We start from the raw sequence: 72,089 nt of genomic DNA, 5'->3' as shown, positions 1-72,089 counted from the left end.
TTGGGGTGACAAATGCAAAAAGAACAATTGATGGACAGAATGCAGAACAATGCCATACATTCACCCCAGTACAGAGATCTGGGCCTAAATCCATAGTTTATTTGCTCACCATGCCATTTCAGTTTGAACCCAGCCATATGAAAATCAGTCTTGACCTTGTTCCCCACACACCTACTGACGAGACTATAGACCATACACAACTCAGTGGCCAGACTCATCCTTGACCTCCCCAGGTGGTCCCACATCACACCACACCTCAGGAAGCTCCACTGGCTCCATGTCCACAAAAGGTGCCAATTTAAAATGCTAACCCACACATACAAAGTCCTGCACAATCAAGAACCAACATACATCAACCACTGCCTGAGCTTCCACCAACCCTCCAGACACGTGTGCTCCACCTCCACCTCCCTCTTCATCGCCCATACCCCTGCATCTGCTGAAGCAAGAGTGGTGGACACTTATTCTCCTACCGAGCCACAAAGGCCTTGAACAGCCTCCCCCTCCACCTCCAGACCTCACCCCTCACCCTCCCTGCAGGTATTCAGAAAGGAATTCAAGACCTGGTAGTTCAACTGATTTCACCCGAGCAGCAGAATCCCCAGCCCCTGGATACCCTCATTTTTTGTTTTTTTGTTTCATCTGTTTATTATTTTTTTAACAGTAAGACCTAAATAGACAACAATTTCCTCCAGGTCCTCAGCGCATGTATACAGGACATCTTTATACAAGGTGATCTTATGATCGTACGTGTAATTATAAACTCCGTTGTACATAGTATGATAACCAAAATTATGGCATATACATTACCGACCTTTGGCAGAAATGAAAAGATCAATGAGTTTACAAAATTAGCACACTAAACAACTTCAGGCAAAACAGTGTTCAAGGCATCTTCCTTGTAACAGAAGCATATAGGTACAGTGTCATATGCCCGATATTTCCCAAGTAATGCATTCTCCCATATATGTGTCACTACACAAGTCACATCATCCCTTCCAGCTCAAAGTGAGAAAGCTCCAATCCCCTGATTTAGCTAATTGCCATTTCCATATGTTGTGAAGTATGTATATCTAATTCGGGGTGCAGTAGTGCTGCGAGAATTGAGTTCCAGGTATCTGAGAGTGGAGACTTGTGTAACCCCAGTGTGTCTTCCCTGTGAAGGGACACACCCTCGCCAATTGAGGACTGAGCGAGACCAGGCAAGTAGCGGCGGTGCATCCTGGGATTTTCCGCATTTTGTCATAAGTCTTTTAGCCACCACAAGGCCCAGATCCAGGAACCGATTTGTGGCACTGTGTGCTTTATCTCTGGGAAATAGTCCCAGTATGCATGATTTCCAGGTGTTTGGGAGTTGTCTTTCTGTGCATTCAGATAGGTGTAGCATTACCCCTTCCTAGTATTGTTGAAGTTTATGTCACGACCATAACATGTGCGTAATGTCTGCGTCCAAATGGGTGCATCGGGACTGTGTGAATCGTTTCTATGAAAATAGCGACTGATTTTCTTCTGGGTAAGGTACGCACGGTGCCCTATATGAGATTGTATTGATTTAAACCTAGCATTGTGGGGAACATGTGTAAGGCTTGCTAGTATCGTGCTCCATGCTGTGTCTATGCACAAACGGCCAAGATCGGGTTACCATTTCGCGTGCATTGGAGTCGGATCCGTTTCCATGTGGGGGCGGATAGCGACCGCAAAACAGAGTAAGGTGGGTGTCAATTCCCATAACATGAATATGTTGGAGTACCATATTTTTCTGTAATTCTTGCATAGTATCCCAACATCTGCTTTGCAATAGACTGATCCAGGAGGCATGTATAAGAAAATGTCCGGGGGCATTCCATCCTCTTGCACAAGGTTGTTGAATGACCTGAGCACTCAAAATACAGGTCTCCGAGTGTGTGTATACCCGCATTTTGCCAGTCCACCAAGTCGAGAGGGGTGGTAGTTCGGTGTCCTTTGGGTGTTCCAAGCAAAGGAATTGCTGGGGCATATGGTTCTACATGCCTGGTGAGAAATAGCGCTCTGCAAAAACAACGGTAGGCTACTTGCAACAATAGTCAGTATAGACCACTTTTCCCGCTGCAAGGGTGGAAAATAGAAAGAATAGCATGTATCGTAAGTGAAGCCCCCACTCCCAACGTGTCTGATAGATGTCTGCCCTCCACCCAGCAGGCCACCCACTGTAACTGAGACGCTATATAATAGTGCTCTAGGTTGGGCCCAGCCAGTCCACCTTGACCCTTCTGCAGATACAACTTTGTGAGTGCTAATCTGCAACGCGAGGCATTCCATGTGAGGTTACGAACCATGCGTTCAATTGGTCGAAAAAAGGATGGCGGCAGGTATAACTGCAGATTTGTAAAATGATAAACGAGATGGGGGAGCACCTCCATCTAAATGAGTGAGACTCTCATGCCACTAATCGAGACAGTGTTTTCCAAAAGGTCATCTGCGATGACAGGGAGGTGAATGCCCTAGTGAGGTTGTCATCCATGAGATCCTGGTCACTGTGATATAACCTGATGCCTTGGTAGCAAAACATGATTGGGTGCCAAGTAACTGGGGTGTCATTGATATTGAGCATTAGGTCAGGTATGGTAGGGTCGAATAGCATCAGTAAAAAGTATGACCAAGGAGAAAGACTACTATCAAGCTATTTTAAATGCTGTAATGCAGGAGGAAGATAATCATTGAGTGATTGTAACAATAAGTTAAAGTTATAAAGTGTAAATTAAATCTTCATTGTAAAGTGTAAAGTAAATCTGAAATCCAACAAGTTATTTCTTCCATAACATGAATGGTTTAAAATATATGTAAAGTGACATGAACAGTGATCGAAAATCAAAGGTAAAATTCTTATGCAAAGGTGATCATTACAATCAATGCAATGGGAAATAAAGAAGATCCAAAATGTCTTTAAATCAGAAAGAGAAATTAAACCACGTTGATCATCCATTGATCATCCAGGCTTACCGAGTATGAACAGAAGAACTTTGTGCATAAATAAAGACTGAATAACTAAAGACTTCAAAAACATTGGGGTTCGTTTACAGTTCAGCTGAGCAAGAGCTCGACCATAAATTGTCAGTGCTCATGCCTTGCTGAACTCACGGTTTGTCAAATGTCAAATGTCAAATGTCAAAGATTTTTATATAGCGCACAAATCACCAGAGGTCGCAGGGCGCTAACAACCAAGACAAAGAAACCGGGCAGTAACGTGATATTAATGTGCCTAAGCTTTTTGAGAAAAGAGCCAGGTTTTCAGCTTTCTACGAAAAAGTGGGTGGTCGGTTATGGAAAGTAAATCCGATGGAAGTCTATTCCATAGCATGGGAGCCTGGTATGAAAAGGAGCGACCTCCATTGCGGGCGGTCCGGACACGGGGTTGGACAAGTAGAGGTCTAGAACTGGACCGCAGCGAGCGTCCTGGGACGTACCTTTGAAGTTTTTTCGCCAGATATAGAGGGCCAGTGCCTTGCATTAGCTTGTGCGTAAGGCATAGGATTTTAAAGCGCCCTCTTTGGCGAATTGACAGCCAATGTAGGGTGTTCAAAATGGGGGCAGAGGGAGTGCGAGGAGGGAGGTCCAGAACAAGCCTCGCGGCCGTGTTCTGGAGAATCTGAAGTTTGGAAAGTTGATCCTGGTTGAGTGCAGTAAATAAAGCATTGCCATAATCTAATCGACTAATGATTAGACCCTGGACCAGCGGTTTCCTAGCTTCTATGGGTAACCATTTGAAAATCTTGCGTAACAGACGCATGATGCCGAAACAGGTCCCCAGCACTTGATTTATGTGGGTCGTCAGGGATAAAGAGTTATCAATTGTAATACCCAGGTTGCGAACTGCGGGCTTGGGCAAAGGGCAGGTACCCAGCTCTGGAGGCCACCAGTCACAGGTCCAGAACTTTTCGGCCTTCCCGAATAGGATTACCTCAGTCTTCCCACCGTTGAGCTGAAGCCGGTTTAAGTGCATCCAGTCATTGATCTTAGTCAAACAGCTCTTGAATCGAGTTTGGACATCAGACTGGTCAGGATCACAGGTCACTAACAGCTGGGTATCATCGGCATATGATAGTGTGTCAAAACCATAGGACCTGATGATGTCAGCCAACGGGGCTAGGTAAACATTAAACAGCATTGGGCTGAGGATCGAGCCCTGCGGGACCCCGACCGTTACTGGGTAGGGACAAGAAGTAATCCCGTCCACAGAAACCTTAGTGAAACGATCTGCCAGATAACTCGCAAACCAGTCCAGGGCCCTCCCTCTGACACCAATCTCCCACAAACGATGTTTAAGAATACTGTGGGAGATTGTGTCAAATGCTGCCGACAGGTCCAGGAGGACCAGAATTGCCGACTCTCGGCGATCCAGGGCCAGTCTAATATTGTCCACTACCTCAATGACTGCGGTCTCCGTGCTATGAGCCGCACAGAAGCCGGATTGGGAGGGATCGAGGAGCCTGTGAGTTTCGAGATAGGTCGTGAGGCGTTTATTGACTATGAACTCCAGGACCTTCCAGAAGTAGGGGAGCAAGGAAATAGGGCGATAGTTGGCTGGCACGCTAGGGTCGGCCGAGGGTTTTTTAAGAATGGGCTTCACCTGAGCCAGTTTCCAGCTTCGGGGGAATGTGGCTTGATTAAAAGACAGATTAAAAACAAAGGTTAAAATATCCACAAAAAGAGGTAACATTTTGGCACAGGAACGGGGAGGAAAGGGATCGGCGGGGGAGCCGGACTTAACCCTTCCTAGGCTCTCAATGACTTCGATGCTTGTTATGGGATCGAACTCCGTTAATAAAGGAATGTTATTCTGTTGAGGCGAGGGACTAGTTTGACTCATATTGGTGGTAAGGCAGACATGAACGGCTGCCCGAGAGAGAAATGAGGCATAGATAGTTTTAATCTTGTTATCAAAGAACAAGGCAATGGAGTCTACCCAGTCTTGGGTAGGTACAAAAGAAGGTCGCTCAACCTGGGGAGCGGTAAATTCCTTCAGTATCTTGTGCAGCTCTTTACTAGAGTGGGCTGCTTTGTTGATACGCTGAGTAAGATAGGCCCTTTTTGCAGATTTAATATTATTCATATAAATTGAATGAAGATTTATATAATATCTGCGGTGCTCATCAGTCTTTGATTTCCTCCACTGGCGTTCAGCGGCCCGACATTTTTGTTTGTCGACTTTTAATGCCTCGGTGAACCATGGTGAAGCATTCCTTTTTACTTGGACCCTTGTAAGAGGGAGAACTTTGTCAAGGGTCTTTGTGATGGATGATTCTAAGTTACTGACAGCGGAATCAACCGCATCCACCTTTACTCCTTGTGAGAGAGGCCCAAAGTGAGATAAAAAGGTGTCGATTGAAAGTTTGCGCCAAGGCCGTATCCAGGTGTTTGTCTTTAAACTGTCATTGGTAGGCATGGTTAAGGGCATGCTAAAATCGAGAATGAAGTGATCGGTCCATATTGTTGGGCGGGGTAGATTAATAGTTAATTTAGGGGAATTAGTGAATATTAGGTCTAAAGTGTGACCTGCAGAGTGAGTTGGTCCAACCACCTTCTGGGTCAAACCCAGTGTTGACATTGCCCCAATAAGGTGGCCTGTATCAGGGTCGAGTGACTGTTCGGCATGATAATTAAAATCACCAAGTAAGATGAAGTTATCTGCCGCAAGTACATGAGGTGCAATAAGTTCTAACAATTTATTGACAAAGTGTGACTTCGAGCCTGGAGGTCTATATATCAATGCCCCGTTCCATGATTCTGCACCAGAATCATGGAACAAGGCAAAGATTAAGATCTCCAGTTGTGTGGAGGAAAGTGAATCTAATATTCGAATTGTGATCGGGGCTGTTGCTGCTATTGCAGTACCGCCACCTCTTCCCGACTCTCTGTCGAGCCGTGTCAAATGATATTGTTGGGGAAACGCTAAAGCTACACACACTGACGAGAGGCCATGGAGCCAAGTCTCGGTGATGAAGCAAATTCCAGGTTTTTCTTCATCAAGGAGGCTCCAGAGCTCAAATGCGTGCTTAGGTATGGACCGAGCGTTTAGATACAAGGCCGATAGGGGGTTCGGGGCAGTTTTAGTGGGCTTAGAGGGAAGAATATATGACACCGGAGGGCAAATGCAGGCCGTCTCTCTACTATTTGTCACTAAAGGAGGTTGATGAAGGCTGGGCAGAGAGAGTCTACTGGGATTCACCACCACATTTAGAGGTGGTGGACCTGCCCTGTTTCTGGAAAAAGAAAACTTAACTCACTGGTCTTTCCTCCACAGGACCCATGGGTCACAGTGTTGAACACCGTGACTAATACATGGAGCGCCAAATGTACCTGGTCTTCCCTATCCAGGTCCGCCAAATGATGCATGGCTGTCTAAGGCATGCAAAAGGAACAATTGTGCTCCTACACAGGAAGAATGCACTGTGCATCTAGGGCTCTACATTTTTTGTTTTCACAAGCAAACCCCTAACTTGGAGGCTTTTGTAAAAAGACAATTATGCAGAATGGATAAAAAAAAATATATGGAAAACGCTGCAAGTTCTGCTGTGCCTGCAATGCTTCCGCCACACTGGCTGATGAACCGAAGACACTGAATTCCTCGTCAGGTGAGAGGAGATCTCTAAATCTGGTGGGTAGTGCTCTGTGACAGGAGCAGAGGCTAGGACCTCTGCTGATCAAAAGGATGCCCAAAAGAATCATATACATTTGTTCCCATTATTAAGCACTTGCTCCCACATGTGCAACAAAAAGTAAATCAAGTCAGTCACACAGGTGTGATGTGAGTTTTTCCTGAATTAGGGAATTTGAAGCAAGTCAGAATCTTTAGTCAGAAGATAGTCATGTATGACAGTCTACATTTTTGGGACTATGTTTTTGCAAGCTATATTTTTGTAATCTATTTTTAAATATGAAATCTATAGGTGGGAGGGAGAAAACACAGAGGTTCTTGTGCTAGATTGGGTAAATAAATGGGACATTTTTAGACATCAGCAAAACTAGTGCTGTTTTCGCACCATTCAGGGCCACAGAGTAGACAGTTGCTACTGGGCCCTAACTGTGCTGGTTGAGGGTGTTTGCCACTGGTGTCTTGGGATCTGCCTACAATGACTCTGCTAACTGGACCATGTACAGCCCTTTTCCCCACTTGACTCTCAGGGTACCGAGGTAAGCAGTCACAGTCTCATATAGGCGAGTGGGGCATGAGAACAGAAATTAACATTTATTCAATAAACGAAATAGTTCATTGTCCAGCCCAGTAGCTTTCTTGCTTGTTTTAGAAAATAAAGTACTTTTTAATGTTATAGGAGTACTAAATACTACTCAATTCAATCAGGTACACACAGCAGTGACCCTTTTCACGATTTTCATGCATGGCCCTAAATCTGCTGATACCCCCTGGTGCTATCTCACACCAGGGTGATGCATTTGCACCTTCCTCCTAGTATATATGGACGAAGAATGGACCAGTCTCATAGGCAGATACAGACACCTCATAAGTCAAATGAACAATTAGATCATGTGTATTGCATGTTCTTATGCCTTGTGGTGTGGTGGGTAGGAAGATAGTCATTAAGTCTCTTGAGGTTGACTAGCATGGATCTGGTGGCTCAGTATTGCCCCTTCTGGTGGAGGCTGAAAGTAATTGAAAGCAGTCCTCGAAAGGCACTGAGGTGTTTTGGCCCACATAGTATCTCACACGACAGTTCAGTCCGGCATCAATCAGTGGTCCTGGCACTTCCATGAAAATTCAGGTCCTGCTGGTGTGGTTACATCTGGGCAGTGATATGTGTGTAGCTACGCTATGCCTTTTGGCCTATGTCGAACAAGCCTCGACTGGGCTGATATGATCATCAAGGCGATGGCAGCCTCAACAGGACTAATATGTTCACAAAGGCATTTGCAGCTCAAGTGGGCCATCATAACCACCACAACAGTTGAAAACCAATATGGACAGACACGAGCACCAAGTCAGTTGCAGCCTCAACCGTACCAACACAATTACCAAATCAGTTTCAGCACCCGACCAGGCCACTGCAGTCACCTAGGCTTTTTATGGTTACTGGCAGAAACGTCCGATAGCCCCAGGTGTTCCTTCCTGTCTTACTTTGTTGCATTGCATGAAAAAATGATAAATATGCCCCTCCATTCCTACAGCCAAAATTGTATACATCAGGTGATGTTCCTTCACCTCTGGGCATCTGGCTGTCGGGCAAACACCAGTACTGGTCACACACCAGTCTTTCAACACTTCAGAGCACTCCCTTCCTTGGTCATGAAGTGCTTGGAACTTGAACAATGAGGTGATTTATGTCCCACTTTCATACACATTTTGTAGACTTGGTATGTGGATTCACTGTCTCAACCTTTAGAACAGGTTTGGCTCGATCTCTTTTCAAGTGTCCTTTTCTGGCTGCTCTCCAGACACAGCCTTGTGTGGAGCAATGCTTCCCGCTGAAGGTAAAACTGGGCCTCTCCCCAAACTGAACACACACTACATGGTCACAGTGAAGTGGTAGGTCTCTTCACCTGGCTGTCATCAGCCTGTCCGAAGCAGTAATCAAGGAAGGACAAAAGAACTGGCCTGGCCTAGAATCTTCCTCACCCAGAAACTGTACTCCCTTCCTTCACGCATATCATCAATCAAGTAGTGCTCAGGATGAAACTAATCAGCAGCCCCTTGCTAAAATAAGTCTACACAAAATATTTAAGGAAATCCTTTGTACATAAGTGTCTGGATCTCCGCCCTTAGTCACAAGAATATAGGCAAAACTTTCCAATGTCTCAAGAAGCTGTCCTCATCCTCCATATTGTGCCATGCCAAACCAGGGGCATCCAGATGGAATCCCACTGACTCCTGTACTCAGATTCACTCACGCACTATGCAACTAAATATGCACTATGCTCACACTACGCATGCACATTAACTCAACATACACACAGGATGTCAGTTCGAGGTTCTGAGCATTCACATAACTGTGAAACTTTGCACAAGAGGGGCCTGTAGGCCACACTCTCAGTCATACATATATAAAGGCCTGATCACACTATCAATCTCAAAACGCAGTGTGCTGCAACCACCGCTTTATGTGCCACACATAGGACAAGGACAGCAGCCTTCTGTCCAGTATTAGGGGACACTTGGGGGCTTATTTATGAAAGCCTTGCGCCACTGGAGCATTACTTTTTTGATGATCCAGTGTGCAAGCCTCTCAATCATATCTATGAGGCCACGTAAAGCCACTTTGTGTGACTTTGCATGTCCTCATAGATATGGAGTAAGACAAAGCAGCTCAAGTTGCTGCATTGCCTTACTCTGTGGCAGGGAGGCATTCATTGGGTGTTTCGGTAGGTGTTCCCACACAACACACATTGATATAGACGTTGCCCCCTATTTACTTAATCACGAAAACCTGTGGTAGCACCAAAACCTTGAGCCTACCTAGAGCAGGTGTAACGGAGAGAAATGTTTTTATTTCTCCTCTTTTTGTCTTCTTTCTATGTGTGCTGCATTATGCAGCACACATAGAAAGAGGAAAACGCCTCTCAGGATTGTTTTTGTGCAGGAAGGTGCATGCAACACAGACACCCTTGCACCATAGTGCCAGGGTGCCTGCATTGGCAATAGGCAGCAAATTGTGCACCATCGCCGTATTTCATACATACAATGCATTCCTGCCCTTTCACATTGGCGAACGGCAGTGCAGCAAGAAGACTTCTGGCGCTGCCCTATGCCAATTCACCGTAAATTAGAACCTTGGTATGCCCCCACCCCCCCAGGTCACAGGACAGGTCCCAGTCTAATCCGTTGTGCATATTAGAGTGACACTAAAAGTCGGTCTATCAGATGTGCATGCATTCAAGCACTCAGGACAGAGGACAGAGGAGCACACCCCTATACCATCAGAGGACATTTCTGTCCCAAGAAATGTGGAGACCTGCAAACCAATACCAAATCCCCACATGCTAAAGGCAAGTATCACCACCACACTGCCAGCAAAAACTATGACTTTGGAGCTGGAATCAATTTTATTTATTTATTTTTTTAGTAGTTTATAGAGCGCTCAGCTACCTCCAACGGAGGTGTCCCGGCGCTGAAGACAATATCTCGAAAGGGTCAGAGGGATGTGGAAGGGAGTGGGTAGATTAGATAAGGGAAAAAAGCCAGGTCTTGAGTTTTTTCCGGAATAGAGGCTCTGACGCCAGAAATCTTAGCTCTATAGGAAGCTGGTTCCACAGTTTGGATGTGGCCACTGCAAAGGCCCTTCCTCCCGTGCGTGCCAGGCGAAAACGGGGGAAGATCATAAGGTGGAGATGGTTGGATCTGAGGTTTCGTGGTGCTTGTGAGAACTTCATTCTGCGACGCAGGTAGGTAGGGCCTCGATCATTAAGAGCTCTAAAAGCCAGGGTTAAGGCTTTAAATTGAATGCGCAGTCTCACTGGGAGCCAATGAAGTTTGATCAGATGGGGTGAAATGGAGTGGCGGTAGGGGATGTTGCAAATCAGCCTGGCCGCTGCATTCTGGACTCTCTGTAGTTGGTTTATGAGGTATGCCGGGGCACCTCCATACAGACTATTTGCGTAGTCCAGATGAGCGGTAATAAGGGCATGGACTACTGTCTTACGAGAGTCTAGTGGAAGGTAGGGGATGATTTTTTTTATCATGCGGAGCTTTCCAAAGCAAGACAAGGTGACTTTATTAATTTGAGTCTTACAAGAGAGGGCAGTGTCAAATTGGAAGCCTAGGTTCCGGGCAGCTTGGACTGGTTCCGGGGGAGGGTTGAGTTCAGTCGGCCACCAGAGAATGGAAGGTGTGGGGGATTTCTGATTGAAAAACAGGACCTCAGTCTTATCTGTATTAAGTTTTAAGTTATTAGCAGACATCCAGGAGGCGATATTCATCATGCAGTGGCGAAAGTTGTGGAATGATTTTTCGGAGTGGTCTTTGAAGGAGAACACTAGTTGGGTGTCGTCAGCGTAAAAGGTTACTTTGACGCCCCAGGATTCCACCACTTTTGCCAGTGGTTTTAGGTACACATTGAATAAGAGCGGACTGAGGGTGGAACCCTGCGGAACGCCCCAAATCAATGGTTTCTTGGAGGAAAGAAAGGAACCCAGCATCACCTGTTGGAATCTGTTCGTAAGGAAAGATTTAACCCAGGTGAGGGGAGTTCCGCTGACACCTACCTCTTGCAGGCGAGCAAGTAGTTTGTCATGGGAGATCGTGTCAAATGCTGCGGATAGGTCGAGGAGGACCAGCATGGCCTCCTCTCCCTTATCCGTGCATTCTCGAATCGCCTCGGATACCTCAAGCAGAGCCGACTCGGTACTGTAGTCCGGTCTGAATCCTGATTGGGAATCATGGAACAAAGAGTTTGATTCTAGGTAGTTGGACAATTGCTCTTGTACCGCTTTCTCGAGCACCTTGGCGGGCTTGGGTAGGAGTGAGATTGGTCGGTAATAGCTTAGGCCGGTAGGATCAATGCCAGCTTTTTTTTGGATTGGAATTAGCATTGCGTGTTTCCAAGCGGAGGGGACAACACCTGAGAGTAAAGAGGAGTTCCATATTTCGAGTAGGGGGTTAATAACTAAAGGGGCAATTTCGTTCATGATTAAGGCCGGGCTGGGTCCAATGGAGAGCCTGATTTACATTTCAAGAATAAATTCAGGGTATGTTCCTTGGTAAGTGGTTGGAAAGCAGTAAATGCATGCTTGCAGATAATGGCAGGGTCTTCGGTAATGTTGGTACCGTTCTGAAGGATAGTTGCCGCAATGTTGGCTATTTTTTGTTTTCAAAGAAATCTGATAGGTTTTCACTCAGTGCTTGGGAAGTGGGTACTGGGGCAGACAGAGCACTAGGATTAATAAAATCTTTAACAATGTTAAAGAGGGCTTTGGTCGAGTTTTTTGCATTGGCAATAGTTCCTGCGAAATAGGTGCTCATGGAGTTGCGTTTGAGTTTGCAAAACTCTTTAAGGACTTGTCGGTAAAGAGCCTTGGCTTCTGGGTCATAGTTCTGCCTCCATTGTCGTTCCATCTTTTTACACCTGCTTCTGTGTTCCCTTAGTTCCTGAGTGAACCAGGGGGCTGAAGGTTTTTGTCTGCGGGAGGTGAGGGTTTGTAAGGGGGTTACTTTCTCAATAGCAGTCGTGAGATCATAATTAAGTATAAGAACCGCCTCGTTGAGATCGTCAGGGAGAGGGTTTAGACTGTTATGGTATTGTTGCTCTAGGGCAGTACAAGGGATCTTGTGCCATTTTCTGCCTTGTGTTCTAATGGCAGACTCCTTCTTGACAATTTGGGTTGAGGATACCTCGAAAGGGATTAAAAAATGGTCAGACCATGTCAGAGGTAAGGATGGGAGGGTTATTAACTTCTCGCAGTTTGAAAAGATAAGGTCCAGGGTGTGTCCTGCGGTATGAGTGGGGCCCTTTACCCTTTGTGTCAGATTTATATTTTGCATGGATTCCAGGAGATAAGTGGCGCGGTTGCAGCTACTTACATCAACGTGATGGTTGAAGTCTCCCAGTACCGTGAAGTGGGGGTGTTTAATAGAGAGATCTGCAGTGACTGCCAGTAGTTCTGAGATGGCAGGCTGAGGGGTGTTCGGGGGGTTGTAGACCAAGATCCCTGAAGAAATAGCTGTGGTGGAGTCCGTGACAGAGAAGTATAGTGCTTCAATAGGCTTAATGTTCGTAATTTTTCTAGAAGTGATTTTCAGGTGATTCTTTAAGATCACTGCGATTCCTCCACCTGTTTTGGAGCCTTCACAGCTTAATCCAGTAAAACGGTAGCCGGTGGGTACGGCGAGAGAGATGTCTGGGTTGGAGGAGTCTTTAATCCAGGTCTCAGTTAAAAATAATACGTCCCAGGATGTGGAGGACAATAATAGCCAAATGTCACTGGCGTGGCAAGGTAAGGAGCGACAGTTCACCAATGCCATAGAGTAAGTTGTGGTAGGTGAGGGCTGATTAGTTGCGGGCTCATGGGGGCGAGTCCAGTAGGGACATAGAGAGAAAGGGCAGTTGTGACATTTGTACAGGGAAGGGCTAGGTAAAGGGAGGTTGCAAGGTGTAGGGGAAGTGCAAGATATCTTACCTAGGTCTAGAAGCTGTGACCTGGTCCACGTTAGTCTCTGAGCGGGTAGAGGACTGGCAGCATGGCTGGCCCTAGGCCCGGAGCTGGCTCGGACGGGCGCAGACGGGCTTGCCTTAGGCGCGCCTTCGGCGCGCAAACGTCGCGCCCGCTGCGCTCGCCCGCTGCGCGTTCGGAACATGCACATAATTTATAGAGTGTGGGGGACAGCAAGGAGGGGCGTGGCCTCTGAAAAGGGGCGTGGCCCTAGGGTGCGCCGGTAATGGCGGCAAATGCTGTTTGTTGGTGTTCCCGCGGCAGCGCTAGGATCCGCTGCGCGGGTTTAGTCAGGAGCGTGAGTTACAGGTAAGGTGGGTTTTTAAAATCAACACACACAAATAGTGACTCTCAAATGTTAAAAGTGCTCGCTAGTCAGGCTCCCGGCTTCCGCCTCAGGAGATGCTATCTTCTAAATGACGCTTGCATTCAGCGACTTATATAGTCAGGAGGGCGGTGGGCGTGGCCTCTGAAAAGGGGCGTGGCCCTAGGGTGCGCCGGTAATGCCGGCAAATGCTGTTTGTTGGTGTTCCCGCAGCAGCGCTAGGATCCGCTGCGCGGGTTTAGTCAGGAGCATGAGTTACAGGTAAGGTGGGTTTTTAAAATCAACACACACAAATAGTGACTCTCAAATGTTAAAAGTGCTCGCTAGTCAGGCTCCCGGCTTCCGCCTCAACCAAATACATTTCCACAAAAATGAAACTATCAATTGAAGAACTTTGTTCCCTTTACAGAAGAATACTATATTCCCTGGATGGTCTTATTTTAGGCTGCCCAAACACTATGGAGCATCTATCCTAGGAACAGAGACCTGCTGCTCATAGCAGACTTATATTCATATTCAAGAGAAGGTGGAGATAGAAATGGATGTGGGGAGTGTCTGCTCCCTCAACTTCACATATTCATTTGGCATGAAGAGGGGCAAACCAGCTGCATGGAATGAATTACCACTCGTATATAGTGTTTAGAAACTGTGTAGCACACATTGTAGCGATTTTGCAAATGAAAACAATTACCGATAGCTATATTATATTATTTTCATAATTAATAAAGTGTCTAATTGAACCAATGCGAAAATGTCAACAGAACATATACAAGTGGTAAGTGGTATTACAAAATAGTGTAATCGTTTAATGCAACAATAAATGTGCATTCACACTGTGGAGTTTGGAAAGTACAGTAATCCAAAATGTACTAGGGTGGAAGTGAAATAATCTGCTCAAACATTTTTTTGGTCTCGCCTAGGCAGCACATGCGTGGTCTCTTCGAGACATGCTGTATCTACTCTATTGGCTTTGTGTACACCCATTGTTTTTCATTGGTTCCTTGTGGTGCCCCTCATCCAATCTTACTTTTCTGTGGTCCCTTGGTTGTCTTTTGCCAACTTTTGGTGTTTGGTTCCCTCCCATATAGCCTTCCCTGTTACATATCCTCTTACTCATTCATTTATTTATGATTTGTCTGACACACTATTTTTTTTCTTTCAACTTGTTCATCATTGCGACCCCACCTCCTAATGGAGCATTGCTTGCTGCCCCCCCCTCTGTGCCCCTAACCCCTCCTGCCACGTTTCTTTAACACTGCCTCAGCTCTTGTGATGTGTGCCATCAAGACTTAATTTAAACTCGACTTTGTTCCCGGCTGCGGCACTTCATCTTTCATCATTATGGCCGCAGTTCCTGCTTTGTTTCTTGTTACCCCATCCCTGGCTGCTGCGCTTCATCTTTCATCATTATGCCGACACCTCACGCTCCGTTACTTGTTACCCCTGTCCCCGGTGCTTCATCTTTTATCATTGCGGCTGCACCTCGTGCTCCGTTGCTTGTTGTCCCAAATCCCGGTCCCTTACCGCTACTGCAACATTACTTGTTTGTTTAAGGAGCTAACTTATACTTTCCAGTGAAGTGGGTTTAGTATTCTGTATTTTGGCAGACACCACCGAACACACAGAAGAAGGAGAAGATACATGATTGTTTCCTGCTATGGTCTCTTTAAGCCGCCGATTAGCTGTGGCAGTAGAACCGCAATGCATCTATGCCTCCTTTTGGCAGGATTGATGTCTGCTTTCCAGAACCAGCTGTGATTGGATCACTGGAATAGAACCATTGCATGTTCCTGACCTCTGATTGGAGGTGGTTACCCTGATTCTCCAGGAGGCAAACTTCTTCCACAAAGAGTGAATGTTGAGAGTGTGTTGGTGGGGTGCAAGTAAGTTCTCCATATACTCGCTCTTCGCAAATCTCCCTTGTGCTCCACATATTGATTCAGTGTTGAGGAAGGAGATTAGGCAGAGAGTCCAATTTTGGTTTAATAGCTTTGTTTAGAGCCACTGTAGCCTTGGCAATATGGTTTCTGTTGTTGTTGCCCTCGATCGCGTTAATGTTTGCTATAAGGAATTGGAGGTGACATCTTAATAGGTAGCAGCTGCAGACAAATGCTTTGCTGGACACTCAGCCATTCTTGTTAGTCACATGTAAACGGCTTCAATACTTCAATACTTTCCGCTGTTCACTACGGTTTACCTTTGTTCATCTGCAGCAGCAGTAGAAATGGATTGTTTTGCTGTTGTCTCCAGCTCACATTGCAGGGTAGAATGGGCACAGTCTTTGAAAATACGCTATAACGTAGCATTCCTGAAATTTCACAGATGGGTGGCTAATGATATTTGATGCAGATAGTATAATTTTGATGCCTCTTCCACGTTCGATGTACAAGGAGGTTTGGTTTGTCAGTGACTGCTGTAAGTTCTGTGCGTGGAATCCTTGAGTGGGCAACTAATGCATTTGAAGTGTTATGCCTAATGCACTGCGCTTACATTGCTCTTTTAAGCTCATTAACAATCCCAAACCACCCCTTCTGCTCTCCATGGTCTTGCTGCCTCTTCCTGGAACTCACCTCTTTGCAAAGCTCAGGAGCAGCAGGGCGTCCTTTGCAAAGTTTTTTAAACTGTGCACTTTGATTGATACACTTTCCATTCCGTGTATCAACCGATCAGACTGCATTACCCTGTGGGGCATATTCTCAAGAACGTGTGATAATCATCACAAAAGTAACTTAACGCAACCTACAACATCGCAGTCTATCATGGGAAATTTACGCCGTGTTAACCAAGTATTCACAACACAGCGGTACCATTCGATAGTCACCAGATAACGCGTCAAATAGCAGCGTTAAAATCAACACCACACCGCAAAAATGCTAAACGCGAACGCAAAAAAAGCTGCGATGAGGCCAATCGCGATACAAAAATCAGCGAAAACCAGCTATAGGCCTGCAATTCACACGCGTCAAGCGGGAACAACCACCATAAAAGTAGAAGAAAAACTGACAAACAAATGCCAAATAACAGCCAAGCACAATGGATGTTGCAGGAGCAAGTACGGAGTAGAACCAGAATTCCACAAGCCCCCCGGATAACCTGCCTGGGACCTCGGGATCAGGGAAGGGCAAGGACAAGAAGAGTAGGAAGAGGCACTTCAGTCCGCAGGAAAACAGGATCCTGATAACGGAGGTGGTCGAACACCATCAACTAATGTTCATCACCGCCACTGTGTCATTCGCAACAAAAAAATAGATTATGGCAGTCCATCGTGGACAAGGTGAATCCAGTCGGAGTGCTGCAGAGAAGAATGGAAGAGGTCAAGAGGCACTGGAATGATGTCAAGCACAAAACCAAACTCGCCAACAACCGGAAGGCAGCAATGCAGACTGGAGGTGGGAGTCCTGCACCACAGGAGGAGCTGAACGGCATGGAGGAAATGGTGTCCACAGTCATCAGTGGGGAGACGGTAGCCAGGGTCGGGGGACCGGATACTGCTCAACAGGACCGGACAGAACAGCACCAGGGTGAGTAACGACCAGGGAGTGGGGGTGGAGATGGGGACAATGGCACACATACACAATTGAGCTGAACACATCTGGGGACAAACCATGCCCCAGACCCCAACTCCCGCCAACAGAACAATGTAGCCAAGTATGCTTCATCTCAGCACTGTACAAGCACAGAAGTCAAAGGCACACCCCATGAAAGGGATGAGGGGCAGCAAAGCAGAGCAGCAGGGGCCACCCCCCCCAATGCAGCACACACACATAACATGCAGACCACATCAACACTGACAACAAAGTGGCACAAACCCCAACACGTCCACACCAGAACACAGGACACAACTGGTGCTGACTGGGTTTAGACCCTGGCCAATCACAAGTGGCATTGCAGGGAAATCTGAGTTGATATTGTACAAGCACAAACACACATCCGTGATGGTGTCTACATGTCCGCTGTCCCGCAGCAAATGGGCAGCCCCTCCGAAACAGCCACAATGTACTCAGTCATGCAGTCTGTATGTAAACATGTACAATGCTACAACACACATGTGAACAAATTGTTAAACTGCATCTCCCCTTCACATTGCAGAGGGACAATCAACACCTCCTGCAGAGCAGCACAAACCTCTCTTCTCTGATGACGAAGAGGACCACCACAGCTTCGACTCCGACGCCCTCCAAGAGTTCATTAAACGTCTCCATACCCCACCTCCAGGAGCAGGGCAGCCCAGCTGCAACAGGGACACCCCACCACCTGCACAGACCACACAGCAGGCAGCTCCCTCCACCAAGGCTGCCTCCCAGGACCCCACAACAAACACATGGCCTTCCAACGCCGTGTGTTGGGATGCCAGGAGCCGCTGGCTGAACAAGTGCGGGTGGGCTTCGAACGCATGGCAGACAAAGTAGATGCCATACATGGGTGCCTAAGTCCCATCAGGGACCACTCACAATCCCTAACGGACACTGACAGTCCGCACCATGCCCTCCAATGAACCATGGCTGACATCGCCAGAGTCCTGACTGTGCGACAAGAACGACTGTCTAGTCAGGGTGGCTCCAGCGAGGGAGGTGGGACTCAGGCGGAGGCTCATGGAGACTATGGAGCGGGCCAATGCTGAAAGAGCGGCTGCCACGGCTGCACACCAGCGACAGGTAGCTGGGTTCCACAATGACCTCAAAACCATCCTCATGGCATTGCTGCCACAAGGCCTGGCGAAGGTTCATGCTGCTGCTACCACTACATCCACATCTCCGCCCCCTGAAGTGCCTGTGCCACACAGTGCAGCAGACATTCCACCTCCGGCCCCTGAGGTGTCACTGCCACACAGTCCTGGAAAAAGGTCAGCACCATCCACATGTGAGGCACATGAAACAGCAGAGGACGAAGATGTGGATGAAACTGCCTTACTGGTACGGAGAGAACTGTAGCATTCATCTCCGCCATATGGCCAGTTTCAGCTTGGTTCTGCACTCTGCATCATCACGTTCCACTGTCCCCCGATACACTCTGCGACACTCACCTTGGACCTCGCAATGGACTGCCATACTCTGTTTGATCGCCAATGACACAGCTAACAGACTGCGGACTGAACTCTTCCACTTCCTTTGGACTTGTCATTCCCTGAATGACTCTGGCTGGCCCTACACGGGCCAACATTTGGAAGTGGGGTTTGCATGGCCCTGTACTGCTCCAGATGCAACACTCCACTGAATGTGCATTAAACATTTCGAATCACACAGATGTGTCGTCTCTATGGTCTTTCAAGTGTGGTAGTATGGATGAATGTAGGGTCAGTGAATTCCTCTTATGTCCATGTGGCTCATGTCATTGGACTTGGGTCACAGGGTGACACATTGCCGAATGTCGTCCGGGTGGTGCCGACGCAACAACAGAGACACGCGCATTTGTTACTTCCTTGTCCAGCCCCGTACGGAACCACGCCCAGTGCCCCGGGATCATTGTTCAAACCCTTACGCTGGACTGGCATACGCTAGGCCACCCACTGCACTTAAGCTCCAGAAGGGGACAACAACGCCACATGTGCCAGGACTCCCCTGTAATGATCTGCTGCTCACAGGTCTAGTTGTCAGCATGCCACGGCCACTCCCTCACGGCTGGTTTACACCCACACCACACCCATCCAGCACACGCATCACAGCACATGTGACCCTCCAATAAATAGGGCCGGGCGCACGTGCACAATGCCATTTCCAACCTCTCTTGGGGTGTATCCGTGTGGTGTGCATGTAGGCATGGGGGTCCAGGGGCCTGCGACATCACATTCCGCAGGCCCAGAGTTGACATGATGGCCTCCTCACCATGATACCCCATCATAGAGGGTCCATGACTAGCGGGGCACAGACTTGGTGGCACCAGATACACTGCGGCCGGCACAGGCACACCGCCACGAAACTGTGACTTTCGGTGCACTGAGATAAGAGCACCTTAAGTGCTGAGCGGGTGTGCAGCCTGCGATGATGCCCCGTCCTGGCAGTCCAGACAGCTCAGGTTTTGTGTGCCCTGCTGGACCGCAGTGAAGGCCTGAGCCAGCGGACAGCGCGGGTCCACCGCCATGTGGCGTCACCTCCTGGATCACAGAGCTTGTGGCACCTATGAGGCTGAGCGGGTGTGCAGCCTGCGATGATGCCGGGTGCACTGGTATGTGCTCTGCCATGGAGTAATCAAGACCCAGCACCAAATGTGAGACCTGGTGGCCTTCGAAGTGGGGCTGCATGATGTGGAGGGTGCCATGTCTGCGGCCCCGGGCTTGTGGCTTGCAGCGGCATGTGGTGGGCCTTCTTTTCTACACGCCGGTGGCGGAAGGTGAGCAGTGAGGCTTTCGTGCGCAGGGGCGGGCATGCACCGCTGGGCGGCGGGAGGTGCTGGGGTGCAGCTGCCTGGGTGCGCAGGAGCGGACAGGCGATGATGTTGCTTGCAATTGTATGTACTTTGCCATTCAGGTATCTGGATTCTGTTTCATATGACGGGTCTGTCTCAGATGTGGGACCTGGTGAACTGCACTACATACCGGCACGTGGTTGGAGACACACCGGTGGCAGCAGGTGAGCAGTGAGGCCTGGGTGAGCAGGGTCGGCACTCTCTCTCCCTGTCCCTCTCTTCTTTTCTTTATCTCTCTCTCCCCCTCTCTGTCCGTCTGTCTCTCTCTCCCCCTCTCTGTCCGTCTATCTCTCTCTCTCCCCCTCTCTGTCCGTCTGTCTCTCTCTCACCCTCTCCATCCGTCTATATCTCTCTCCCCCTCTCTATCCGTCTATCTCTCTCTCCTCGCTCTGTCTGTCTATCTTTCTCTTTCTTGCTTTCTCTCTCTCTCCTTTGCTCTCTCTCTGTCCCTTGATGTGCGCAGGACACACCTTCTCATCATGATTTTTGTCTTGCAGGCTGTGACCTAAGGATTGTCCCGAGGGGAGCCGCCATGTGTCTTCATTTCTGTTCTGTGTTTATTTTAATAAATTATCATTTGTTGCTTCGAAGGTGAATGTGTGATGCTCATTTTAGTGATGACACATGCATGTCACCAGATATGATTGTGCGACATCATGCGGGTTATTTGGTACATGTTTCCGTGTAGTTGATGGGCATGTCTTTGGCCAGGTGGGGGTTGCCGGAGAGGGGGGGTCCAGGGGGTGGTGGCGGTGGGTGTTTTGGCTCTCTTGGGTGTTTAGTGGCTCCATGGCATCTGTTGTCCTTCAGGTGTGGCTCTGGATGGGCTTTCTTTTCTGGTGCAGGTTGTAGCCCGACTTTGCACCAGGTCGGAGCAGGTGTAAGTTTCCTGGTGCTAGAGCGCCTGTTTTGTGATCTTATCGCAGATCAGGCTGGTCGTTGAGAATGTTGGGATGTGGTGTTGTCATGGCTTTTTGCACGGGAAACGCCTACTCTGCATCTCATTAGCGATAGTTGCCGGGGTCATCTGTGGCGATGTTTTTTGCAGCTGCTATCGTCGGAAAACTGGTGACATGGGCTGTTAGCACCAGCTTGTGGATGGGGTGGTACATTTATCTGGACGTTGGCTGCGTTAAAGTGCCGTTAACTCGGCGATAGCTCCTTGAGAATAAGGCCCTGTGTGTAGTAATTGTATAGCTATTCAAACCTTAGCGGCACAGCACCTAGGAAAAAGTGCTGTATGGTTAAACACTTATAAGGTCCCACTGGCGAGACATATTGGCTCAGCCAATGCTTATATTTACGGGCATATTTGAAAAAGGCTTACGGAAAACCTGGACCGGCTTATGAAGAACATTGATGCGTATGAGGATACACTTGCTTTTAATAAATGGGAGATGGCTGTAGATGGTGATTCTTGATACTTTATCTGATTGTATATTATACTACTTCCGCCATCTTCCCCTGAAGTGTATTACACATTTATGTATGCATCTGTACTATTTACAGCACAATAGCATTAGTGCATTTGGAAAAAGTACTCCCAGGTGGAATCTCTCTCCGTCCTACAGTAATTTTTCTATATTGTTGGTATTTTATCTAACTGTGCCATCCAACAGCCTGGATTGAAAATAGAACTCTTGCTGTGTAAAGCTGAAAAATATATAATATCACCTAAAATTAATATTATTTTAATCATCCCTAATATAAATATTACATAAACCACTTAATTTTCTGGGTAACCAGAATTGTTTTCGCAATCTCGTTTATTAAAAATGTCGTTGTAGTCATTTTATTGCATTTCGTTTTTGCCTAGAGCGCACCAAACTTTATTAATGGGTGCTGAAATGAATTAATTTTATAGAAATGTCGATTGAAATGTTATGCATGGGCATTCCCACGTGCTCATTACATTTGAAGTTGTTTCCTTGGATCAAATATTTTTATTGATTTTAAAAGAGGTATAAAATATACAGCATCAAAGACACACTTAACTGTAAATAGGCACAATGCAGAATGTGTAACACATCTCGCTGAAGAAAAAGAGGTAACATAATCTCACGATTAGAGAAATGCCGTAAAAGGCGTGCACCCTGTATTTATCTCATTCAAATACGTGATTTACACATGGTTAACCAAAGACGACATTAAGTGACATTGTTTTTGACCAAGGATTTTACTGGAGTGTACACAAGAGATCAATTACATTCACAGATGCAATGACCGAATGTATGACGTAACAACGCATACATTTACAATACATGCCTTTGCAACGCAGTTTTTACATTGTAACATCCTTTACAACGCATACATTTACATCGCATACCACTACAACAATTTTTTTTAAACTACACTTACAACGCATTCCATTACATCGCATTATACCTTTACAACGCATACCATTACAACGCATACCATTACATTGCATTTAAGGTAAGTGTTGGATAGTGTAGGGGCAAAAATTACTATTCTAACTCCAGGGGGTGCAACAGTAGGGTAAGTGTTGCATAGTGTAGGGGTAAAAATTACTATTCTAACTCCAGGGGGTGTAACAGTAGGGTAAGTGTTGGATAGTGTAGGGGTACTATGCGTTGTAATGGTATGCGTTATAATGACATGCGATGTAATGCCTGCATTGTAGTGACATGCGATGTAGTGTCATGCGTTGTAGTGACATGCAATGTAAAGGATGCGTTGTAGTGACATGCGTTGTAAAGGATGTTGCGATGTAGTTACTGTGTTGTAAATGTAGTGTGATGTAATGGTTGCATTGTAAAGGTTGTTTCCCGCAATGACCATGTGTTGATGACACCACATTACTCTGTACAACATTCATTATCTATTGAACAAATGAAATAGACATGGAGGAAAGAAGGCACTAAGGGCCAGATGTATCAAGCCATTTTTCGTTCTCAAACGGGCCGATTCGCAAACGGAAAAAGGCCTTTTCTAATGTATGAAAGGCTTGGCATTCGCAATTTAGGTAATCGCAATTTCTTGCGATTACCTAATTTGTGAATGCTAATAGGGGATGGCAATTTGCGATTCCCTAATGCACATGCAGGAAGCCTTTCCTAAATGCGAACTGTGCATTTAGGAAACGCTAATTACCATCAACTTCATCTTGATGGTAACCGTGTGCACACTTTGAAAAATGCACAATAATGCATTTTTCAAAGTGCCATGTAGCACACATAGGGACATGTGTGTGCTTTACATGTGCACGCTTTCTTTTTTGGGGGTGATTTGGGGGGGGCTTAGGCCACCAGGCACCCATGACTTTCCATTTGCCAATTGCGATTACCAATTTGGTAATCGCAAATTAGCAATTCGCTATTTACCGTATCGCTATTAGGTCATGTTAAGGAATCGCACAATATTTTGAGATCCCTACATGCATTGTATTTTGCGTTTCCAAAATTGCAATTTGGTAAACATCGCAATTTCAGAATAGGAAAATGTATGCTTGATGCATCTGGCCCTAAATTACTAATAAAGCAGGTGAGCAGACGGTGTAATATTCGTCCCATTAAATTGGTTGATGATTTGGACAAGTAACAGGGTTTGTCCTGTATGCACTTTTTGTGTTACAGTCATAATGCATCTGCGTGGCCTTTCAGAAAGTGCTGTGTAAACATCTGAGGAAGGGGTTTTGATTAAAGGGATGTTAGTAAAGTGCTAGGAGCAACCAACCCAGTTCCATCATTACTGATGAGCGAAAAGTAATGGATGTACGAGGCTGGATCTATGTGTTGTAGCAATCAGTTGCCTATTATAGCGATCAGTTATCAGCTATGTCTTGTAGCAATCAGTTACTTATGTGTTGTAGCAATCAATTATCTTGGTTCAACAATGGTTGTCGGATTTGCATTGGAACATAATTATTAAAAATAAGTCACATTTATCCACATCCTGTTTTCGACTGCAGTACATGCCAGAGCGCAGGACCCATGCCATTTGACTTGTTTCTCCATCTAGGGAGGAGTGTGCCATGCTCTCCCTTGACAGGCTATTCTTCCCCTTACCTTCCATCCAGTACCCTTCCCTCTCTACCTATCTCACTTTCTCTCCACACCTGTCCCACACAGATGACCCCACAACCATTTACCACATGCTCAGTGCTGATCGTGAATGTTTGCATTAAACCCCTCAGAATAGGCAGCAATGTGTGGGGCACAGTAACTCTGTGTCTGCACAGATATTCACCACTGATAACACCGTCACTACCAATCTAGGTGATTTATTTTAGATTTAAGTATTGGGTCTTTTATTATATGTAGGTATTAAAGTGAAGACATTCTCTTGATGGAAGTTTGTATGTTTTTGGATATTTCTTGTTAAAGATGAAGATGTGGAGTATCCTTCACCATATTACAGATGATGCAATGAGAGCATATAGGTTTTTTCATATTCACCAAAAAGTCTACTACGGAAAATTTGTAATCATTCTTTCACATATACAGTATTTCTGGAGAGAGCTTAGGTTCTCTCTTTAGCATCTAATACATTTTGAAGATAGGTAATAGGACTTGTTTTACGATATGCACAATTATTCAAATTGATGTTTGGGAAAATTCCACTTCAAAGATTGCTTTACCTACTGTCAACAATGGATCCAAATAGCATCTTAATGCACCTATCTGGATTCTTCAAATAGTTATTTGGAGCAGTTCTTAACTGAGTTTAATAAACATTTGATATGTTTGGTCTCCATATTAAAGGTGACCTGACTGCCCGAGATGGACAAGGTGAGGAAATTTAGGTGATTGTCTAAATTTTTTTTCAAATAGGTTTTTGGATTTGGGAAAGGAGGGCAATTGTTTCGAATCCTCTGGTCCAGTCTTAAGGATTTTCTTTCCTAGTTCAGTTCAAGGTGGGAGAGAAGCTTTTGGGAAGAAGTCAGTCTGTGGAAGTCTGGCATTAGAATTTGAGAGGGATGTGAGAGTTGGTTGGATAATGAGGCAACAGGTTAATGGAAGGAAAGATGTAGCAAATTAATGCCTGATATTGTGGACACAGGAGCTTGTCAAGATCCAGCAATCTTGGCATCGGGAGGGGCTACATGGGGGCCTTCTGTCATCATGAATACTAGTTTGGAACCTGTTCTGCACTTCAGTGTTCAAAACCTCTTGGAAATCAGTTCCATTCCAGATTCCAGTACAGAGTTTACTTATCAACCTCTAATGCATTATGGTACTTGTATGACTTACCCGACCATGAGTGCTGGAGAGGAGACTATGGGTTAATATTAAGGTACTTGGAAATTTAGCTTACCACTTCCATCATACCCATGTGCTCCCTTGCATGAATCCCTGTCATATTACGAATTAAGAGCTGATCTATGTTCCACTCAGAATTTTTGTCCTGCCCAGTGGTTGCTTCCTGAGACGTCTGTGCACTCCTTTAGACAGAGGGCTGGAGGAGGGACTTTTAGTGCTCTCCCCTGCACTGTGTTGCAGCCTGCTCACACCTGTTCTGAATTCCAATGACCCTATGTGTCTGTGAACTGAGAGGATTTAAGCCTGGTTTCTGCTTCCAGAACTTGTGCTTCAATGGCTGCTGTTGCTGGATGCTTCTGCTTTCTTTTCCAGTTGCCTGCACTCCTGAATCCGTGAACCTTTAGAGGAGTTCCTGTTACCTGCTACTGCTTTTTGCAGTGTTCTGCTCTACTGTGACTGCCCTGAGCAGCATTGTGTTATGTGTTTTCCTTTTTTCTCAGTCTCACCTTCTTTTCTAGCCTGACATCCTGATTTTTGTGTTCCCTGTTCGGCTTCTGACCACGTATTTACTGAGTTAGGAGCTGTTCCCTTTATTTACGTGTTCTGAATCTCTGTTCCGTCCTTGTTCTGAATTCTGAGTTATACCCTTTACAGCAGAAAATAACTTGTGCTGTGCCTGTTGGGTACATTCTTGAATTCCTTGTTCTGAGTCTTAGTTCCAGTTCCCCTGTACCAACAAGGCATTTCTTGCTCCAGTGCCTGTTGGGTACAGCCTTGAGTTCCTTGTACTGAGCCCTAGTTCCAGTGTCTATATGGGTGTATGAGTGCATATAATAGTGGCTGTATTGATGAGTGACTGCATGTATAAGTGACTGTATGGGTGAGTGAGTGTATGTGTGTATGTACACCTAGGAATCAGTGAGTGGGTATGTACTAACTGGTATTGGTGTGTCTATAGTTTTGAGAATGGTAGTCTGTATTTTAAAGTGGGTGTATGAAAGGTTATACTAGGGTGTGAGTAGGTGCATCAGAGATTAAGTGGATGATGTCATCAGTGATGTCATTTGAGATGTCATCAGTGATGTCACTGACCATGTCATGAGTGATGTAATATGTGACGTTATCAGCAGTGCATTGAAGGGGCGTGAGTTATAGTTAGCTTAGCTAACTATAACGGCTGAATTTCTCTGGTTTTGTACGAGTGAAATGTCAGACTAACTATAACGTCCCTGAAACCTGTGGTTTTTTCAGTGAATATCTAAGGTTTTTTTAATACTACTTTCTAACTATAACATTCCTGAAACCTGCGGGTTTTTTTCTCAATTAATTTTATATACATGTATTCAATCTCTTCTCACTCTTACCAGGAAGGAATCAGCACTCAGGTTGTAGCTTGGAAGTATTTAATCTGCAAAGGACATGATCCACGCGTTTCGGGCTCTTCCGAACCTTGATAACGATACAAGGCGGCATTGTAGCTTCCTTATTTAAATGTAAAAATGCCTCCAGTTGCCAACATTAACTAAGGACTACATATTACATTAAACCAAAAAGCTGGTGGCCATATTGGCCTGGTCACGATGCAAAAATTCAGGAATTCATACAATAAAGAAAAAAAACAAGTGTTGATATGCACACAATGTCATTTCAGCATATCTTGCCCCGTGACCGCCGTACCCGTATGCTCGTCAACGTGACTTGTTCTTAATAAACATACTTACAATTGCAAACATTAACATAAACAATGGAATACACATAACTTTAAAGTGAAAGGCTATCGGCCATATTGATCTGGGCACTTTGCGTATTATAATGGGTCTTACACAAAAGAAAAGGAAAAAAAGGGGTGTTAATATACACACACTATCCCTAAATAAAGTTCTAGCAATTATAGTTCCATTCCATTCACAGCTCATTTGAGATGTCATGAGTGATGTCATGAGTGATGTCACTGACCATGTCATGAATGATGTAATGTCTGAGGTTATAAGCAGTGCATTGCGGGGGTGTAATTTATAGTTAGCTTAGGTAACTATAACTGCTGTATTTCACTGGTTTTGTACAAGTGAAATCTGAGTCTAACTATAACATCCCTGTAATCTTTGTTTTTTTCAGTGAATTTCTAGTTTTTTTAACATTAAGTAAGATGCCTATCACAATGGATGGTGGGGGTTGGAAGCAGGGCCTGGCCTGGCATTGTGCTGCCTCACACAAGCTTGCTGCTCCTACCTCCCCTCCTCATTGCCATCCATTGTCCAAGTCCATGCCCCTGCTCCCTCATTACAGCCCTGGGTAGCCGTTGTTCTGCCACTAGCCTTCCCGCCTTCTCTGAACAGTTAGCTTGCTGCCCCATCCACTTCTTCCCTATCCTCTGTTGTCTGAATCCATGCACTATCCTCCTCCCTCCTGCCATGCATGGTCTGATGTGCTGCCACTGCCCTCCATTTAGCATAATGTCTGAGTCCACTCCTCCTGCCCTCCATTGCCCGATTCCATGCCCCATCATTGACCTCCTGCTTAGCCTCTGTGCTAAGCTTGCTGCCCCTACTCTCTTTTCCCCTGCCCTCCGATGTCTGTGTGCATGCCCTTCTCCATCCTTTTTGCCCACCATGTTCCATGGACCTGCCCCTCTGATTGTTCTGTTGAGCTTCCACTCCCCTTCCACCTGCCTAGCATTGTCAGATGATGGTAACTTGTCCCTGCCACCTCCACCCTGCATGTCCACGTTCCATGCCCCTGTCCCCTTCCTTCTGTCCTCTATGGTCCATTTTACTGTCACACCCTTCTGCCCTCCCTGGTCTGTTATGCTGCAACTGATGCTCCTGCCTGCCCCGCGTGGTCTGTTGTGAGGCCCCTTCCCCTGGCCTCTACCTGTTCTCGATGGAGTAGGTGTTTTTTGATGTTTTCGCGTCGGCCAGAGACGCGTGGGAGGCCCCGTTCCGACAAGAGCCCGGGGACATCAATGGCATCCGCTGCGTGCAGCTATTGTTTGATTCAAGGGATTGAATTGACTCCGGCCCGCCCCGAAGTACATGCCTGAACCCTGGATTTCTGCGTGGTGCAGCTTGTCATTGACATGGAGACGGGTTCATTGTAACCCCGTTTCATGGTCCGGATGAAAAACGTGCAACGAGGCTGGAGCGCTAAAGGTGACCAGAGGAGGATCGACAATTCCTTCTTTTTTGCAAGACTCTTCATTTGAACACTCCGCACCGTTCCAGGATAAAACCCTACATTCACGGGGGTTATTTGATTTAGCCACTGCCTAGCAACACTCACCCGAGCCTACAGCATTCTGGTAGCTGTAGTTGTGGCAGAACTACAGTGGGGTTGCACACATGTGACCGTGGGTCAGCGGATTTCCGCCAATGGCAGTGACTCTGGACAATGAAAGGTGGGGGTGGAGTTATCTCTTGCAATGCAGCAGCATCTGAAGAAAGCCGAAAGGCTGAAATGCATTATGCACACGCTGTTAGTAATTAAAGATTTTCCAACGTTACCCCTGGTGTGGCCTCTACCTGTTCTCGATGGAGTAGGTGTTTTTTGATTGATATATATATATATATATATATATATATATATATATATATATATATATATATATATATATATATATATATATAAAACCAACCCTTTCTTTCAGGATGTTCACGTGAACAAGCCTTAATGGCGAAACGCGTTGGTGTGTGACTTCTTATTGCTAAATAAATAATAGAAGCATCCTGGAGTGTCCGGAGTACCTTTTTTCTGAAAGAAAGGGTTGGTTTTATATGTTTTGAAAACGCCGGTTTTCACGATGGACCGCCGCGAGGCAAAGCCCTGAGCTACCGGCACTTTGTGGTGGAGAAAGATATAGATCCATCTCAAGGCCCTCGAGCTCCTTTTACCCATAATAGCTTACTCCAACATGCAAGTGGAGCCCAATACTTTTCTTACAAATCTCAACCAAAAAGAAGATGTCAAACCAACCCTTAAGTGAGTAACTCCCAGCTCCCAATCGTCTATCTCCACGTGGTGAATTCCCTTGGGAGGCAGCATATGTGTCAGCAAAATCTTTGAACTAGCAAAGGCAGCCAAAGAGACAGGTTAGGTCGATGCCCTACGCTGCCCTAGCATTGTTACAGTGGATGCCAGTTCAAATCAATAGTCTATAAAGTTTTGAGTATCCAAGGTATCTGGGACCTGTGCCATGCTAGCATCCAGTGTTGCGCTCTCAGAGCCAGTTCCAAGGATCTGGCAGCAGTTATCATTAGCAGTCTAAGGTTCCTCATCATCAGGCACCGAGTCACCGGGCCCTGCACGTCATTTAAGGAGAGTTTTCGGATATGCCAATTCCGACTGGGGAAACACAGAATCCCTTTGTTTATATTGATGATCCATCTGGAGGTGCACCAGGTATAGCATAGCGTAAGTCATCCCCACCTTTTGTAACTGTTGTTTAATAGGGAGATCCTCCCTGCATACAGCCTGCACAGAGATTGTGAAATAAGGGAAGAAGGTGACATGATTACCTTGGTAGTTGAGCTCCTTTTTCTTCCTTGCCAGCCTAAGCAGAGTGTTGCTGTCCCTGTAGTTCAGGACCTTCACAACGATAGGGGAGGGGGCGCCAGGCGGAAGTGTTGGTTTCAGAGTGTGGTTCGCCTGATGCACTACCGGCATGTTAGAGAGTTTGTGAGCTTCGAAGAAGGACATCAGCAGTACCTACACATAAAGTTCCATCTTGCCTGTGCTTGCTCATTCTAGATTCCCTAGATCACACATGTTGTTTCATTGAGATCTCACCTCAAGATCTTTGTTTTTAGCTTGAATCACCGCAAGAACGTTATCCAAGTTCAGTCATTTGGCAGATCATCTTCTGCATCTGAGATTCATTGCTCGGATGTAGCAATTTTCTAGGCTTGTTTTTTCTAGTATGGCTGACATAGAGTCTATTCTTTGGATTATGGTATCTATTTTCCCATCGATGGATGACAGGCTATGTTGCATGGCTTGCAGTAGCATTTGTAGATCAATCTCACTTGGATTCTCCCCTATTGTTGTGGGGTCGGCGAGTTCCCCCACCTCAATTGGCATTCCCTTATTTCATCCCTGGTAATCCTACAGCAGGTCAGGCCCCCCTCAGTGCAATTTGTAAGTGTGCTTCTCACGGGGCTTACCAGCTCCACCACGCATTTTAGAGTGCCTCCGTTCCTTGGTTCTCTTATGGCACCCCGGGGGTCTCTGGCCATGCAGCAGCTGCTAAAAAGTCATTGTGCCAGCTCAGGCTGCCATTTTTTTTTCCTACACAGCTTCCTGCGACAGCAGGTAACTTAACCCTGGCCCAGCATCTCTCATGGTCCCTGCCGCTGCTCATTTTCTGTGAGGCTCCCAAGTAGCACCAACCCTGTGGAGCACATCACTCACAGATATCTCCCTGCTTTGTTCCATGTAAAGCAGGAGGGTAGGACTTTCCGTGCAGCCAGTCAGCTGTCCATCTCCTTAGCTGACCATCCAGATCATATCAATGCTGCCCACGGGGCCCGGTGATGGCCAGCTCTTCTGGCAGTTGACGCTACCACACCTCCGATTGCCTCAGCCCCCTTCAGTGGAGTTTTGTAGGCTGCTGGCTAGGATATTCTATGGATATCCGATCCCTGGCCAGCTGAGCAGCATAAAGGTGCGGCCATTTTGCTGCAGGCTCTATAGTTCCCCCCCTTATCACTTGTTTGGTGATTTAGACATCATGGCTTCTCTCATGTAAGATCAAAAGAGCACAAAAAGTGAAAACCAAATTCTACTTGTCATTACTTTGGTAAAAATTGGAACATTTCAGTTTGTTCAAGGTGAGAATTTCAATCACACCAGAGAAATCAGATTAATTTCTGTAATTCAGATGCACTCTTCTATGTGGAATTATTGATAATTACACGTTCACGCCTGCTTGAATAATTGAGTAATTTGGGATAAAAAAATGCTACCACAAGAGCACATTTATGGAGAGTGAGAGGCTGCTCACATTCCTGTTTATGTTCTGTTGTATTTGACGCTACTTTCTTAGCACAAAATGTCCATATTGGATGCAAGAGTACAATTTCTGCTAAGATACTACCAGGAGTAAATTGAGTTAAAACTCCTAACCGAAGTGCATATTTGATATATGCGAGCGGCTACTCTGACTGCTGTTCGTGTTCTGTTGTATTTCACAATATTTCTTAACACAAAATGCATCCTCATTTCCTTTATAGGTGTGAATGGGAATTTTTGCACTAAGAAAATTGTGCTAAATGCCGCATTACTCTTCTTACATAAGTTTGCATAATCTCATGGAATGTTTGGGTAATTTTGCTTCATTATGCTACATGACATTATACAAGTTACACCTACCCCTGATTTGTTAAGTTAACTTTAGCAGTTCACCTAACGCTTAAGCAGGCTTCTACTAATAATGACAGCCCTACTCTTCTACTGGAGCCTAGGTCCTAACAGTTTCACATGTTTTTAATAATAAATCTTCAGTGTCTCAACATATCACTTGAAAGAAGTTAGTCAAAAAGAAAAAAATCAATCAATATTTGCAATGGTATCACTGATTATGGAGGTTTTTCAAAAACTTTGTGCTGATCATTAGTCTCATGTGTTCTTGATTAAGGTCCACATTCTCAAAGTAAGCCAATTCAGGGGTTCAGTACCTTTGTCTAGGCCCCCATGTTCTTCTTCGCTTTCTGACTATGGCTGTTCAATGTCACATGGCTCACTCGTCTCCGTCTCTTGGTTGAGTGTGTCTGGAATGCATTCCTCTGATACGACAGCTCTCTGTCTCTCACCCTTTCTTGGCCACCTTTCTCTTCTCTGCTCTCCTCTGGCCGAACTGCTTACACCTTCTTTTATCTCAGGGTTCACAATTCTAGTTTCTGTGGCTTGGTTCACTGTGGTTACTTTTGGCTTATTTACCACCGGCTCTGCACTTGTCTTGGGTTGGCTTTGAGATGCTAGTGCGCAATCTTCTCCTCCCTCTGAGCATTCCGTATGTGCTGGAGCTCAACTCTGTAAATCAGTGATTGTTGTCACCACTTGTTCACCAGCATTTCTCACTCACTTGGTGTGCGAGGCATTGATCTTTTTCAGTAGGTCTCCACACTTCGTAGCAGTGTTTTTTACAAGTATCACAGTGTTAAAACTTTCCCTACTTTAGCACCAATTGGAGTGGAATTAGTAAATTTTACCCCCCCCCTGAGCCCAATGCTTTCCCTACTGTTTCACTGAATGGAATGGGAAGAGTAAATTTTACCCCTCCTGAGTCCAATGCTTTCCCTGCTGTTGCAACAACTGGAGTGGGAAAAGTAAATTTCCCCCTCCTGAATCTAACATTTTCTCTACTGTTGCACCGACTGGAGTTGGAATAGTAAAGTTAAACTCTCCTGAGTCCAATGCTTTCCCTGCTGTCACACCGACTGGAGTGGAAGTAGTAAATGTTACCCCTCCTGAGTCCAACGCTTTCCCTGCTGTTGCACCGACTGGAGTGGGAATAGTTAATTTTAACTATCCTGAGTCCAATGCTTTCCCTACTGTTGCAGAGACTAGAGTGTGAATAGTATATATATATATTATTCCTAGAGTTCAATAGTTTTGTTAATATTCTTTAAAATTATATTATTATTATGCTTTTGTGTAATCAAAATGGTATTTTTTATATAGGAATTTTTTAAATATATAATATATTTTTTAGTAAAATGTATTTTATATATTGTTTACTGTTTTATATGCCATGACATTGGGATTCTTTTTAAAAAGAAATTCTAGTTAATTTCCAGTTAACTTGTTATGTTTTGGTTTAAATAAGTATATATTTTAAATATATTTAATTTACATTATATTTGTAGTACCCTAGCGGTGCTGGGACCGGCTGCCTACAGTGCGGCAGTCCCGCACCGCCAATTAGGATGCGACCGCCACCGTGGCGGTCGCATTCCTCATCTTTGACATTGTGGCGGGTGCTGCTTACAGCAGCACCCGCCGCAATGCCAACAAGGCATCTTGCGCATTGCCATGCACAACGTGGCAGGCACCGCGCGGTGCCTGCCACCTTGCAGTGAAGGGGGGTACCATAGGTACACCCCAAGTGCAGTCGTCCCCGGGGCCCCCAACAGGTCCCCAAAGCAAATTCCGCCAGCCTTTCAATGGCGGCTACATGGAAAGGCCTTCTAAACCATACATCATAATATGGATGGCGGTGCCTTCTAGGCACTGCCACCATATTATGGCCCAGGTCCACCCGGCCCTCAATCCAAACAATTGCCGACCGGCGGAAAAGCGGCGGACGGACTTTCCGTCTGCCGCGGTATCCCCGCCATGGTAATATGGCTGGGGATAAATGTGGTTGTGATTGAGGGCAGATCACCACCGCCGGCCGGGCGGTGGCGATCCGCCCGCCATCATAATAATCCCCTAAGGTCATTGTAGGTGTTTCATCTCATACAACGCTTGCCTCAAGTTCTCAATTAATCTCACCATGAAGGTAGTATTTGGGGGAAATTGCAAGGACTCTTCATTCGCTGTCATCCTATTAAATTGTCTTTCCTGTATACATTTGTGTAATCTGACCTTGGTTGTCATGTAAAGTGAAGATGTGCCCTCTGGATGGTCCGCCTCACCCTGAGGGACAGTTATTCTTACATCATCTCTCAACTAAGCTTTTAATTTCAAGAAGAATTTCATCTTTATTGTTAACGGAACTCAACACGAAATCTGTATACTTCCATTAAAACAGACAGGAGTTCCCAGAAAATAACGATGCAATACACAGAACACCAGCACCCAACCCAAGCCCTACACCACTGAAATGTCTCCTCACAGCATGGCACCCAATGACTTAATGACCAATCCCAGCGCCACATACATGCATACCGACCAATGCCAATGTGACAACCTATGACAGCACCTAGCAGCGAATCTCACTCCACAGCTATCAATTACACATAAGCAAAATATCCCAAATTAAAAACATAAAAATAACTCTTGTCTGTTCTACTAAATTAAACACAAAGTCAGCAATCACCCTAGCGAAAATGAGGGATAACACCCTTCTTGCACTATCACACAAGTGAATTCTCGACTATTGGGAAATCATCCTGCCTAGTACGGTCTACTACAGTGCACAAAGAATCAACCAAACACCAATGTCAGTTAGTACACTCTCACAATAGAAGTTTAATAAATCCCTATCATGGCGTGGCTGGTAGTACTTCATGGTACAACACTATTACCTTATAGACAAGTCAAAGCCTTAATAAAACTTGATATGTAACCAGGGATCTTGTATTACGATTAATTGGATAGCCAAACTTTGACTCTTTGCAGCAAATTAATTTATCTTCATAAGCAAAAGCAATATGCATGAAAAAGCATTTCCATTCTCAACTTCAGCACAGAGACCTTGTAGGCTCAATTTTAACACCAAACTACAAAACACACTAACTGATCAAAAACCGCTAAACACCGTAACTCTTGACAACACACAGCCAAACACAAATCACCCGCTCTCCAGGGACACTGCAACCGCTTCAGGATTGTTGGAACACTGTCAGCACTCTGAGTAGAATAAATGAATCTCGGGAAGGCGGGCTGGGTCAGAGCAGATTCTAACTATCTTTGGGGAACATTTTTACTCCCTGAGCCTCTGTGGTCACCATCCTCCTCTACCGGATTTTTTTCCAGGGCTTTGTACCATACACATTTCTGATGCAATCCAAGTACAAGCTGCACTCAAGGGGATGGCCCTTTAATACTGACCGAGGCTGGCACAACTATGAATACATTTCAATAACGTGAAACACATTTTGCACCACAAAGTTGATAGAGAGTATTAGATTTGCAAATCACAAGGTTTATTAAAGGATTAGCAAAGTTAGACATTTAAATCATCAAATTAGTCATTATTCAGTAGTCAGAATGTGAATGCATTAGTCAATATAATCCAAAGCAATTCAAAATCATTAAAGAAAAGTCAAAGTGTTATAAAGTTGTCATAGAATAAATCAAGGCAGGCTCAATTTCCAATTAATGGAAATCTTTACTAGTTAGGCTAGGAAAGGTTGGAGAGGTCGGAGAGCAGTCAGGCGGAAGATGTCAGTGTGAAAAACCTCTAAAAGGCAGTATTAAGATTCAAGTCTAACAAGTGGGCAAATGTATCAGTTCTCTATAAAGCCAGAAGGGCATCCCTTTTCTGAGGGAAGCTGGAAAGACAATCTTCCCATGAGTCAAGTTAAGCTCTCGGGGGCATGGGACACAGGCATCTGAGTGAGAATGTACATTGCTTTAGCTCAAAACGTGCATTTCACTAATAGCCACACCTATACACGATTCATATGAAGAGAACCAATCAGGTTAAAGTAAATTTTTATAACGTGAACTTTGATCATTTCGATTACTAGCACACAATGGAGCTTCTGCTGAATGACCTGCAGCTCAATATATCCAAAAAGATGATACACTTCATCTAAGAGGTTCTCTTCCCCAGGTGCTCGCTCATTATTTCGCTCCACGAGGACTATACGAAGATAAAGATAAAAATTCACACGAGAAATTAACACAGAAGATGCATCAATTAATATTTGCCGCTACAGTTTTGCTCTTGTTACGCAACAAAAAGGAAAACAACTGCTAAAGAGATAAATATGACAACTGTGCATCAGCCATTTTAAATTGAGGCGGACATTGGTTATGTTTAACTTAACGTGGATATCACACAGTAAATACATTTGCATTTTGCAGATTAATGTAAATGTATGTGCAAAGCATTTAACTATGAAAAATGCCTCTCAATTTCAATAGTCACGCATTGTGTACTGTTAGACCTGTCATCCTTAGGGTGGTCTGTCCCCAAACTTTTTGCCTTTTATCTCCTGTTTTGCTGATTCTTTCTGATGGTCTTAGGACTCTGAGCACTTTACTACTGCTAACCAGTGCTAAATTTCATGTACTTCTCCCCTAAACATGGTAACCTTGGTGTATACTTGACTGGCATATACATTTTTTAGTAAGTCCCTTGTAATGTGGTATAACATATACCCAGGGTCTATAAGTCAAATGCTAATAGTGGACCTGCAGCATTGATTGTGCCACCCGCATAAATAGCCTTTCAAATCTGCCTCAGGCCTACAATTTCAGTGCCTGTGTGTGCAGTTTACTGCCACTTCCACTTGGCATTTAAAACTACTTGCCAAGCGTCAAACTCCCATTTTATTAAATATGTCACCCCTAAGGTAGGACCTAAGTAAACCTAAGGGCAGGCTGACATATAAGTAAACGGTAGGATATGTGTGTTTAACCTGTACATGTTAGTGACGAACCCCCAAATTCATTTTCACTACTGTGAGGCCAACCCCTCTCATATGCTAGCATTGAGAATTCCTTAATATACTTTTAAGCTGTAATTCCTGATCAGAGAGGAGTAGCTTTTTCATGTTTTATATCTTTGGAATGGTAATAAAATCCTCCTCACTGGTAAAGTTGAATTTAACACTACTGTTTTAGAAATGCCACTTTTAGCGGTGTATTTAGTTTGGGAGACACATGAGTACCAAGTTGAGGAATTAAGTAAATAAGGGATATTTAAGTTAGGAAAGAGAGACACGCCTCAGTGCGGTGATGCATGCACGAGTGAAATGATGGTGTGAGGCGACATATAACGCAAGCTCAGTCACCCATTGGGTGACAGGAAGGTTCTGTTAGATTAATATCAAGTGAAAGGTGGCCAGATCACGTTAAGATAAGGGAGATAGCAGTTTGAGTTCACTGGAGCACAGAAGTACTAGCCTCTAGAGGAATGCAGAGTTCAAATTCTCAGATTTATTTTGTATTTCCTGCATTAGTTTATGGGTTCACAAGGAGGTTACGCTAACTACATATTGGGAACAATCCATGTTGCAAATAGAATTTAAATGTTTCGATTCACAGACTAATATTTAAGGGATTCTTAGGGGATCAATATGTATGACATCATAAAAAGTAGTTACAAACACAAAATATTGACCTTTGTTCAGGAATGATAGACCAATTTTAATCATGGTTCAAACTGATATTGATTATTGTTTTGTTTGTTATTACAGTGACCCCTGACGAAGGGCAACCTTTGCCCGAAATGCATTGGGTTTTTATATAAATAAACTACTGCCTTTGATGAATTTGTGTCATTCGTGTTTTTGGAAGAGGTTCGGATGGCCCACCATTAACATCAGAACATAGTAAATTGGCATTCCACTCCACGTGTGGGTGCATGCAACATTGATACGATCTAAAAAGAAGTCAGCTAAGTGTTCGGATTAAAAGGATTACATTGATAAATTTGAAAGAATTTTTTGACTGCCACAACAGGCACAACTTCGCAGTGTGTTTGGTTTGGGGCGAGACGTCGCCCTTGTTCTAAGACTTTTAGAAAGTGGACATTTCTCTGCACTTACTGTTCTGTTTGCCTAACAGCCTGTCTCCCATACACATCTGGAGTGGGTGACAGCTACACTTTGTGCATTCCCTCTATACAGCCACAACACAGGAAGGATTGGTGGGTCTGACTACCCTCTATATATATTTGCATTCTGATGGCCTTGCCTGGGCAGGATGTAAAGGAGGGGCAAACAATTCACATGAATAGGCAGTGTCCTGTCCCCACACAAGGGACTGATTACCCTACACAGATAGCCTGGCAGACAGGACTGAGTTGAAAGTGAAACTTGTGTACTTCAGAGTGCTGCTTTGAAGTCACCTCCACATCAAAGCCACTTTTGGGAATACGTCTCTGAGCCCTAAAATCAGACACTTCTGGACTTGTAATTGAAGCTCTGGCAGAAGAACTACTGTGCTACTTAAAGGACTCAACTGGATTGCTGATCTGGAAAGCCTTCTTTCCTGTTTGTTGCGCTGCTACCTGCTGCTCTCTGACTCTACTGAAGGAGAGTTGGACTCTGCCTTAACTCCAAGTGATCTCCAAGGGCTTATTGGTTTGCCTCCTGTAGCTTGAGACTCAGTGATATCAAAGTCTCTAGCCGTGCTCCTGTTCCTATTTCACTGAAATTAGCACAGATACTTGCAATACGGATGCCGATGTATCTCATGTCTGCATGTAGCAGAACCAGCGCATCAACCCGGTTGCAGCAGTAAAATCGGCACATCAGAACAGAACCAGCGTTTTACCTACAGAGATCGACGCATTGGACAGCGTATCAATGCCACTGCAGCTTGGTGAGATCAACACCATCCGCTTTACTGCATGGCGGAATCTAGCGCATCGCTCAATACCTCTCGAGTCCAGCACCTGTCTTAGGAACTGACGCATTCCCTTCTCTGCGTAGAGAAGATCGATACACCCGTCACCTGTGGACCTCGATATCTACGCACCTCACTGTTTGCAACCAGGGAAGGTACGTTTGTTCACTGGGGCCTTAGTGGGTCCTATAGCTGGCTGGCACTCCAATGGGTTCGGCCCAAACTTTGACTTAGCTCCAGTTCAGCGCGACCTCAAGCAACCCCTAGAATGATATTTGCTTCTAATCACTTTATTGCATATATTCTTTTAAAATTCATTATCTCCCATTCTATACATTGGACTTTTGTCATTTTGGTCATTTGCTTCAGAATATATTAATCTATTTTTTTAAACCTGTGTAGGTCTTTTTGCAGTGTATTTTTTTTCTTACTGTGTGTACGTGTTACACAAGTACTTTACACATTGGCTCTTTAGATAATCCTGACTTCTATGTGCCAAGCTACCAGAGGGTGAGCACAGGTAATCTTTTAGTGAGTGTCTAGCTTACCCTTAACAGAGTGGTTGTTCCTTCCTAGCCTGGGTGTATACCTCAGCCAACCAGGAACCCCATTTCTAACACGTACATTTCATGTTTCCAGGTTGAGATCATTGAAGGGTTATGCGATGCTATGTTATTAGAATATTTTTTTCTGTGTGCACACAAGGAAGTACGAAACAGGCAATCGCCACCAGCGAAATTAGGCTTTAAAGTAACGCATTACGTAAAAATTGGAAATATACAAGATCAGGTATGAGCAAAGAGGAGGGCAGAACCCATCAAACTTTAAATGAGCGAGTAATACTCCGTCTCTGACACCTAACAAAATTCAGATTCTGCGCTGACTCAGCAGCCAGACTGACATCTGACATGCAAGGGGTTTACTTTGACAGAACCAAGCTGTCAGCGGAGTCCGAATGTTAAATGCAGAGTATTTTTAATTTAAATTAGAAAGCTGTTTACAACGCCGAGATTTGCTTCTGGGTCTGAAAACGCCTGACGTGTTTCCTGGAACAGAACTCCACCCAGTCAGGCTAAACCAGTTTATTACTGACCAGCTGGCACCGCGTCTTCGCCCCGGGCACTGCCATACTGTATGCTTTTGTATGAAAAAAACTCAAGGGAAACAAAGGAGAGAAGAATCGCTTGTCTGTTATGCACTGGTGAGAAAAGTTGTTTCTGAGCACTGGACAGTTTTCACGGGAATGAAGCGAAAATATGAGAAACATAAACAGCAACCCTGAGGTAAAAGATCTTCCTCTTATGACGTGGAGAAATAGATTCAACCATTTAAATAAGAGAAGGCACAGCTAGTCAGCTCACATCTCAGTCACTTGGATGACTAAAAATGCTGGAAATAAGACACACCGTGGCGTGTTGGGGGGAGGGGCGGAGGGCACAACATTAATGTCCACCCTCTCCAAGATTATTCATCTTGAGCCCAATACCTTGACATAATATATTTATGGGCACCCAGGGCAACGAGGAGCCATCCCAGTGTGTCAAGTTTAAAACAAGCAGCAATCAACTTTATGTTTTCACAACAATGAAGCGATAATAACCAAGTACAGCAGAATGGGTCTTTAAAGAGTCTCTAGATGACAGGTCACCAAGATGATGATCACATCAGAGTGACCAGTTTGTCAACAGGGAGAGATCAAGGACTGGACCCTCCTCACGGCCAAGGCGATCTAGCAATTTAATGATAAAGCATTCACCTCATGACCTACAGCTGTTATTTCTGGATGCCTCTGCTTTTCAAATGCGTTTTTTCGTCAAAAGCAGGCACCAGTGTTACGAGCCTGGTCCCCACATGGACTAGATTTTCTGGATTCGCATTTCAGTCCACTGGTTTTTCTACTGGGAAGCTCGGCATCACCTGTTGTGGCCTCGTGGGGAAATGACACTTCCGTTTACCCAGAAGGGCTCTAGGGTGATCTGCTCCTAAGGACTGACAGCCCTTAGTAGTTGATTTACCGCTACCCAACACAGCGCAATATGCAGTTTTGCGTTACATTGCACCAAGGAGGCATTCAAAAGGTGGTGCATGGCCTTTCCAGTCCATTCGCTGTTAGATTTGATGCAAATCAGTTTCGTTAAAGACTTGTAGACGTGGAATGGTGCCAAATTCCTGCATCTCCCTGACACTGTTATAATGAGGAAAATATATTTTGTTTCTTATCATTTTTTCCTCTTTGCTTGTGTGTGCCCTTCTGCAGCGCACCTGCAAAGAGGAAATCGCCTTTCAGCATATTCTTTGTTCTCGAAAAGACCACTTCCTGCACTAAAAACACTACGCAAGATTAAACAATTGAAGCAGGTCAGTACTTAAGCCTGTGACTTAAGCTTCCTGTCTAGAGGAATTAACAGACCAAGGGGCATATCAACAAGGGCTTTATCTCTGCTTTTTTGGCTTTAAAAGCCAAAAAAGGAGAGATAAAACTAGCGCCCTAGCAACAGCAGGGTGCTAACATGCAAATTTGCATGTTAGCACCCTTTTACTCTACGCTTCCCCTTGCATCTCTAATGAGATGCAAAGGGGGCGTTCCAGAGTAAAATAATAGGAGAAATGTCGCTAAGCGACATTTCTCCTATTATCAAGAATGTCGCTAACCCTGTTAGAGACAAAAAAAGAAGCGCTAACCGCGGTTAGCGCTGCTTTTTTACGTCTGGTATTTTTCTGACTTAGCCATGATATCCTATGGAAGGAGGATATCATGGCTAAGTTTGCCTGTCCCTATCAACAACGTAACGTGAGATTATCGCTGGGTTTCCAGCGATAATCTCAAGTTAGCCTGTTAGCGTGAGGATTTTTATCGCTATTGAGATAAGCGTTGCTAATAGCACGCTATCTCAGCGATAAAAATTCACGCTAGCCGGCGATAATTATCCTAGCGCTAAGTGCGCTTAGAGATAATTATCGCCGGTTGTTGTTGATATGCCCCCAAATTTGGATAAAGTATGGTGCAAGGGTGTCTACTTTGGCACATGGTAGCCAAAAGTGTGCCTGTGCAGGGAGAGAGCGGAACAGCACCACATCTTTATGGATAAGGTACTGTTCTCCTCTCTCCCGGTCACTCAACTTGGTGCAGCAACTTCACCTGCGGCACTGCACAGCATGATTTCCGCGTAAATATGAGCCAAATGTGTCCTCTTGACTATTCAAGCCTTTATCATGTTCCCTCGTGGTGGCTCAACTGGTGTTTGTGCCTAAACATGTCGTGAACTACCATTACACGGGGCAGGCTTGAGTCTGGATCCCATCAGGAAAAGAGGCTATTTCCTGTGTCAATCTCCCAGATGCCCCTATGAGCTTCTGATTCTCCCCCCTTTCCCGAATGAGCCTGTGGAACATACACCAACAACTGAAACTAAAACCTGAGGGAACTAGTGTCAGTTTTCTAAATTCACAGTGTTTCAGGTGCTTGTCAGTGCACACAGTTCAATGTCATCAAATGCCACACACTGTCATACTCCTTTTGAGGGTAGTAGTTCTTGACTGTTACTTGCATGAACAGTTTACCCCAGTAATTCTGCCAATAACTGGGGTTATTGCTTTAGAATTTATACTTGATCTGATTTATAAATATTCTCTTGGACCAAGCACAGCTGCAATATAGTACAAGAGAGCCCACAACCTCCCAAGATGTTCTTGCCATATAATTCAAATGGTAGAAATGGGTTTTAGGCATTTAGGCTTTACCAAAGAATGCAGCTGTAACCTCAGGCAGCAATCAGTCATAGAAACTGTTTCAGACATATCAATCTGGTTCTTAGGCATATGCTTTTCCTTTTCAGTTGAACCTGCTTTTGCATAGGAAGCGGTACAGCAGCGCATGGGAGTCTGAGGATGAACTGGCACATAAGGCACTTCTGGATGCCGTATCTTTGCGTAGCAGTCTTTACTTGACATTAATAAGCCTGAACCTGGGCATTTCAGAGAGTACCAGGCATGTGAGGCTGACTGAAAATGGTAGGCTGTACCTGGGAAAGTGCAGATGTCTATGGGATGAGAGGCAATAGTCCTGCCTATGAAATTGTTCCTGGGAATATAAAGCGGTACTGGGCCTATCAGGATAGGGTAGTTAGAATTTGAGGCTTTTGCTGGGCACACACTGCTATTGCTTGACAAACAAAACTAGGACCAAGTTTCCAAAGCTGTCCATAGGTTTGTGAAGCAACATCATATGAACCAGAGGTTATATCTGGGCAAATAAGAATGTATCCTGGTATAAGTGACTGTAGCTAAATACATGAGACTAGGGCATATGGGGTGCCTTCTGGGCTACGTTGAACATATCAGATTGTACTTGGCTACATAAGCCTGAGCTGCACATTTGAGTTAACATTTGGGAATATTGGATGTACTGAGGCATTTGAGAGAGCGTTTGGTACACGAAATTGAACTAACAAATGAATGTGTACTCAGGTAACTTAAGCTAGACTTAAATATGAGGCTACACCTTGGTATACTGGGCCAGCCCTGGACATTTGAGACTGTTTCAGGGAATATGGGACTCTGCTGAATCATGTGAATCTGTACCTTGATATACAAGGCTTTTATGACATTTGAAGCTGGACTGACATGTGAGGCTGTAAAGGGCATATGTAGAAATTCTACAGTTTATAAACCTGTACATGTCATAATATGTTGCACTAGGCATACAGGGTGGAACCGGCACAAATTAGGCCATACTCAAAACATATGACTCTTCCTGATCATAATGGTCTGCCCCTCGGAAGACGAGGCTGCACAGGCATATAAGGTTATTGTTGATATATAGTGCAGTACTTGGGTATGCGATGGTCTATAGCCATGTTAGGCTGTAGATCCATATGAGACAATGAATGGGCTAATTCGGCTTTACTGGACACATGTGACTGCACCAAGGTACCTGAGCATGTACTCAGGCTTATGAGAATATGCAGGGCACACGAGGTGAGGCTTTTGATCCTGAGCAGTAAAAGACTACACTTGGGCACAGTTGACTATAGCAGGACATGTCATCTCTGAGTTATAAAACTGTTTATATTCATGTAAGATCTGACCTGACCATGTAAGGCTCTGGCTGTACAGAGGAAGCTTTTATAAACAGCCGAGTCAGATCCTGGTAATATAAGGCTGTACCCACGTTATGCCGTCTATTATGGAACACTGTCCTAACTAGTACAAATGTGGCTGTAATTGGGCATATTGACCTCTCCTGGGCATATTCTGGTGTCACTGGTCATATGAGGCTTTGCCTGTGCACATGAAGCTGGGCCATGGAATATGAGTCTGCAATGCTATTTTTAGGTCTGTCACCTAGTGATGTTCCTACAAAACAGTGCTTGAAAATATGAAGCTAGACTTGAGCAAACAAAGTTGCGCCTTGGCCAATAAGGATGTGCCTGGATATACGGGAACTGTGCCACGGCGCATGAGGCTGTACATCAGTATCCAAGGATCTACCTAGACTGTTGGAACAGTTCCAGTGCCTATGAGGCTGCTTCTGAATTCACCACTTCAATTGACCTTCAGGCCTACAACCAAGGAAAACTCTTTTAGGTCAATGTGTCTAAAATGGAGGGGGACTTCACTGCCCTGACAAAATTGCAGTTCACGTAGCTTATTAACAGCAACGAAAATCAACAGATAAAGGAATATGGTTATTTAATGAATTTGAGTATTTATCTGGAATATCCCTTAAAATGGAGGCAGAGGAGCTGTCCGATTGTGGTATGCGATCTAAAGGCATTCACAGCTTCTTCTTGGGAGAGACAAGGTCAGGCCATGACTACATTCAGAAGCAGAGTTGATTCAGTTCTGTTACAAGGGCAGACGTCTCTTGTGGACAAATGAGTAGAACATTGAATATTCTGAATATGAATTTGTTTGTAGACTGCTCAGCTCCATGGATCTATGCAGTAAGGCTGAATTCAACATGAGGTGTAAGTCATTGTTACATCCGACAGTGTAACAATATGTTTTGTTTCTGTTTGCAATAAGAACAAGTGGCATAGGGTTCACTAGAGCTGTAGTCGTGAGTGAATTTTTTAAGGCCTCACGCGTGTCCATATGTTTATCCTGAGCACATGTTTAATATGTTATTTAAAATATGCTGCTGAAACCTGTAGTCTGAATTGGCTGGATTGACTCAGATGCAATTGTAACACAACCGAATGAATACAAGATATATGGCAGATTTAAAACCAAGAAAGGAGCATGGTACAGTCAGAGCAAAATAAAACAATGATGCAATTTGTGTTGGCAAGTCAGAAGGACGATTGATTATTTTCTATATATTTTTTGCGGAATTATAGTCACACAGGATTAAACTACTTGATATGATGTGTTATAAGGCTGGATCTGAAAAAGTAGTTGCAAGTACCACATTGTGTAACGGTTGGAGAATAACTGCAACATAATTAATGTGGTTATATTTGTGAGGAAATAATGCATGGGGAGAGGAGACTTCTCCCACCTCTCTGATAAATTCCTGTGTCGACATCCCTGAGCAGGACATCAACGAATTGCAGTAGAAGGCAGACTGTGTGCAAACTCACAGGAGGAGGTGCTCAAACGGGCTCTGTGTTTAGTGTGACTAGACATCCCGGTTTCCCCCGGGCGGTCCCGGTTTTTGGAGAAATGTCCCAACAATTTTCTCCAAATTGAATAAATGCCCCCAATCTTGGGTAGTGGCTAGGTTGAGCAAAGAAATTTCCTGGTTTTTGGGTATTGGCTAGTTTGAGCATGCACCCTAGTGTTAAAAAGAATTGTGCTTGCTCACTTCTCACTAATGGATAAGTTACAGAGTGACATCACTCCAGGTGAGGTTGTAGCGGGAAGGGAAATCCTTTAAAAAGTGACATTTTCTCTCGGGATTTCCATTCGCTTTCTACAACACAGCCATCGGGCCAACAGCGTGTCCGAACCACCATCACAACTCTGCTCTGCTCACTGGAGTCAGAAGTCACTGTCTGCTGCACGATCCAGCCAGCCACCACTGTGACCCTGCTCTGCCCTTTTAAAGTGGGCGTGCGGACTTCAGCAGAATTAAGCAGCAGCCAATAGCGAAAGGAGCTGGGATTGGAACCAGCCTGCATGACCCCTCCCTAGCCCTGACAGCACCAGCAAGCCAGGACTCTTCCTCCACATCAGAGCTGCTCCAGCCAGGATCCATCAGCAGCGACAGGAGACTTGCCCTCCCAGCCTGCAAGCCAGCACAAGAGTCGCAACGTAAGTATTTAAAGGACTGCGGGACATTTTCTCTTTGGTGTTTGTCCTGCGTTGTGTTTCCACCCCTCCTCAAAAAACACATACTAGCCATTTGTTTAAACTTTCCTGGGCGCAAGTCAGAGTTGGATGGGGTCCCTACGTCCGCCATCGTCCACAGAGACAAATATTGGCAAGTTCATCATATTTTATATTTACTTTAAACAAAAAAAGCTGCTATAATTTTTAACGTTGCCTTGCTGCCTTTATTTACTTTACTTAGCTATCAGGGGTCAAAAACATATGGTGATACCAGGAAAAAAAATGCCACCATACTTAGGAACGGGCACACACCAGGAGGAGTGGATCTCTCTTGGCTACATGAATAGGTCAAAGCAACTCAACTTTTTGCAGAGTATATATATTTCTTCTTTTCATAAAAAAGACTGCAGGGGGCATTACTTGAAGGATGGATATGTCACTGAGGCTTCTTCAGTTGCCAGTGGTAGTTCTGCACTCAGCTCTACAAAGAGAACCACATATGAAGCTGGCGTCAGTATGGTCATCTGTATAATCAATAAAATTCTGTTGCAAAGCAAAAGAAGCTGGCGTAAGCCATCAGCAGGTGATATGGCATTCTACCTACCACGTAAATTAATTTGGCTCTGCATAATATATAGAGACCATTAATTATACAAGCATGTAAATCAGTGCATAGAAAATATTACAAAAGATGTGGGCTACGAGGTGTAGGAGTCACAGGTCATCCATACTGCTGACCATTATCTCCTTCAGCTAAAACAATGGATCAAGGGAAACACACATATCGCAGGGCACACATTGGACCTACTGTTCTCCAACATAGCATCAACTGTAGTCAAGGAGATTAAACCCGTTACATGGACCGATCATTCACTAATTACCTTTTCATTCTCTCTACCCACGACACCAGTAAAAGTTCCCAAACCTGTGCACGGGACATATAGAACCTGGAAATTAGTCACTCCTGAATCATTTCAACACCACTTTGCTCCGAGCGGTCTAGCGACTCTGGGTAACCTACCTACCAACAGGGGCGCAATGAATCTTGAAACAGAGATCACCAAGACTCTGGACCAATGCACACCGCAACTTAAATGTAAATCCTCAAGAAAAACTGTTTTCGAAAAGTGGTACACAGCAGAATATAACGCATTGAAAAAAGTGCAAAATAATGTAACATAACTGGAGACTGTCCAGATTGGACTTCGATAAGTCAGCATATAAAATAGAACTTAGGAGCTATAATTGTGCAATTAAGAAGGTCAAAAAGGCGTATTTTGCACAACGAATAAATGAGAACGCCAACTCTGTAAAAGAGCTATACAAAATAGTACGCAAACTATGCAAACCGACCTGTATGTCCCAAACTCTGCATCTCTCAGCAGAATGTTGTGAAATGATCAGTGAATTTTTTATAGATAAAATAGGTACAATTTATTTGTCATTTAACATCACCTCCCCAGTAGATTCCATCAACTGGGAAAGTAGGGACCCTCACCCTGACACCCCCACACGTCTAGGCAGTTTGGTCCCCTTTACAGAAAACTAGGTCGCCAAGGCAATAGGTGAAGTTAAATCGGGATCCCCTCTCGAACCCTGCCCACCTTTTATTTTTTCACAGATCATACCCACCTTAGGCCCATACATCACGCAGCTATTTAACCAATCTCTTGAAACAGCAGTTGTTCCAGAAATTTGGAAACAGGCCATAGTGACCCCCTTGCTGAAGAAGGCAGGCTCAGATGTAAATGACCCAGCCAATTACGGCCCAATTTCTCAACGCCTTTATCTCTCCAAAGTATTGGAAAAGTTAGTCAACAGACAACTGTCCAATTATCTAGAATCAAACGAATTACTAGACCCGTCTCAAACTGGTTTCAGTGCCACCAACAGTACAGAGGGAACTCTTCTGGCTGTCCTAGATATTGTAAAATCACTGTTGGATCAGGGAAAGGCAGTAGCCTTGATCCTGTTAGACCTGTTGGCGGCCTTTGACACGGTCTCCCACCAGCTTTTATTGGAAAATCTATACGAGAAAGGGATACACGCAAAAGCGCTTCAATGGCTCAGCTCATTTCTGAGCAACAGGACACCTACTGTGCAAATGGGTGTCTTCTCATCAACTGACAATAGCTATCGGAGATAGGCATGAGAACACTAGGGCCAAACTCAACAACTGCCTCTCTGAAATGGCAACCTGGAAGTCAGAACACTGCTTAAAGCTCGACGCTGAGAAATCCGAAATCTTGCTTCTCGGCGGAGCCAATCATATCTGGGATGCGTCTTGGTGCCCCACTCGTTGGGCATGGCCCCAGCACCCAAGCAGTGCACAAAAATCTGGGTGTCATCATTGACAACACCCTATCAATGCAGGACCACGTGCGGACTTTGTGTGGTAGAAGCTTTGCCACAATAAAGCTTTTAAAAAGGCTCTTCCCTTGAATCCCAATGGAATGCAGGAGAACAGTAACACAGGCCCTGCCTGTTAGTAGGCTGGGCTATGGAAATGCATTTTTTGTTGGCATGCCAGATTGCCTTTTCAAACGTCTGCAGGTAATACAAAATGCAGCAGCCAAACTGGTGTGCAGCAAGAGCAGCTATAGCTCAGTGACAGATTGCCTAAGGCAACTTCACTGGCTGCCCCAGCGTCAAAGAGCAATATTTAAGCTCTTAGGACATGCACACAGGGCACTCCATCACACCAGACCCAGGATTTTGTGGAATACAATTAAATTCCACACCTCGTCCAGGTGCCTAAGGTCCTGCTTACAGGTACTAGCTGAGACTAAAAGGATCAGTAAGAGTAGGGCAGGTGGACGCACTTTTTCGTACCTTGCAGCTTTGCACTGGAACGAGCTTCCGATGGAATTACGGCTGATCGTGGATTACATGGTGTTCAGGAAGAATCTTAAAACTCATTTATTCCCCTGTGATTGTTGCCACCGATCACAACAGACCAGCTCAACTCACCACCCTCCCGCTACACTAGCGCCGTGATATCCCTATGGGATGATTGTTGCGATTTATAAATAAATAAATATGTTAAGTGTGTCTGGCCTGGAGAAACAAAGGGGCAGAATTGCTGAGTTTTCACACAGAGTACACCCCCTTGATTCAAAGTAGCGTTTGCCGCTATTTTACTTTATGGCTACTTTGCAAAGCAAATAAGGATTTGCGTCGGAAAGTAAAATGTTTGCTGTTTGCAATGCTTTATCTGTGTCTGTGGAGGAGGCTGTCATTGTAGTACTTTTTCCAAGTCTATGACAGCTGTCAAATAGTCCTACTTTTATGTCAAGGGTTGCTGCAAACAGTAGTCCTACTTCTATTTCTGTGACCTGTCCGGGTTTTTTGTTTTGAGAATCTGGTCACCCTGTTTATGTGGCATTGGTATTATGGCTTGAATATGAGCCGATTGGTATATAATTGCATTTGGATAATGCGGCTGTCCTATGTTTTCAGTGTGCACAGTGTTATTATGCTTGAAGTTTTTTTTTTGTAGTGATACATTTCATGCTGTAAGTAGTCTTAATTATGCATGGATTCCTGTATGTGGTGCATGAAGTGTGGTCATACGTTTGGGGGTGAATTGTGATAGGTGTGCTTGTGGGTGGGTCCCTGTGGCATCGTCACCTGTACGTTTATGTAATTTTACAGCATTCACTTTTACTACACATTGATTTTGCCATCCATTTATTTGTTCGACTCAAGCAGAAATGCATTAATAGTCCAACAACTGTGTGTCGGTCTGGAATTGGCCAAGAATGTTTGAGTTCAGCCAAATTATACATGTGGTATACTTACGTATGGGGCTTTCCACTAGCCCTCTTCATCCATTGGTCTGTTGTCTCCTTCATATTTTCACCCACTCACTACAGCTTATAGCATGGGACAATGGGTCAGCGAGCCTCAGCCACCTGATAACCTGATAACGTCACTGTGAGTGACAGTATTTTGCTCTTTCACTAAGAACAAATCTGCACAAAAACTATGTTCTCTTCAGTGTCAGAGAATGCTAGAACAAAATGTCCTTTTCAAGACAAAAAATAATTTTGCTTGTTTTTATACATATATTTGTGAGGGCCCGCATTATGGCCCAGCAACAATGTTTTGCAAAAACTATGATTAAGCAAAAGAAGCCCAGACAAAGTAAAAAGGCTGGAAGACAACTCCAGACCTATTGCGTTTATCAACGCTTTCTGTGAATTTCTTTGTATAGGATTATGTTTTTAGCCCACGCACAATTGGTCCCTTAAATTCTGATCAATACAGAAAGGTACAGATCAATAACGTTGCATGTGAACTTCCCTCTCCTTAGGACTTAGACTTCCTGACCTAGTTAGGTGGGTCAGGAGGAATGGGATCAGAAATATTAACCTGCAGCAAAGTTTAGACAGCAGTGACACAAGAGTATTTCTTCTCTCTTGCATATGCGTCCACTCACACATACACAGATGCACAATAAGTACGGTCCCTATAATGTAAATACATTTTGGTCATTATTTTCTCATTTTCCCAGAAAGGCAATAACTAGGCCTTGGTTAGAGAAAGAACGTTGAAGCTATTGAAATAACAAGCACAACAGGTCTCTGGTTAATCAAGAGAACATTGACATCTAAAATGAGCCTCTGGCAAATGCCTTTGGAACGGCTTGTATTGTAAGTAGGGGGCTTTTTCTGTGCCTGATTTTGGTCAGTCCACTATAGAAGAGCATCACAGCAATAGATACAATACAAGCTGCTTTTTTTACACCATACTTGAATGTCCTTTTCTTACAATTTTATGAAATGGCAATAACATTAAATGCCTTATACTTCTAATAATGGAGGCCCTTTCACAAACAATTTAGCAAACTCAAGATTCATGGAACTAAGGACCAGAAGTAAGAAGGGATTCTGTGGTCGCAAAGGATTCTATTTGCAAAATCAGAGCCATTGCAATTGCAAAATAGGCCTTTTTGGTATGTACAATACCCAAATTGTGAGTTTTGATTATTGAAGTATGTACTGAATCTCTATTTTGAAGGGGTGTGTTAAGGGTGTCCCTTCGAAATAGCGATTCTCAATGGGATGTATTAATGCTTTGCAACCAAAATCCAGTCACAAAACATAAAAATGTACCAACACTTCAAAGGAGGAGTTAACTGTGAGAAATTGGGATACAGGTTGACTGGGGCGTGAGCCATGGTCAAGCAGCAACCACAATCCTTCCCAGGGTAAGGCACAAGCAAACCCAAAATTAACCTCTGCTCACTAGTAGCTTGATACAGATAAGTCAGGCTTAACTTAGAGGCAATATGTAATGTATTTGTGCAACACTTCAAACTAAAACAGCGAAAACACCACACAAAGAAGTCAAGGCTGCAGTGTGCAGAGTCGAGCTGATGGAGCTTTGTGATGATATGCGGTGCGAGCGACGAGATCTTGGTGCGAACTGGCCCATTTGCGGTTGCAAAAAGCTCAAGAGCTAGATTTCAGTACCAGTGAGCCACACCAAGGGTGCAGGACATGAGAGGCACCACTTGGGGGTCAGGTACTCGCTACAGGTGGGTCAAGGGGCTGGTGCAGGATGTTGGGGAGCCTTTTATGTCTTTGAGGCTCAAATCAGTTGGCCAGCAGACTCACCCTTGGAGTCACTCTGGGTTCCTGGGTTCAGAATGAAGTTGCAGGTTCCGTTCCTCTTCCCCAGGCAAGAGGGCAGCAGTCAACAGGTTGAAAAGCATGGCAGAAGTTCCTTCTGAACAGTAATCTAGCAGAGTGGCAGTCCTTTCAGTAGCACAGGAGCCTTTCATCCAGGGAGAGTATCCACAGGTCCAGAAGTGTGCTATAGAGTTGGTGTCTGAGGTCCAGTATTTATACACACTTGTGACTTTGAAGTGGGCAGAAGCTTCTGTAGGCATGCCTCTAAAGTGCACAGGTGTTCTGCCTTCCTGGCCATGGCTCCAGACTAACTACAGGCGGTTTGCAGCTCTTTGTGTGGAGACAGGACACAGTCTATTCACTTGTTTTGGGATTGGGCCCAGCTCCCCCCACCCATCCTGTCAGTGATGGCATATTCAGTCACACCTAATATCTCCATTGTGTGTGGCAGTCTAGGAGGAATACACAAAGCCTAAATGTCAGTTACACTCAGTCATGTGACCCAGAGGTAGGCTGCAGGCACCAAATGGCTAAGGTCCGAAAATGGCAACTTTACAAAAGTGCCATTTTCATAATTACAACTTAAAATCAGACTTCACCATAAGTTAGGATTTTAGATTGTGGTTCCAAAGTCACCAAACATGAGCTGGTTGTATTTTCCCATTCAGAAATTACACTTATAAAATATAAGCAGGTAAATCCAAAGTTATCCTATGGGAGAGATATGCCTTGCAGTAGTGCAAACATCAATTTAAGAGTTTTTCACCAACAAGACATGTAAAATGTAAGATTACATGTCCTATTTTTTAAATACATTGCGCTCTACACCCTGACTTGTCCAGGGTCTACCCTAGGGGTGACTTATATGTAATAAAAGGAAGTCTTGGGCCTGGCAAAAGGTTTACTTTGCCAGGTCGAAATGCCAGTTTAAAACTACATCCACAGGCACTGCAATAACAGGCCTGAGTCATGTTTGAAGTGCTTTTTAAGTATGTGGCACAACCAGTGTTGCAGGTTCATTAGTAGCATTTAATTTGCAGACTCTGGGCACATGTAATGCCACTTTATTAGGGACTGACAAGTAAATTAAATATGTTAATTGGGTATAAGCCAACCTAACATGTAGGCAGCACAAGCACTTTAACATGGGTTAGTAGCGGTAAGTCCTAAAAGTCAATAAAAAATGGGTTCAGAAAAATAAGAAGGTGAAGGCAAAACATTTGGGGATGATCCAGCGAAAAGGTCCAACTCCAACAGTAACCCATTTATAAATGGGAAGGGGTCCCCAAGGAACCCCTTCCCCTTTGTGAATGTTGGCAAAAACAGTTTTTCAGAGTAGTCAGTGGTCTCACAGACCACTGCCTATTCCTAAAATTGCTTGTTCAACCTTTCATTTAAAAAAAAGAAAAAAATCATCCTATTTCCCTTTAAGGAAAAAGGGCTACATTAAATAAAATAAAAAATTGTTTTATTTAAAAGCAAACGCTGACATGGAGGTTATGCTGACCCTAGCAGGCCATCATTCCTGTGATAACAGCGAGCCATAGTGGGTTGGGATTTGCAAACTACCTCATTGGCAGTCATAAGGTAGGTTGAAATGTGACCCATTGTGAATCAGTATTTTGGGAACAGTGGCGTCGTGAACCCCCGCTTTAGCAACTTAAGAAAGGAGTAGCCACTGCAACCATGACCTTGTTCGTAATCTGGGCCCTGCTAAAGGTCTCCCAGAAATGAGGAAAACATCCAAAAAGGGCAGACAGCATCAAATAGAGCAATGTGGAAGAGAAAAATAAGAAAGAAATCTGTATGAGGAAAGAAAGTGGAAAAGAAGGGCAACGGAAGAAAGGGTCAAATGTGAAAGGTAAAACATATGGCAGAAGAAACATAAAAGGAGAAGTGGAAGGGATGTAGAGTGAAAAGAACAAAGGAAGGAATGGTGCAAGGCTGGATGGTAAGAAGGATGCAAGAATGGATAGATTGAAGCGTGAAAGGATCAGGTAAAAGGGTGGAATAAAGGGTGTTGTGATAGGTGGATGGAAGGATTAACAGAGAGGTGAAAGGATGACTGCATAGAACAGTAAAAGAAGGGATTATTGATGTGTGAACGAAATGATAAATGGATGTATGATTGCATGAATGGATGGATGGAAAGGCGAAAGGCGAAAGGATGGATGGAAAGTTGAAATTATCGAAAGGTGAAAGGATGAATGGATGGGACAGTGAATGGATGAATGACCGACCTACTTGTGAACTAAATGATAAATGGATAGATGGATAGAAAGGGGAAAAGATTGTTGTGTGGACAGATGGATGGATGGTGAAAGAATAGATGATTGAAAGGATGTAATGGTGAAAGGATGCAAGAAAAGATGGGAGGATGAAAGGGTGAAGGGTACCAGACTAGGAATTCTAGGCTAAATTGTGTTGCTGAATCGGTGTCATCAGAAGTTTAGTTCCAAGTGGGGGGCATTTTAATTTTCTCGTTACTCCCCTGTTTGGGAACTGGTCTGTTACTACATTGGTGGATTTGCAAAGTACCATAGAAGTTGCAAAACGTTTGTGTGCAAATTGCAACCACTTTTTATGAGTTCCTTTTTAGTACATGTGGCCCTTAATTCTGAGTTCAAGAGAGTTGTGGCACATTGAATGTCACGTGGCTTAAAATGTCAATATTACTTCGTTGAATGAAAGGTAATGTTGTTCTGGCGTAATCACCCACAAACAACCTGTGTGGAAGTGAAACAGGACATCAAACTGAACACTTCCTTCATTTCTTACCATTGATTAGTGGCTTTCGTAGAGGTAAGCAAATAACCCCCACAAAAAGGCAATATTTAATTTTTTTTAAATTCGAAAAGATGAAACATTAGGCATTTTGTTGTGACAATTCCGCTGAAAATCAAAGACGTGTGGAATAATCAACAGTAGGTGAGTCTCACAAGCAGGTGAGGAAGGTGTCTGATGTGCTGAAATCTTCCACCTCTCTATAATTAATTTCACAGTAACAGAAGTAAGTTGCATTATTCTTTCCTTGGGGCATGAATTCTAAAAATACAGCTCCTGCTCCTACACGAAATCATCTCATTTTGACATTTACAACGGATCAAGGCAGAGCAGACTGAGCTATTTCATCCAAGAATCTATTTTGTTGCCAAACCTAAACTTCCCCCAAGTCTAATTTTCCCTTTTTCTAAGTCATGCCAAATTTACCTTGGCCTTCGCAGGCAGCTCTGAGTGTGGCGAAATAGGATCTCGGTTCTCAGCTAATTTATAACAGCGTCCAGTGCAAAAGTCATCATTTATTTAATCACCCTGGCATGACCAAGACTCTGTGAAAGCAATGGGCTGCACATTGCAATGTGCCTGCTGCCAAGCACCACTCAAGGGCCGAATTTTCTACTTGAATTTCATATTAACCAAACAGTGGGGGCAGGAGCAGGAATACTTCGAAATGTATTTCTTACATACCAAGGAGATATTCAGATGAATAAGTAGTTGTTTTATTTGCATAGAATGCAGATGCAGATGACAATTAGGTACTTCTAATTATCATTGTGGGTATATGATAGCTTTTCCAATATAACATTTCCTACTAGCAACACACATAATTCACAGGGTTGCCAGGTTCTGTACTCGTAGAAAGTAGCCTTTGCAGAGGGTGGTTTGTATGAATCAAAACTAGTTTTTAAATCTTTGTATTTTTTTATCCACTAACTCAGTTACTGTCCTGCCAATGGCATCTAATTTGCACTTGTTAGCATTAGTGGTTAGTATCCACCCAGGGTCGAATTTAGGGAGGTGCGACCGGTGCAGCTGCACTGGGTGCTGACCTAGGGGGTGGTAGGGGCACTGTGTTTAGCAATAACTTATGATTTAAAAGCACCTGCTGATAAGTTCCTTGTGCGTTCAGCTTTCAACTCTTGTGAATTGTGTTCCTGCTCAAGAGAGAGAGAGAGATCGGAGTTTTGTCTAGTGGCAGTTTCGACTTGCCATAAAGTAGCACAGAGGGTTAGTATGCCTGCTAGAAAGAGCACGTACAGTGCAGATCACAGATCTGTATTTTATGTGGATAGCTATGTAGATTACTGCTATTGTCACAGGGATTCTTTTGTTACCGCATTCCATCTGATGCAACCCTAAAATAGGACAGCGACTTTTATGAACTGTCAAAAAGCTGCATGCAAACCGCATAAACTAGGATAGGAAGTTTTTTTTTTTTTCCTCAGTCTTTCATTATCTATTCCTAATTTTGCTAAGAAGCGTTCGTTTGGGTAGATATACTTACTTATTAGTAAAGCCAGCCTATACCAGTGTTTTAAAACAAAGGAAATGTATGAGTGAGTGGGGCTATGGAGAGAGGAGGGGAACTTTTGGCTGGTGTTAATGAGGCGTCAAGGGGGGTCGCCATAAGTAATTGGCACACCGGGTTCCTCCAGCACTAGAGCCGGCTCTGAATCTACCGATCATTTTGCAATAGGATTGTTGTCCACTTTCGAGACCAGCTACCACAGTTTGATCCTAAAATCACTCAGTGAATGCATTGTTTTTGTTACAGCATAAAAGCTTATCATTCTTCACATGACATAAAAAACGATTTTGACAATAAAACTCTAGGCGCATTTCGCACACGTCTAGAAAAATAACATTGAAACTGAGAAAAGATGGAGTACCAGCACCATAAAAGTGCTTGGATTTGTAGAAATAGAAGAATCTAGATACAATGAGTCTGACATGCTTAGATTCATTACTATATTATTTTTACAAAATCTTTACGAAAGATTATTGATGGAAAAAGATTTCTATAATACACAATAACAAATGATTAATATGAAGCATTATATCTATGTAATAAATGAGACATACAATTGTGCACTTATTAATGATGAAACTGAGCATCTCTATTGCCTTCATTGTAAGGCACAATAACAAATTAAAAAGTGGTGCAAACGTTTAATGCAATATGTTACATGAACAAAGCTTTCTGTATAAATACTTCGCACTATTAGTCTTAGATTTTCTAAAGTGACAAATTTATATGGACTTTTGTATGCACTTTTAAAATTGTGGCAGTAGGCCATAATTAGAGTTGAACATTTCTATGCAATAATCACTGACAACATTACAATTATTTCTCTAGATGATATGTTTGATTTATTTCATTATGCATCAGCTTAATTATGAGTTTATTTTACTAAATAAGAAATTCTAACTTTAAAATGCATTCAATTGCCTTGTTCCTTAGGCTTCATTATTTCATGGCCTGGTGTAATGGACTTTTGTTACGTTTCTTTGAATTTTGCTTCATATGTTCTGTTTATGCAACATTCTTTAATCAATAGACACTTTTTCCAGTACTTCATTGTGAGTGAATTGGTGGGAACTTGACCCTTTGACTTAATACATGAAGAGCAACAAAGTAAATAAGCTCTTTGTGAACTAACCTGTGAGGACGGAATAGACAGCCGTTTTTCATGAGCAACATGGGAAAATATGTTGGCCTATCAATTTGTACCTGGTTTGAGGGAGAATAGTCACATGATGATCAGACCATTGTATGGTGACAACTGATATTAAAAAGTGACTTTCCTCGGAGGGAGCTGTCTTTTGCTAGAGCCCCCTTCTCTTCGATTGCCTCCATCCTGCCTGCTGGACTATCTTTACATGCCCTTGCCTTTTTCTCTTTGCTGATGAACTTCCCTACTGGACGATTTGGAGCTATCTGGTGAGAGACAAGACTTGAACTTTCCTTGACCATGCCCCTGGACTTTTCCTTAGTGGACTTTAACTACATCCCTTTGCTCCTGCTAAGACCGGAACCATTCTCCTGCCTCCTTTGTTGGTGGTAGGAAACTCAAACTTGAACCATCCTCTGTATGGATGCTTTTATTCAGCAATATATTTAATTTGACTACATGTGTGGTTTTATACTACAAACTGTAAGACTCAAGACTGAACTGCTTAAAATGTAACTTATATGCATTGATTTTTTATATTTAATACAATAACCAAATTATCTAAATGTGCCTTTTATTTTGTCTTAATGTTCTTTCCATAGAAACTGCTTAAAATTATCTGAGTTCTAATGCATGATAAAGATTGTTAAAGTCTGAGGATAGTGTACTTTAACTTGATCACTAATTTGTGAGTTGGCTACTGATTATTGGCCTTCATTGGGTGGCCAACATTTCAACACTCTGATTTCTCAGCCTTCACACCGACAAAGAAAAGTCCATCAGAGAACCAATGCCTCTGTGGGTGAAGTATATAATCTGAGTGAAGTGACTAAGTTGTAAAGTCATTGATGGACTCAGAATCGAGAAAAAGCTTCCACTGTGTTATCTTGTTTTGGAAAAGTCTCAATAAAATATTTCCTGAATCTTGAAATTTTGTAGTTCTGCTTCTTGGTGGTTAGCATCTACTGTGAAGCAATGCATAGTTGTGCCCTGTCTGAAGTTATTTGACATAAGACATCTTCCTGTATTTGACAGATTGACATTTGTGTACAAAGGTGTTTTTATCTAGAGTTGTTTAGACATTCGCGGCCACATCCCTCCCACTGTATTCCGTTTCCTACTAAATGGATGTGAATTTTTGACAAAAGTGTTACCACTGAGGAGACAGGAGAACGTTTGGCAAAAAAATGATGATGGTCATTGTCCTGAGAAGCCATGGCAGAATGATGGACCAGAGTTAATTTCTTATGTTTCGGAAAATGTTAAATCTCCCAGTATAGGAACAGACATTGATGTTTTTTTCCTCTCCATGTCTACTGTGCTGTGCATGCAATAGTCTGACACAAAAGACGATAGATGTGGTCAGAGCCAGAATTGCTGCTTTAAACAAGGCTGCTTTTGGGACACCATGTTTGTCCACTTATGCCAGACACGTTCTTAGTTACCAGACCCTAGAGGAATAAATAATATCTCAAAGTGATAAGTGAAGATGTAAAAGCATATTTTTGGGTTTTATATGAAAATAGTCTCTACAGAAATAGCGGGCTACCAAAATATCTTGGCCAAAATATAGCAGACCGTAATATCAACAAGATAAGCTACACTGCTCTTTGGTCTGTCCAAATATTCATCTGCTAAACTGGCCCTCAATTCATTGCACTGGCTACCGATTGAGAAGCGAATTAGGTTCAAGGCATTGTGTATTGCATTTGAGGCCTTACAGAACTCAGGTCCCACTTACCTAATTAAACGCTTCCAATGGTATACCCCAGCCCGCAAACTCCGCTCAGCCTCCCTGAAGTTAGTGAGGGTACCATCCTCCCACCTCAAAAGATGGGGTGGAAAAAACTTCTTCAGTATCACCCCTAGATGGTGGAACAAGCTACCTCTTCATTTAAGAAACTCCACTGATCTCTTGTACTTTAGAAAGGGTCTGAAAACGTGGCTTTACACTCTGTAACCTAGGTTTGCACTGGCACCTCCACACGCAGATGTAGTAGAGCGCTATATAAATACTTAAATAAATAAATAAATAAGTGGTAAGTATAGAATGACTATTCTTAACATCAAGCTACATATATGTAAAGTTAAGTAAAGTAAACCTATATTTACCTATGTACTCCTAGATTTTCTGGCACCAGTATATTCTGGAGTCAATATTAAGATAGGGTACCATTTCTTGCACCTGTCACAAAGGTCTATGGAAAACTGGATTTCGCCATTTACATACAGCCTTTAGCTTTGGTAATCTGCACTTTAACACCTATTTCCAGATGTTTACCAACAACACAAGTATTGGTATGATAACAGAGGTTAGAGTACCTAAGTCTCACTCCCCTGACTGATGAAAAAGGATTATATGTTACAATATCAGGTGACCACATATCAACCTGCACTAACGTCAAGTGCAAAGTTAGAGTCAAATACCTCAAGATCAGTGTTCATTGATAAATTTTAAGTTGTATTGGGCGCATTATGTTTCATTCGCTTTAAGCAACGACTTTTCTTTAATGAAAAATAGTCAATTAATGAATCCAGCTTTTTAAAACATATCAAAGTGCACACACCTATGAAACGACAATGCAATCCCCACAACAGCATTATTTCAAAATGTCTTCGGCACCATCCCGGGAACATTCACAGCAGCAAAGTTCTACAAGAAATGAAGTCGTCAGGCCTTGCATAAAGGAGGTATTTATGAGAAAAAGAAGACTTTGGGCATCTACTTCACTCATTTTGAGGCATGTGTAAAAACACCTGAGTGAATCGGCAACTATAAAACACTAGTAGAAGCTCTAAGCTGTCCCTATTCCCTAAAAACATCATATTAAAAGTTATTTAATTGTGTTACATCTTCTTTAGATTTAACAACATTAGACATAAAAAGTCTGGTGTAGCGCATGGATTTGAATTCATGAATTAGGTATGGAATTTCAAAAGTGTCTATGCAAACCAAGGTGAACTATTTATGACTCAGCTTTCAGGCCTACATGAATTAGGTGATCTCTAAAGGTGTGGGCCAAGTTGTGGCTTTGGGCCTAATGCACTATTCTCATTCAGAAAACAGGGAAGTGCTAATGCAAACCAACTGGTGTGTGAATGGGAATTCAGTTGTACATTAGCAGGGTGTTAGAAATGTGGCTTCTGACTGGCAGAGCGATGCAGCCTGTCCAAGCAGGAACCATAATTCTAGTCACGGAAAGTCACAAACACACCATAAATTAACAAGTACTCACTCTTTGGTAGCTTGGCACAGACCAGTCAAGCTTAACTTTAGAGGTAATATGTAAAGTATTTGTGCAACACATCAAACAGTAACACAGTGAAAACACCACAAAAATACTCCACGCCAGGTTAGAATATTAAAGCTTACTTTTATACATAAAACAAGCCCAAAACAACAAATATCCAATCAGTAGAAATGAAGATATGAATTTTCAAAGATTAAATTCAAAAATAGTGCTTAGAAGCAGTAAGAGCCAAAAGTGTTAAAGGGTCACGCCGGACTGAGACTAAGTCAAGAATTCAGGGCGGGACAGATAAAAAGACCCACTTAGGCCCACTGAGAAAAAGTACCTTAATCCTTGGTTTGCGTTGACAAAGATGCAGGGTGTAGTCAAGCGATGCGTCAGTGATCCCCACACAGTTGGGGTGATGTGCCAGATCTCTCCACACAGCTGCAGAAATGTGATGGTTCTGTGATCAATGCGCCAGTTTTGAGGTTATGCGGTTCCAAATGTGATGCCCCAGTGTTCACTGAGCTGTAGAGATGATGCCCTGATCTTCTCCACACAATGGCAGCAATGCATTGGTTCTGAGTGCGATCCAGCGGTTCCGAGTGCAATGCGCTGATCCAGTTCCCATAATAGCAGTGATGCATCAATTCTGCTCTTGCAACAGAGGATGCATCAGTTCCAATCAGTGTAACATTGTTGATGTATGGATTCTGACAGTTGCACCACTTTATACCCACTTTGAAGGGCCCAAGACTGGATTGGCACCACTTGGCAGGGCAAGACTTCAGGCAATCGAAGTCCAGGTGCTGTTGCAGGTTGATGAGAAGTATTTCATGTCCCTGAGACTTAAAACAGGGAGCCAGCCAACAAGCCCTTGGAATCACTTAGGTTCTTGGACATAGAGATGCAGGTCCAGTCCTTTTCACTCCCAAGCAAGAAGGCAGTAGGTCAGCAAAGCAGTCCAACAGGGTGGCAGTCCCTTTAGCAGCACAGCAGTCCTTCCTGGTAGAATGTCTACAGTACAAGAAGTGTTCTGAGTTAGTGGTGCCATAGGTCCAGTACTTAAACCCAGTTGGGACTTTGAAGTTGGGGAGACTTCAAAGAGATGCCTTTGAAGCACACAAGTACCTGCCCTGCCTGCCCTGACTCCAGACTCACTAAAGGGGTCTATGCAGCCCTTTGTGTGGGGCTAGGACCCATCCTATTCAGGTGTAAGTGTCAGCTCTTCTCTCCATCCTGCCCAGGATGACTCGTCAGGATGTGGATGGCCCATCAGTAACACCTAAGCTCCCTTTGTGTGTGGCTGTCTATAGGGAATGCACATTTGTATTCTCAAATGGGAAACACTTTAAAAAAAAGCAAATGTTGCTTTAAAGGTATATCTCATTTGGAAACACATCAGGTGTAGGAAGCAGTGATCCTTTGGACCACTGCCTGCTCTGTCTGAGGCTTCCTACATGATTCCCAAAGGGGAATCTGCCCCACAGCAACAGACTCTCCTTTGTGACTTTTGTTACCACCCTATTTATTCGAGGGTTGGTAACTGACCAGTAGTTATGAATTTCTAATAGGAGGGGGACTGCTCTTTATGACCCCCCCATTTGTGATTAATAATGAATCGCAAAAGCACTTTTGAGAGTCGGAAAGACATTTGCTATTCATAAAATGCCTTATATATTTTAAAAAGGTGTTTTTTGTTTGTAAACCTCCCTTCTGCTTTTGTGTGAATTGCAGGCTTTGACTCTGCGGTGCACCTTTGTACATGATGCTGTTTGTCTTTTTTAAAACTTTTCTGATGGTCCATGGAAAACATTGCAGCTCCAATAAATTTCTACATTTTTCCACTTAGCCACACAAGGTGATTTTTACAACAACTTATATTGCGTATATCCTTACCAATTATAAGAAAAATATACTGTATGAGAAATACACTGCCATAGTGTGTAAACATCTTTTGTTAAAGGTGAACTATGAGAAAACCTTTCTGCAAACATTCGCCTTTGTGTATTAAATGGTCTGTAAAGAAAGATAAACTTTCAGTGCATGGCTCTGCTGACATTGTCCAAGCTTGACTGTGTTTTATTAGGGTGCAAATGATCTTACTATGGAGACAAAAGAGCACAGGTTAAGGTAAAATGTGGACATTTGTAAAATTTACAAATGGTAAGAATGATGAGCATTGCAGAAGACTGGCGGCAAAAAAATACTTAAGATTATTCTATCATGAGGACCAGGAACCCCTGTTGCATTAGTGTGCTGTAGTTCACCTGGTGTGAGGGAGTCAGGGGACATTTTCTAAAATTTGTTTTACATTTTTCTTCTGTTTGATGTCAGCAGTTCTCTCTAGGGATTGTGTGTGCTGTTATTGGCTAGTAGTCCCAGACATGCAAATGCGTGAGTATGACAATGCAGGTTGACAGTCATACTCAATTGTATTATTTATAGGCTTAGTGTTTTCGGATTAGAATTTACAAAGGGAGTCACAGAGAATTAGAAACAGGTTTTCTGCAATGCACATAGTGGCCCTGATCTTTGTAAACAAATGTCATGTTATACAAATAGTTTGGGTTCCTTACTTGACAAAGCATGGGAGTCATTCTACAGCATTGTGTCTTTCTGCTAATCTGCAATGACTCGTTGAACACCGAGTAAAGTGTCATCTAATATACCTTCTTGTGAGTGTGATAAATGTTCTCATTTGAGCACCAGTACTGCCTGTAAGAATAGGTGTAGGTATAGGGTATAGGTAGAGCTATAACTATAGGTATAAGTATAGCCATATATATATAGGTATAACAATAGTTATGGATATATATAGATATGTATACCTATAGATATAGGTACAGGTAACATGTATAAGTATCTGTAATTATATAGGTATAGCTATAAGTAGGTGTAGTGATTGGGATGATACACATTCTACGTTCCAGCAAATTCTTGAAGCTAATGATTCTGTACAGGGACTTGTGCCATTGCACCGCCTGAGTACAGATAGTGTCAGAGTGGGGAGTAGTTTTGGCAATTGGAGGTAATAGTTGAAGAAGCCGCAAATCTTCCAACAAGCAAATCCAACAAGCAAAGAGAAGTTGAGAAGAACCAATGAAGGATGGCACAATGCAGAGTGATTTAAGAGAGAAATGGTATATTCAGCAAGGACCTATGGGTAAGTGAGTAAGTTTGTGAGTGAGTGAGGGAGGTGTCTATTAGAGTTTAGGTGGCAGGGTCAGGTCTGACCAGAGGCTCATATAGATTGGGACACTCCATATTGGCTGGCTCTCCCCTATTTTGTACCTATACCTGAATGTTTAGGAGTATTTCTTGCCTCCTCTTCATGAGTTTTCTTGCTTAATTTGTACCTCTACCTGGCTAATTTGCAACCCCCCTTCGCTACCCACTTTTTTTTTCATCGTCTATCTTTGTCACACAGAATTTTCAGACTGTGAATAGTCTTCAAATTAATTTGCAGTCTTTCTTACCTTATACTCCCTGTTTGTATGCTCTTTCCTGTGCACTCAATCTTCTTCTGAAATTATTTTACCATGCTCTTGTGTTCCCGCTGTGTTTCCAAGTTTGCGTTCTTCTTTAAACAACCCTAAAGTCTAGAATGAAATTTCTGTCTTTCTACTCCGCTCCCACTCTTTCTGTCATCAACCCAGAGGTATCTGGTCTAATGTTTGTTTAAACCCAGAGGTATCTGGTCTAAAGTTTGTTTAAACCCATAGGTATCTGGTCTAATGTTTGTTTACAGCTCAAGAATGCCAGTTCTGTTAAGAAGAATAAAGACTTTGCTTACACTTTCACACATCAAACTCTGAAAAATCATCTGCTCTCAGAAAGAGCACTGGCCAGATCCAAAGAGATTGACATGCACATTTTCAAGGAAGAGTATTCTGTTCACAAATGTGCATGCACATTAATCCTGCACATTGGTTCCAGTTCTCAAAGTGGGCCTCTTATATTGAGAAGGGCGGCCTGTGTGCAAAATTGCTGAACTGCCTTGTCGCCATGCTTTAGTGAGGACTGGGCATATGACTACTGTTTTAGTATTCATTTCATCCCATCAATCATTTCTCTTGAGCTCCACCCACGTGGTCGGGAGTTAGCAATATTATAACAGACAAGCCTGAAGAGTGTTATAAATGAAAATATGTGTGATTGAATTTCCATCCTTAATTTAGGGTCTAAAATGAAATCAAGCAAACCAGCCCTCAGGTGGGTTTTATTGTAGAGGGTCCACCATTGTATCTAGTGGACATGCATGCCACATTTGCTTAACAAGGCAGAAGAAACTAGAGTGTAGTGTTGAACTGGGAAATCCTTATGGAAAAGAGGCATCCAACTTCTTTAAGTTTCCTTGTGCATGTTTGCACATGGTCTATCTGTGCATGGATAACAGTGGTTGTACACATACATATCTTTATGCACACCCTCAGACATTTGTTTGAGGATGTGTACATGAGCAAGATGTGCTTCTTCAATTTGTGCACCCATGGTCTGAGAAAAATGAATGGAAACAATTCCTACATGTCTAGATCTCCACTGGACAAAATAGGAGACCATATTAAAGCCCTCGAAAAATTGTGATACATGATCACAATGTCCTTTCTGTCAGTATTAAAGACAGAATTGTATGTTGAAAGCCTTAAGTGAGCGCAGAGCATTCCACGAAAGAGCACAGAGACTTCTCTCCTGGCCCTATCATGTAGTAATGTACCAATTCTTGAGCCTTAGGAGCCTAAATCAGAACTAGTCTATTTTCATGAGTATTTCTCACAGATTCTTAGTAGGCCGTCCACAGAAAACACTAGTGAGAGCTCTGATTCCCTGACTAATTTCTTTACTGATTTTTTGAATAGGTAAGAACTCTCCCTATCTCATGATCTGTTCTCTAAAAATGCATGATCTGTACTCTAGAAAAAATATGAGAAGGGCCCAGCTTACAGGAATAGATAGCGTTGAGGGCCATGTCCACAAATGCTGTCACATACTTGTAAAGCATAAACTGCACCAACTTGTTATTTTATAGCTATGTTAGTTATACAAGGGGTTCACTACCCAGGGTTCCATACATAATAAAGTATCATGCCCTTATAACTTTGAAGGGTAAAAGGAATCGACCTGCTGATATCAGGAGCAAGGGCATAAAGTAGTATGTCTTTTATTTATAGAGAACCTATGGAACATGAAGCCACACATGACCTAATAATGTACTGCACCCGGCTAGACTAATTGGAAGATTTAAATGAGTCCGTTGACTCAAATCGTGATCTAGAGGTAATGATTATGTGTTTTCGCTCAAGAGGGGAAATAGGAAACACGATTCATAATTGGAAAGGGAGGTGCACCATTATATTTTGGAGTCACAATTAGAGTGCTATACTCTTGACTGGAGGGTTAATGGGATACAATGAATCACACGGTTGAATCTGGATCAATCTTGAAATAGTTTCAGATGAGAATACTTGATGGTCAAATTGAAGGGAGATACTAATGATAAATGTTGTTGATGTATTTTGTGACACAAATACGTTTACAGAATGCATAGAGGTAGGGAATCTTGTGGGGGGATGTGGGGAGTTTGTCTAATTAAATGGGCATTTAAGTGTCTTTACAAAGTGGCTGATGTACAGAATAAGGAGTGGATCTCATATGATTGATATGTATTGTTTTAAATGTACAGCCCTGATGATGTCCTTTTGAATGAAACACGTTAGCTGGGCTGAGCTGTGATTAAATATATTGATTGAATAAACATCTGGATTGAAATGAAATACAAGACTCCCAAGTGATTACTTGGATGGAATAAGTTATGAAATAACAAGTACTAATCTAGGAATATTGGAAGAACAATTATTGACTGATTTGGACACGCTCCTTTCTACAAAAACTGGACTTTGCATGCAAAATGTATGTAATATGCTTTCACATAATGATGCGAAATTTAGATGAAATTGCACGAAATTCTGTGCAATTACACAAAATGGAAATCCATCAATTTGCCCTATATTTTGGTGTGAAAGGCGTCCTCACATGTATATTTGACACAAAAACGCACTTCTTGCTAAAACAAAGTCCAAACAAAAGTACTGTGAACAACAGCTGCTGGCGTTCTGTGGGTTGCCTGCATTCATAGTCATTTTTTACCACAAATGGTGCGTAATTACGCGAAGGGGCATAACAAAATAATTTCGGGAATTTCGCATTCCAAACATAGGGGCATATTTATAAGTGAATGACGAAGCATGGCGTAAGAAACAATTGCCAACGCCACGCTCCACCATTCTGAAAACGCAGGGATGCACCGTATTTTCAATGGTTCGGAACATCTGTGCATTTTCCCTAGCGTTGGCACTAAACTCAGCTGCATAGCGCCAATTCAGGCATCCTTGCATCATAGTGCATTGTGCTGCACACATAGAAGTCACAAACTGTAATTTTTTTAATGATTGTTTATGTGCAGGAAGGGACACCTTCCTTCACATGAACAATATTTCATGGCAATTTGCTGTTTCTATGTGTGCTGCACACATAAAAACAGTAAAAACAGGAAGAAATTAATATTTTTTCCTCGTTTCGTCATGTTAAGACCAGGTTTGCCTTGGTCTTAATTTTTGTGCTTCACCGTATTTAATCCATTCTTGAAATAGGGGGCAGTGCCAAAATCAATGGGTGTTGCGGCAGAACGCCCACGCAACACCCATTGCCCACCCCTTTCATGCTAAGTGTAGCGTGAAAGGGGGTAATATTTACAAGGTGGCGTTAAGCCACGTTAAGTGGCTTAGAGTTGCCCTGTAAATAAGGCGAAGGGATTAATGCCACAAGAACGTCACAAAAAGTGGTCACCAACACCTAGTCAGGAGACCCTGTCAGTATTCATATGCACATTCAGATTCCATAAAAGGATCATGCAGAGAAATGTTTTCCATTTCTACCCCTATCAAATAGTAGAAAGGAAGTCATATACACCATCTATCAAGCAATGTAGGCTTAATGTATTTGCGATATTCACCTAGAACATATATGTCTTCAGTATGCATTGTATTTCCATCCACACAAGTTCCCACCTGACATAGGATAAGTTACAAGCCAAGGTGGTCGCAAAAGCAATCACTCACCTTTGTGTCCACACATGTGGCCTGGGCCTTTAGTGCTTGGTCTGCCTGTGTGTGCTCAACAGATGTTGTGCACACATACTGCAATTTGTGAAAATGCAAATGTGTTTTTTGTAATCTGGGCACATATGAAAGTTACCCCTAATTTAACTCTCACAGGTCGCTCCTCTGCTGATACGTAATATAACAGTAGTTTTCTCCCATTTGCTTCTAGACAAGACCTCACCACGCATGTTTTTAATTTTGTTGGAATAGAGTTCATTAGCATGGGACAGAATCCAAGGGTATGCCAAATCTGAGCTCAAAATATCTATTTTACACCAGATTTTAAAAGCCACACTTCTCCAACTTTTGCGCCATAACAGCACATCTTTGTGGCTGCATCCTTCACTTGTGCATCAACCCCTGTCAAAGGCAGCACTTATTCTCTGTTTTGTGGGAGTGTCTGGGAGACAATTACCTGGCATGTGCACATCCCTGTGGCTTGAGTGCTGACTCACATGCTCAGCATCGTAATGAACATTCATGCACTGGGGCTTAGCACATTCAAATGCTCCTGTGGCATACATATGCATTAACATATGTACATATGTATTCTAAATTTTGCCCAGGATGGAGCATTCTTAAAGTGAGCATTTAATCATCTCAGGAAATCAAGCACCACATTCTCTTTTCCAAGTCAATGTGTAGTCAACACCACAAAGATAACAACCAATCTTCAACCTGAAGGTCATGAAAATAAGGAAGGGTGTATAAGACACACCCAAACCATCAACTTTCCCTAAGGGGAGAGGAGTTGGCCTAACAGCTAGGGCGCTCGACCTTGGACCTGGGGAACTGGGTTTGAGTCTTGGTAATGAAGCGGAACATCCTGTGATTCTGGGCAAATCACTTAATCTCCCCGTGCCTAACAAAAAATGAATGTGTGTCCTCATGTAAGGTAACTGCTGCTATGTAAAGCGCTCTGATACCTGATTGGATTCGGGTCAAGTTCGCGCTATATAAAACTCTGCCTTAGAAATATGTAAAATATTTCTGCATCATGTAGAAGAGATTGAATAACCAGCCTCCAACTCAAAATCAAAGCTATTCATTTATCCTCTAAGGCATTCTTTGCTACATGTATGAAAGAGTTCCTACTTACGATTACTCAGATGGTGCAAAGCTAGTCAATGATCCCTCTTTCACAGCAAAGTACTGACTTCACTGAAACAGCTATTATAATGCATACCCTGAACACCCAGAGAAACCTGCTTCCAAACACCTGAATCTGAGCAAAATGATGGAAGATGTGATTAGACAACAACAGGACTATGAGGAACAATCGAACGTCTGCTATGACCACAAGTAAGGACTCAAGATAGCAAGAGAGGCTGAAATAGCTCTAGTTAGCATCAGAAGGACCTCCTAAATGCTCTGAAGACTGTCAACAATACATCACTGAAACAGTAAATCACAGCATTCTGATCTACAGCCAGAAAGAGTAGATTCATTCTTTCTACTAAATCATTGAAAGCAACTAAGTGTCAGGACAGGTGAATCAGAGAGCTGTATCATTTAAAGCCGCATGCCACAGGCTCTGAATTATCCCCCTGTAGTTCTATGGGTCTCCATGAGCTCAGATGACCCAATCACTCTACTATCTCAAATGTATGCTGAAGAAACTCAGATTAGCATATGCCCAGAAGACAGATCAAGATGCCAAAATAGGATTTCTAAGTGTCACAGTTATAGGTAATCGGGCCTGAAAGAATACTCCCTTTGTCCAAATGGCTCCAAAACTGAGATCTCAATAGCTGATAGCACCAAGGATGATTTTCGCTCACACAACTCACCAAGAAAAATGGGTCTGGTCCCAACACTCAGCTATACATTGAAAATTCTTGGTATCATTTTTTTATAGCCTTTTATCTAAGCCTTAAATAATTCAATTAGTCAAAAACACAAAGTCCCAACTCTATGCAGATAATTCGTGCAGCACTGGTCAGCACATTGGTAAGACCTAACTGAACTAGTCCAATAATGTGGACATCCATTTCGCAAATAAATTCACTGCAGATGTCAATTAGTCTGGAAGCAAGTGGAAAAGCAATATCTGAACATAAATGACATGATCATGCAACACAGGTATTGAAATACCATCATTAGCTCCCTTTAAAGGTAAAGATAAAATTCAAATCCTGTGCACAATGTTAATGCATAAAGTCTACAGGGAGCAAAGAACAGGGTACCTTCATAAACTAGTTACAGGCTATACACTAGCTATAGTCTTGAGATGATCAAAATCTCACATGATTACCGAACCAATATTCAAACAATAGAAACAAAGAGGCAGATCCCTCGACCAGGACCAAAACTGGGAATTTTCAAAATCCATCCTTGAGAGCAGAAGCCATAATTATTTGATGCATGAGACTTGTAAAATAATTATTATATAGGTAAGTTTTTAAATAAGGGAGTGAGCAAGTTAGAGAAGATGAACTGCTTCCCTTGCAAACCTGTTGATACACACCAATATCTAAGACAAAACGTGATTACCTAAGTTCACTGCATCTCAACTTTCCACAAATCATTGCTAGGGATCGGTAAAGAAGAATGCAATTTGAAGACAACTACAAGTTAATTAACACTTCAATCTCTAATCAACAATCTTAACTAAGAATCTGACTGTACACTTCTAATTTCACAGATTGAAGAAAGCAGAAGGGAGTCCAACATTATCTCCAATCTGGCCTCTATCTAGTCATTTCACTAACAGAATGCAACCTACTCAGTTCCCCATTTTTTCTATCTCTTTTTTTCCCCACATCCCTATCCGTGCCATTACCGTAACAAGAAACTCTGGTCCCTCATACTACAACATTAAAAACTTCTTAATATGTTGCGCTGAGAAACAGCTCATAGATGTGAGAGAAAAATGGATGTTGTGTAGCTTTCCCATCACATTTTGCACCTTTTGAGCACTCGTTCGTTTGTACTGGAGCAAAAAAAAATATATTTTTGTATTTTTCCAACCTGATGTCTGCACTGCAATAATGTACCCATTTCCCCCTGTTTTTTGGTGTTCAAACATGTTGAAGTGTCTAAATGGTGACAGAATAGTGTTACATAAAATGCTGCAAATAAACAATAAATTAATTAATTAATAAATACACATTCACTGTAAGCACTTAGACCAGATGTCCAAAGCAGTTTTACAGTTGCAAAAACCCATATTTGGAGTTTGTAAATGAAAAAATGATTAGCAAGGTAATAAAGTTACTTTAGGAGTCCATAACCTTGTACCAACTCCTAAAATTGATTTAGAAATCGCTATTTAGAAGGGGTGTGTTGTAGGCATCCCTTTCAAACTGAAACTCCTCTCCATATGTATCAAGGACCGGAATAGCGTTCATAAACCACTGAAAAGTAATTTTCCCCAAAGCTGGATGGCAACTCATTTACAAAAAAGAAGAAGAGGTCCCTTGGGGACTCCTTCCCCTTCGTGAGTGTTACAAAATGCTTGTTTGGGAGTAGGTAGGGATCCACAGGACCACTGCAAATTATCAAACAAAAAAAGTGAACTTTTTTTAAAACGTAGCCCTGTGTCCTTTATGGAAAATTGGCTGTATTTAAAAAATGTTTTGATTTTTATTGAAATGCGATCAGAGGCATGGTGGAGTGCTGACTCCAGCAGGCCACCATCCCTGTGATTGTATCCTACTCGGAGTGAGTGGCAACTTGCGACAGGGAGGTCAGATTCCGTCTCAGTAAAATTCAGCTTTTAAAGAACTGACTTTAAAGAACGTAGGTCGATTTTCAAAAGATCGTCACGTGCTACAAATACCGGTCCCAATTTGAGACCAGTATTTTGTGACCAAATATTTGTGCATTTGGACCTTGGTCTTAGCCAACAACACAATACCTATCCCCATGAACAGTAGCTGACATCTGCTGGCAAGTACCATTTTTATTTCTAATAGAAGTTGGAAAGAATACTTTACTATGAATGACAGCTTTCTTTTGAAAAATGTTGGCAAATATTGTCAGCACTTACATTTTATTCTAACCTGTGAATTTTTCTCACACTTAGGAGTATATTTATGAAAATAGTGGTGCAGGGCAGCACAGCAAGTCACCTTGCTGAACTGCCCTGTGTCACTGGCAAAGGGTAGGAATATGCCATATTTAAGCAATACGATGCATTCTTGTCCTTTCCCCCTGTGCCGTTTCGGCAGCCTAGCACCAATACAGGCACCCTTGCACCATGGTGCAAGGGTGCCTGTTGTGTAGGCAGAATTTTTTACCCCTGCCTGACCAAAAACAATCCGTAGTGGCATTTTCCTCTTTCTATGTTCTGCAGCACACATAGAAAAAGGAAAAAATTGGGGGACATAAAGACATTTTCCTTGTTATGCCTCACCTAGAGAGGCATATCTTTTTGGTGCATTCCCAGGTTTACCAGGCTTGTTAAATCTGTGAATGCATCAAAATCCATGGGATTTGAGTGGAAACGTCCACCACAATGCCCATGGAACGCCTCCCTGGCGCAAAGTAAGGCATTGCAGCGATGTGCCCTGCTTTACCTTACTCCAGATTTATGAAGGCATTCAAAGCCAAGCAGTGTAGCTTTGCGTGTCTTCATATATCTGTCTTAGAAGTTTGCTTCATGCATGTGCCACTTGTCATGGTGCAAACATGATGGAAGCTTCTCATAACTATGCCCTCTAGTCTTTTCTACCACCTTAGCTTAGTTGATACTGGCATAACGTAAACACATGGGCCTCAAGAGAAATCCATTGAGGAGCACCTGAGATGCCAGAAATTCACATATTTCGGATGGCCTTAATGTGAGCAGGGGACCCTCCAGCCATCTAACGGTGGATGTCCCATTGTGCATCTGTAGCTACAGTAATCATTGATACCTCTTAGGTCTTTTCAGCAGCTGGATGGACAAATTGAAAACAGTACTCTCTTACCCGAGTGCTAACACCCCCAAATCATCATTTGATGATACCATCGAAGTGTTATACAACAAGATTGACGCCGGTATATTCATTTGCTGTGTCTGAGGTTGCC

The sequence above is a fragment of the Triturus cristatus genome, chromosome 9 (genome assembly GCF_964204655.1).
Source record: "Triturus cristatus chromosome 9, aTriCri1.1, whole genome shotgun sequence".
In the NCBI taxonomy this organism is placed as follows: Eukaryota; Metazoa; Chordata; class Amphibia; order Caudata; family Salamandridae; genus Triturus; species Triturus cristatus.
The sequence above is the reverse complement of the archived record's forward strand: the minus strand, read 5'-3'. Positions refer to the sequence as shown.